The sequence below is a fragment of the Lissotriton helveticus genome, chromosome 6 (genome assembly GCF_964261635.1).
Source record: "Lissotriton helveticus chromosome 6, aLisHel1.1, whole genome shotgun sequence".
NCBI classification, from domain to species: Eukaryota; Metazoa; Chordata; class Amphibia; order Caudata; family Salamandridae; genus Lissotriton; species Lissotriton helveticus.
The window spans coordinates 621,250,249-621,322,337 of NC_136067.1; positions in this window are offsets into that span (position 1 = coordinate 621,250,249).

Genomic DNA, 72,089 nt, shown 5'->3' on the forward strand with positions numbered 1-72,089 from the left:
AGATGCCATGGAGCAACTGAACATTCAGCATGGACACCCAAGAAGGCCACAACAACCACTGACACCACTCCCAGGCACGCAACAACCCCCCCGCTTGGACCCACCCCAACCCCGGATCAAGAAACTGCACACCCACACCTCAAATACCAAAACAAATATCCTGCCTGATGTCGCTCAAGCAGGAAAATCAACATACATGTGTGGCCAGAAAATGGAGATCCAGTCAAACAGCAATGCAATCACCAACACAAAACACCATACAAACAAATGTCAAAACAACCCAGCTGGTAAATCCGTAGGACACAGCCTGGATCACTAAATCCAAGATAAGAAGGTGTGCCATGCGCCCAACAAAGGAAAGAGAGGGAGAGAGTGAGGAAGTGAGACAGAGTGAAATTGCACAAGCAGCACAAGGCCTTGCAGGGCACCTGGCTCCACATACCAACATGTGTGTGTGCATTGCCATCCGTACACCATGAGCCCAAGGGTGTGTCCCAATCTCAGCGCCAAAGCCACAGCACATTCCAAAAACGCAAGTAGAAGACAGACAAACATCAGGGATAAAAGCTCCATTGTCCCAATGCAGAAGGTGGGAGGACACCTGCAGAACACACCTGGAACACCCTGCGAGAGATGCCATGGCATGCCATGGCAGCTCTGGACGACTCCCACACCATGCATAGCGCAAATAAACAATCCGACTCATCCACACCCCACACACAGAAGCCCCTGCTGGAGGTACCCCCGCATGGGATGCCTTTGACACTCACGGAAACACCAACCAATTCAGCCCAACGTTGCACAAACATCCGAATCGTTGCTCAGAGCTGTGGCATATCCTCCACACAACTGCCGCATTTCAGAAGAGTGCCGGTTCCACAAGATGCACCAAGGCAATGGCAGAGCATACCGTGCACGTGCACAACCCCATCACGTGAAATACTACCGTGCAAGTATTCTGCATTTACTGGGCGCAGTTCCACTGGCAGTGCTCCGGATAAGCTGACGCATTGCCTATGTCACCTGCATCCAGTCGGTTCCACTGCCGAACATGCACATTCGAGTTTATCATCAATGTCTGTCTTTCCAACTCAACTATGGATAAATTGGACTATGACTTGAGTGTGCGCGTAAATACCCGAGTAAATACGTCTCTGCAGCCACCACTTATTGTTACTAAGCCTGGGCGGTGAACTACGCTCCGCTCTTGGAGTTTGCGAAGGTTCGGTAACTTTGCGGTTCACGTAGGGCATGTAGTTACCGAATACTATGCAATCTACAGTGTAGCGTAGTTGTTTTTCTTCCTCGCAGGCACAATGTGTGTTCTCCGGGTACGGTAACGACTTACCGTGATTCTGCCTTTGCCGACTCGATTTTCTATCTGTTCGCGTGCACCATGACGTTTGGAATCCGGTTGCATGATCCCGCGAGACAGTGCGAATGCGAACACGTCATTCGGAAGCGCTATCTTCCTTCCGGATTATTTACAACAAGGGGTGGTGATGGACAGAGTCTCTGAATTAAGCAGAGTACTCTCACCCAGTCAAGAGATCAGGGCTAGATCCAACACCGTTTTTTAGCTCATTGCACCATCCCAGTTTCAGAACCTGGCTGTATGCAAATTAGTCTGTCCCTGGCCCAGTGCATCATGGGAACAGGGCAGACCAGACTACAAAAGCCAATTCTTACACTGGGAAGGAAACAAGCTTCCGGGGACCGGTTTCTGCCATTTCAGGCGTCTTCGGCCCGGCTTGCTTGAATCCTGATGGTGCAATGAGCAAGGGACTCACATCTGAGTATGCCCTTCCACGCTTAGGGTGGACAAAATTATTTACAACAAGGGGTGGTGATGGACAGAGTCTCTGAATTAAGCAGAGTACTCTCACCCAGTCAAGAGATCAGGCCTAGATCCAACACCGTTTTTTAGCTCATTGCACCATCCCAGTTTCAGAACCTGGCTGTATGCAAATTAGTCTGTCCCTGGCCCAGTGCATCATGGGAACAGGGCAGACCAGACTACAAAAGCCAATTCTTACACTGGGAAGGAAACAAGCTTCCGGGGACCGGTTTCTGCCATTTCAGGCGTCTTCGGCCCGGCTTGCTTGAATCCTGATGGTGCAATGAGCAAGGGACTCACATCTGAGTATGCCCTTCCACGCTTAGGGTGGACAAAATTATTTACAACAAGGGGTGGTGATGGACAGAGTCTCTGAATTAAGCAGAGTACTCTCACCCAGTCAAGAGATCAGGGCTAGATCCAACACCGTTTTTTAGCTCATTGCACCATCCCAGTTTCAGAACCTGGCTGTATGCAAATTAGTCTGTCCCTGGCCCAGTGCATCATGGGAACAGGGCAGACCAGACTACAAAAGCCAATTCTTACACTGGGAAGGAAACAAGCTTCCGGGGACCGGTTTCTGCCATTTCAGGCGTCTTCGGCCCGGCTTGCTTGAATCCTGATGGTGCAATGAGCAAGGGACTCACATCTGAGTATGCCCTTCCACGCTTAGGGTGGACAAAATTATTTACAACAAGGGGTGGTGATGGACAGAGTCTCTGAATTAAGCAGAGTACTCTCACCCAGTCAAGAGATCAGGGCTAGATCCAACACCGTTTTTTAGCTCATTGCACCATCCCAGTTTCAGAACCTGGCTGTATGCAAATTAGTCTGTCCCTGGCCCAGTGCATCATGGGAACAGGGCAGACCAGACTACAAAAGCCAATTCTTACACTGGGAAGGAAACAAGCTTCCGGGGACCGGTTTCTGCCATTTCAGGCGTCTTCGGCCCGGCTTGCTTGAATCCTGATGGTGCAATGAGCAAGGGACTCACATCTGAGTATGCCCTTCCACGCTTAGGGTGGACAAAATTATTTACAACAAGGGGTGGTGATGGACAGAGTCTCTGAATTAAGCAGAGTACTCTCACCCAGTCAAGAGATCAGGGCTAGATCCAACACCGTTTTTTAGCTCATTGCACCATCCCAGTTTCAGAACCTGGCTGTATGCAAATTAGTCTGTCCCTGGCCCAGTGCATCATGGGAACAGGGCAGACCAGACTACAAAAGCCAATTCTTACACTGGGAAGGAAACAAGCTTCCGGGGACCGGTTTCTGCCATTTCAGGCGTCTTCGGCCCGGCTTGCTTGAATCCTGATGGTGAAATGAGCAAGGGACTCACATCTGAGTATGCCCTTCCACGCTTAGGGTGGACAAAATTATTTACAACAAGGGGTGGTGATGGACAGAGTCTCTGAATTAAGCAGAGTACTCTCACCCAGTCAAGAGATCAGGGCTAGATCCAACACCGTTTTTTAGCTCATTGCACCATCCCAGTTTCAGAACCTGGCTGTATGCAAATTAGTCTGTCCCTGGCCCAGTGCATCATGGGAACAGGGCAGACCAGACTACAAAAGCCAATTCTTACACTGGGAAGGAAACAAGCTTCCGGGGACCGGTTTCTGCCATTTCAGGCGTCTTCGGCCCGGCTTGCTTGAATCCTGATGGTGCAATGAGCAAGGGACTCACATCTGAGTATGCCCTTCCACGCTTAGGGTGGACAAAATTATTTACAACAAGGGGTGGTGATGGACAGAGTCTCTGTATTAAGCAGAGTACTCTCACCCAGTCAAGAGATCAGGGCTAGATCCAACACCGTTTTTTAGCTCATTGCACCATCCCAGTTTCAGAACCTGGCTGTATGCAAATTAGTCTGTCCCTGGCCCAGTGCATCATGGGAACAGGGCAGACCAGACTACAAAAGCCAATTCTTACACTGGGAAGGAAACAAGCTTCCGGGGACCGGTTTCTGCCATTTCAGGCATCTTCGGCCCGGCTTGCTTGAATCCTGATGGTGCAATGAGCAAGGGACTCACATCTGAGTATGCCCTTCCACGCTTAGGGTGGACACAATTATTTACAACAAGGGGTGGTGATGGACAGAGTCTCTGAATTAAGCAGAGTACTCTCACCCAGTCAAGAGATCAGGGCTAGATCCAACACCGTTTTTTAGCTCATTGCACCATCCCAGTTTCAGAACCTGGCTGTATGCAAATTAGTCTGTCCCTGGCCCAGTGCATCATGGGAACAGGGCAGACCAGACTACAAAAGACAATTCTTACACTGGGAAGGAAACAAGCTTCCGGGGACCGGTTTCTGCCATTTCAGGCGTCTTCGGCCCGGCTTGCTTGAATCCTGATGGTGCAATGAGCAAGGGACTCACATCTGAGTATGCCCTTCCACGCTTAGGGTGGACAAAATTATTTACAACAAGGGGTGGTGATGGACAGAGTCTGTGAATTAAGCAGAGTACTCTCACCCAGTCAAGAGATCAGGGCTAGATCCAACACCGTTTTTTAGCTCATTGCACCATCCCAGTTTCAGAACCTGGCTTTATGCAAATTAGTCTGTCCCTGGCCCAGTGCATCATGGGAACAGGGCAGACCAGACTACAAAAGCCAATTCTTACACTGGGAAGGAAACAAGCTTCCGGGGACCGGTTTCTGCCATTTCAGGCGTCTTCGGCCCGGCTTGCTTGAATCCTGATGGTGCAATGAGCAAGGGACTCACATCTGAGTATGCCCTTCCACGCTTAGGGTGGACAAAATTATTTACAACAAGGGGTGGTGATGGACAGAGTCTCTGAATTAAGCAGAGTACTCTCACCCAGTCAAGAGATCAGGGCTAGATCCAACACCGTTTTTTAGCTCATTGCACCATCCCAGTTTCAGAACCTGGCTGTATGCAAATTAGTCTGTCCCTGGCCCAGTGCATCATGGGAACAGGGCAGACCAGACTACAAAAGCCAATTCTTACACTGGGAAGGAAACAAGCTTCCGGGGACCGGTTTCTGCCATTTCAGGCGTCTTCGGCCCGGCTTGCTTGAATCCTGATGGTGCAATGAGCAAGGGACTCACATCTGAGTATGCCCTTCCACGCTTAGGGTGGACAAAAATATTTACAACAAGGGGTGGTGATGGACAGAGTCTCTGAATTAAGCAGAGTACTCTCACCCAGTCAAGAGATCAGGGCTAGATCCAACACCGTTTTTTAGCTCATTGCACCATCCCAGTTTCAGAACCTGGCTGTATGCAAATTAGTCTGTCCCTGGCCCAGTGCATCATGGGAACAGGGCAGACCAGACTACAAAAGCCAATTCTTACACTGGGAAGGAAACAAGCTTCCGGGGATCGGTTTCTGCCATTTCAGGCGTCTTCGGCCCGGCTTGCTTGAATCCTGATGGTGCAATGAGCAAGGGACTCACATCTGAGTATGCCCTTCCACGCTTAGGGTGGACAAAATTATTTACAACAAGGGGTGGTGATGGACAGAGTCTCTGAATTAAGCAGAGTACTCTCACCCAGTCAAGAGATCAGGGCTAGATCCAACACCGTTTTTTAGCTCATTGCACCATCCCAGTTTCAGAACCTGGCTGTATGCAAATTAGTCTGTCCCTGGCCCAGTGCATCATGGGAACAGGGCAGACCAGACTACAAAAGCCAATTCTTACACTGGGAAGGAAACAAGCTTCCGGGGACCGGTTTCTGCCATTTCAGGCGTCTTCGGCCCGGCTTGCTTGAATCCTGATGGTGCAACGAGCAAGGGACTCACATCTGAGTATGCCCTTCCACGCTTAGGGTGGACAAAATTATTTACAACAATGGGTGGTGATGGACAGAGTCTCTGAATTAAGCAGAGTACTCTCACCCAGTCAAGAGATCAGGGCTAGATCCAACACCGTTTTTTAGCTCATTGCACCATCCCAGTTTCAGAACCTGGCTGTATGCAAATTAGTCTGTCCCTGGCCCAGTGCATCATGGGAACAGGGCAGACCAGACTACAAAAGCCAATTCTTACACTGGGAAGGAAACAAGCTTCCGGGGACCGGTTTCTGCCATTTCAGGCGTCTTCGGCCCGGCTTGCTTGAATCCTGATGGTGCAATGAGCAAGGGACTCACATCTGAGTATGCCCTTCCACGCTTAGGGTGGACAAAATTATTTACAACAAGGGGTGGTGATGGACAGAGTCTCTGAATTAAGCAGAGTACTCTCACCCAGTCAAGAGATCAGGGCTAGATCCAACACCGTTTTTTAGCTCATTGCACCATCCCAGTTTCAGAACCTGGCTGTATGCAAATTAGTCTGTCCCTGGCCCAGTGCATCATGGGAACAGGGCAGACCAGACTACAAAAGCCAATTCTTACACTGGGAAGGAAACAAGCTTCCGGGGACCGGTTTCTGCCATATCAGGCGTCTTCGGCCCGGCTTGCTTGAATCCTGATGGTGCAATGAGCAAGGGACTCACATCTGAGTATGCCCTTCCACGCTTAGGGTGGACAAAATTATTTACAACAAGGGGTGGTGATGGACAGAGTCTCTGAATTAAGCAGAGTACTCTCACCCAGTCAAGAGATCAGGGCTAGATCCAACACCGTTTTTTAGCTCATTGCACCATCCCAGTTTCAGAACCTGGCTGTATGCAAATTAGTCTGTCCCTGGCCCAGTGCATCATGGGAACAGGGCAGACCAGACTACAAAAGCCAATTCTTACACTGGGAAGGAAACAAGCTTCCGGGGACCGGTTTCTGCCATTTCAGGCGTCTTCGGCCCGGCTTGCTTGAATCCTGATGGTGCAATGAGCAAGGGTAACTTTGCGGTTCACGTAGGGCATGTAGTTACCGAATACTATGCAATCTACAGTGTAGCGTAGTTGTTTTTCTTCCTCGCAGGCACAATGTGTGTTCTCCGGGTACGGTAACGACTTACCGTGATTCTGCCTTTGCCGACTCGATTTTCTATCTGTTCGCGTGCACCATGATGTTTGGAATCCGGTTGCATGATCCCGCGAGACAGTGCGAATGCGAACACGTCATTCGGAAGCGCTATCTTCCTTCCGGAGGCAGTGTTGGTAAGATCACGTTCCTGAACACACAGAAACTACAATCTGGCAAAGAATATCTCTCGAAAATGTTCATTTTACTCAAAAAAGCTCCTCAGATTGTGATTTGGCTGTAGTCTTTTGTGCAAGGAGTCCTTTTTTTTAAACTTTTTTTTTTTCAAGAGGAAGGGAGTGCCACCTTCCTGTCCTGTCCAGCAGGCTCCTCCCAGTGCTTTGTCCATGTGCTGTTCACTTTCATTTGGTTTTGGAGCTGGAAGGATCACTTTTTGTGTCTGTCTGCTGCATCATATCATTGGATTGGATTTGAGGACTTTTGGATTGAAGAATTGGTGTACATGTTTGTTTGATTGGGGCTTGTTTGTACTTACAGTTTTCTGGGATTTTCATAGTTTTTAAAAATTATTGTTTTGGGTGGCCTGTACTTTCAGTTGTTTTTCTTTTAAATTTCAGCCAGTAGGCCCAGAGGTACCCCTGGGTCCATTTTTCTGTGGTGTCTGTTGAATTTAAACATTGAATTGCTAAATGTGATTGTGGTGTATTTCACTGTTTAGGTGTGTGTGTTAAATACCTTTGTTGGATGTATGTGTGTGCTTGATGTTTTGTATTAAAGCTGTGTTGTTTAGCAGGACTCTTTTGTCTGGTCATATATAGGCCTACTTCAGTTCATCATTTTCCATGGCCTGTTGTGACTGTGAGTGACCATGTGGCTTGGACCATTTTGTGGTGGTAGTTTAGTAGTGTGCTTCTTTTTCCATATAGGCCTGCATGTCTTTTCTTTGTTCCCCTTGGCTTATGCTTGTTGTTGTTGTGGCCTGGCCTTGTGGGTGGCAGCCATTTTGTGAAGGCAGGCAGTGTGCTTTAGGCATAGGCTTGTATTGTCTGTCTTCCATTTCTTTTTGTTTTGGGTGGATAGCGGCCATTTTGTAGAGCCATCCAGGCTGTGTGCTTGCTTTTGCCATAGGCTTCAGTTTCAAGCTTGTGGCGCAGTCTGCCAGTAGGCCCGGAGGTAGTCATTATCATGGGAGCATACAAACTGTTTCTGTGTTGTCTGTTGAATTTTAACATCATGGATGTCATTGGATTGAATTGCAAAATGTGGTTTTTGTCGTGGAATTCCAGTTTTTGTGCATGTGTTAAATAAATTGGGCTTTTCAGCCAGTAGGTAACCCTAGGCGTTCAGCTCGTGTAGTTTTGGCAACTCTGCACAGCACGACAACGCGGACATACAGTTTTTGTCTTCTTCGCGCGCTCAATATGCGTGTTCATGCATGCGATAACGACTTTTTGTACAGTTCGCAATGCCGAACATGCAGAATTTGCAATCTGGCGAACAATATCTCTCGAGCAGCATAACACCTTCTCAAAAAATGATGATTTTGTTCATTTTGCTAAAAAAACTCCTCAGGTTGTCATTTGGCTGTAGTTTATGGAGCATGGAGTCATTTTTTTGTTTTTTACAATTGTTTAAAAAGAGGAAGGAAGTTTACCACAGACTCCAACTTCCTGTTCCTGTCCTTTGTATTCACTTTCTTGTTATTGTGGTGGGTGGCCTGACCATTTTGTGAAGCCAGGCATTGTGCTTTTGCCATAGACCTGCATTGTCTATCTTGTATGCCTCCAAGCTTGTGGCCTATTCTGCCAGGAGGCCCAGAGGTACTACTCAACAATCATCATGGGTGCATGAAAGTTAAACAACTGTTTTTGTGTTGTCTGTTGAATTTTAACATCATTTATGGCATGGATGGCATTTGATTGAATTGCAAAATGTGGGTTTTTTTCTAGGGTATATTTCACTTTTTTGAGGTGTTAAAAACATACCTTTTTTTGTGTATATGTTGTTGTTGTTCCCTGATGCTGCATCCATCCCACGTGATGCACACATTTAGGGCAAACAGGCTCCACTACATTTATGTTTTTGTTCTTTGCTATTCCTATTCTTCCTGAGTGTACACAGTACAGTACACCAGGAAAGCACTGGCCTTGTTGTCAAAGTCTCATAAATGGCTACACTGTTGTTGTTCACTGAGTTAGTAAAATATAATTATTGTGACCACCACACACTAAGAAGTTATATATTATATTAGTTTGATTGTACTATCGTTTGACTGATGTTCTGGCTTTTTTGCTTTTAGGTGCACAAAGGAATGAGGAGGAGGTGTGTCATAAGCGCCCGTTGTGGTGCAAGACAGACGTCCTGCTGCTGTACACAACGTGACGTGTGAGTGACCTGACCAGCCATCTCTGCAACTTGTGCAACTGAGTGCTGCTGACATCTGAAGAAGATGCCCCCAAAGAAAGCAGGTACCAGGTCCTCCATTACCAAGAAAGTTGCTATTGAGAAGAAGGAACAGAAGAAGAAGGAAGTGTCACTTAAGTCTGGTGTGCCGCCTAAAACCTTTTTTGGGACACCAAAAATGATGCCTCCAGCAGCGGTGTCCGAGGGCCAAGCTGGGGGCATCAGCTCTGCATCAGTGGGCCCAACCCACCAACCCAGGCCCAAGCAGATGAGTGTGCAAGAGGTAGCCAGCCTAATGGTGGAAAGCAGTGAGGCTGAGCATGACCTAAACTTATCGCTATCTCAAAGTAGAACACAATCAATGCAGGAGGGAGCACAGCAGATAAGTGGTCGACAACAACAGCCGCAACCACTGTTTGCAATAGTAGTAGTTGTTCCTCCCGAAGTAGGGACAGTTCAGGAAATTGAGCCTCAATCAGAGGAAGAAGAGGAGGAAGCCACTCACTCATGAGATCCATTCTCTTCCAAATCCCCAGCAAGGAAAAGGAGGGTTAGTCCATCGAGTTCTTCGCCAAGCATCCCATCTGATGATCTAGATGTCACTTGGGAGCCACAACAACCTGAGCATGAGAGGGAGACACATCCCAAGACCAAGCTAGGGAAAAGGAAGGTTTCAGAAAGCCTTACACGTATGGACAGTTATTTCCCTTTTTTCATGTACCCATAGGAGTTTATTTAACAACCTTTTAGTGCGTTTTCCTATTTTATTGCACAAATTAGTGTTTGTCTTGGCAAATCTAAAGAAACAATGCTGTTAATTTACAGCGTTGCCTTTTCCAATATGGCGCATATATTCCAGACACTCACGTTACATCTGGCATACTATTGCGGTGTTTCCTTATTTAATAACCTTTTAATGTGTTTTCCTATTTTTTTGCACAAATTAGTGTTTGTTGCACAAATTAGTGTTTGTCTTGTCAATTCTACTAATTAGTGTTTGTCTTGGCAATTCTAAAGAAACAAGGTTGTTAATTTATAGTGTTGCCTTTTCCAATATGGCGCCCAGATACCAGACGCTCAGGTTACATCGGTTTGTAGGATAGTACTTGGTCAAAAATATGAGGATGCGATACCTATCTAATGGGGTTTGATCTGCCTCCCCTTACTGTTATGTCACGCGCCATCTTGAGGATAGCAGCCCGTTTACTAATCCCGTAAACTAAAAGAACTCCAGAAGGGATGCATCACATAAGTAACCAGAGTGCTCTCCTCCGCAGTCCATGCAGCATCACTCAAATGGTCAACGGGTTTGCTGGCCCAGTTGACCTTATAACAAGACAATGGGCTATCTCTTATAGTCATCGTAATTCAACTTATAATATGGTGTTTCCAAACACCATCTGGGTTAATCTGCTCCAGCGTGTCTAGTCCTATATTTGCAGCTAGACATGCAGCCCCAGAAAACATCAAAATCTTATATTCTTTTTTTGGTAGAAAGCCCAATAGGTAGTCGTCTATGTTTCAAAGATTGTACAATACTATGGCTCCTCAAATTATATAATATTCAATCGTAAGAGCTTGGTTGTTTATACTATCGTTTAAAATCTCAGTATATATTGACATCGCACTGGTTTTTCCAAATATTTAATTTTTAACATGTATGTTTCCTTCTTCTCTAGACTGGCTATCCACATACAAAAGGTACAGCTATGTGCCTTACCAGTAAAGAGGAAAAACCATTTAAGATCCCAAAATGACTAACAATCTAAAGGTTTAAATTAGGTAAGAGAGAGTCAAACAAATAGAGTGTTGTTTTAGCCAGGTGTTCTAATTACTCAAATCATTGAGCAATGCCCTTTTCTGCAGGTCATAATGGACATCCAGATTAACCTGATATCGGGACCCACCGGGTAGAATGATGCCCTGAGCACTCAACATAGCAACAAAAATCTTTTTAACATGGTGGAGAAGATCCTCCACTTTCTGACTTAGATGTAAGTAGCTTCTTTAAGGCATATCAATCTCCCATAATGGTAGAACTCAATACTGCTAATATACCTAATCGACAAGCATTTGTTCCCTTCTCTAGCCTTTGCCCTCAATCAAGACGGCGAAACACCGACCAAGAGAAATAAAAAATGCTTCTTCCTTTCTTCCAAGAACATGTAGGTCATAGTTAGATTTTATACTCATCTTGGGTGTAGGTTCAAAATGGCACGCACTCATATGGTTGCACTCTTGGTGGCATTTTTAAGTTCTCTGCCCAGATCTGGGTCGATCTATTTCTTTTCCTTATTCTTTTCACCATCATACTTACCTAAGTTTCTGATTCTAATGTGATGTTCTGGTGAGTGGTCACAGCTCACTTCTTAGCACAAAATTGTACACTTTAGAAATTAAGAAATAGTGTTTTTGGTATTTGATACCGTACAGAAATTTATATATGTATTATATGATTGCAGATATTACGAACCCCCAGTTTTCACTTGGAAAAAGTACTTTCTCTGCCCTGATGTAGGTGATAACATCTTGCTTTCACCGAAACGTGCTTAGGCCAGCAACACACATCTGAGAATTTCATCTAAGAAACATGTCTAGGAAATGACTATTCGAAACTAAAATGATGGACCAATGCCTTGTGAATGTACATACATAGGACAAACAGATTTCTTTAATAGGTTTCGTTCTCAGATGTGGCGTCTTTGTGAATAAGTTTGCACAGTATGAGAGTTAGTATGCTTGAGAGGACTGAAGGGTGAGATAGGTTGAATGAGCGAATGTGTCTGATTTCACTTGTGTATCTTTATCTGTGGGGGTTATTGAAATAATAATCTTACAATGGAGAAGTAACATAATATGATATCTCTTTCTCATCTTCAAATGTCACTGTAAAGATTTATTTGTCATGTATTTTTGGATGAACTAATTAATTTTATACAATAAAGGAAAAAAATATTTATATGTATACAAAAAAAACATAAAAACAAGAGAAATAATGCTTTTTGATAAATAAAACACATTCTAAAAGAAAGTCAATTCTCTTCCTTTCTCTGTGGTGTTGTATCTGCGCTGTATATCAAATATTGTTAGCAGGGCTATAGCCAATTCTCAAATTAGATAGTTCTGACAAGAGGTTTTCTATTTTTCTATTTACTTATTCCACCTTCTCTTGGGCCTCTAAGAAATAGGGGGTACCTTAGCTTTATAGCACCCATCTGAAAAAACACCACTTGACCAACTTGGAGGACCACCTTCACAGCCTAAAAACTGTAACAATTGCAGTTGGTAGCGCTAAACGAGTAGAAGGTCCGATCACGGTGGAACAGGAAGATGAGGGAGACATTCTCTAAGGTAGTGGTACACAAAGTAGCCCTTTCCCCAGCACTGCAGTGGTACCGCCCACATCCTCAGTAACATCTCAGTGGCACACGAGTAAGAGTCAGCCTGAGACACCAAGGAGTACTGCAATGAAAAAAGTGCGGATTTGAGCCTAACAGAAAGGAATACCACACAGCCGACCATTATTAGCATGTTTACTAGGCCGGAGGGGCAGTACGAACACAACCACCCAATAGCACGTTTGTACAATGCGAAGCTGGCTAAAATGTTAGCACTGTACCTTCCCCCTTTTTCTTTTGTTGAAGGTGTGGGATTTCTGGAATTTGTGACAACCATCTGCCCAAAATCGTAGGTTCCCAGCAGCTAATATTTCACCAGAGTTGCTGTTCCAGCACTACATCACGACGTGCTGGAATTGCTTGGAAATACCTTAAAACAGAGTGCTGTTTAGGGTATCCACCTGACAACAGACATGTGGGCCACTGATTACATGTGCATCACTGTACACTGGATCTATTTTTAGGGTGTTAGAGAAAAGATATCTGCAGGTGTTGACACTTCCGAGATTTTTAATGACACTCACAACCATGTTTGCTAAGGAGAAATCTCATACTGCTGCAAACATTTTGGACAGTTTAACAGCAAGTTCTTTGAGTGGCTGCACCCAAGAGGGCTTAACATTGGTTTTGTTGCCACGGACAATGGCAGTAATGTAGTTAGGGCCATGAAAGATGGTGGCTATTTCAGGGTTCCGTGTGTGGCCCACTGCATTAACATTGTTGTTCAAGAATTTCTGAAAAATAAAAGCAAAGTCAGCAACTTACTGACCACCTGCAGAAGAATATGCACACATGTCAACCATTCTTTTAAAGCCCGGAAGCAGCTGACGGTCATTCAACATGAGCATAAAATGCCAGTCAAAGCACTCATCCAGGAGGTGCCAACACGTTGGAACTCAACTTATTACATGCTTGATCGTCTGTTTGAGCAGTACATACCACTCAATGCTTATGTCATGAAAAGATTAGGGGATCCTACTGTGAAAGGCATGACCGTTGAGATGGGCCAATGGGAGCTTGTTAAATGCTTGACAGAGATGCTACTCCCTTTTGAGGTCTTCACACATGAAGTCAGAATGGAGGACTGTACTATGGGCCAAGCTATCCCTTTGTTGCACGTGCTAGAGCAAGAGCTGAAGGAGGTATCTGAAACGTACGCATGTGTGGATGACAAAGTAGACGCATATTATTTGGCAGACACATTAGCCGTTCGCTTATCTGAAAATACAAGGATTCAAAATAACATTGTGTCACATCCATATTACATTACTGCCACAATTTTGGATCAACGGTACAAAGTATTTATGAACAGTAATGTAGTAATTCATTTTTCAGAAGTGGCTATTGCCAAGTACAAAAATTTGATAGCTGAGGAAGCCACTGACTTTGAAAATAAACAGCTCTTAATTAGAGGCCGGCCACCCCAGGCCAGAACAAGTACTACAGGGAATCCAGAGTCAAGTTCTACTTCAGAGCCTGACAGCAGTGTGTTTGGCTCCCAGCAGTCACCAACACTACTAATAACATAAACAACAGCAACAAAAGGATCATCAGCCACATCAAAGAAAACAGCAACTGATTGGTTTCTACGGAAGAGGGATGGTAAGTCAATTGCTGATGCAAAGGCAAAACAGGCCAAGCAAATCAGAGCACCCCTGAACATTGATCCGATGGTCCAGGCCTATCTGGATGACACAACAGAGGTCTTCATGGATCAAAGCCCATTGGTGTATTGGTATGGGAAAAGAAGCCAAAGGCCAGTGCTCAGCAGGCTGACAATAAAGTATCTAGCTTGCCCTGTCACAAGGTCTCTTCTGAGTGTGTTTTCAGTGCTGCTGGTGTCATTGTAACTGTGAAAAGGACCAGTCTCTCTCCTAAAAGTGTGGAGGGGTTAACCATAATCAAAATTAATCAGAACTTTATACCACCGGATTACAAAATACCTGAATCACAGCATGCTGAGGAGAGCAGCTTAAGTGACGGAATTAGTGTGTTACTGTTAGATGACTTGCTACTGCTGGTCGAACCACCAGAGTTTGAGGATGAGCTTCTCTTCCCTGACAACTAGGCTTTCAAATTGTTACTTTTTTCCTTACTTTATTTGTGTGTGTGTGTCTGTCTTTCTGGTTCGAACCACAACAAACCCATCACATCGTCTTCTCTTGATATTTGATTTCCATATTGGAGTTGCACCTCTGTGCATTTCAATGTCCACTCCTCAGAGTCCTGCTCCATCTTCCTGACTCACCCTAAATAAATGTTTTCCCTCAAGGCAGACATTGGACGGAGAACAGTACAAGAAATGTTGCCTCTAACAGTCCCTCCAGACCAAGTGGAACGTGACTATAGCTATCCGCCTTTTGATTCCGAGCCGAAACTCATCACTGTCAGAACTAGGCTACCGCCTCGGAGTCGGCAGGCATTCAAAAGCTCATCAATGTCAGAACAGAAGGTACTTGGCAGAAAAAGACAATATTCTTCAAAGAACTTGCTGATGCCAGACATGTCATATTTGTGCTAACTCAATTGACCAATGACCGCTACCAAGGCCGTGGCCCATCTCACAGCATTGACCATCTTTACCAACTTCAACAGCGACAAGGTGCCACAGATGAATACGAAAACTGAAACGACTAACACTCAAAATGTATGTAGAATAATAATGAGGCCACTGCCTCTGTAAAAAAACACACACCTGTCAGAAGAACTATGCAGGCACCTGATGGCCAAAGCGGAGAGCAAGACACGTAATGATGGCATGCGTTGTATGCAGACTTTGAGTGATTGCTGTTTTTTGTGTTGATGATGCGTTGTGCATAAATGAAGTCGGACTTTACTAATAATAACTCTACCAACTCAAAGTGACTCAAGTGACGGTCAATGTTATGTTTCCCTTCTTGTTTAATAACCAAATTGTACTCTTACTACTGCAGGCCAATATTCATTGCATTTTTTAATATGGAATGTGGACTTAGTCAGAGTTGTACTCGGTACACTACAGACTGAATTGGACTTGGACAACCAAAGCAAGTATAAAATCCTAGGACATCCACAAAATAAGTGACCATAGACGCTGGACCAATAGAAAGAACAAAATGTAGGGAGATAATGTGTGTATTTAAAAAGGTTGTGATATATTTAATTCAACATAAAGTAAAAATCATATAGAGACTAATAAAATAAGTCAAACTATATGATACAATAATACATTAACATATTAAAATCTTTGGCACAATACATCAAATACAAAAAATTGGACTTGGACAACAACATACTTACAACACCATGACGATGACCATACTATATACGCAGTAAGTCAGTAGGATCAGAGGTGATTGATGGAATAATTGCGTTTCATGAAGTGGCGTTAAAGGTAAACACAACAATTCAACCAGAACCAGAGCAGACCTACATCTCCGTCTTGTGGTGGAGTTGAGTGTAGTGGTATGACTGACAGCGGCACATTGATTTAGTCACTTTATTTTGAAAATGCAAGGTTGCTGTATATGCCTTTGTCTGGCTCTGTCAAAATTTAAGCTAAATGGAGGTTGGGTCTCGGCCCGGTGCCGTGTGGGCATGCTCTGTTCTGTTGCTGTTGTAGATTAATGCTGTAAACAGAAGAGTAGACATGATGTATCCAAGTGGCCTCAGTCTGAAAGTGTTCTCTCTTCACTTCTTGCACTCCACCGTAATTGATGTTTCTTTTTTTTATTAATTGATTTTTTAATACCCCTTTTGCTTTTCCATCTACACTTATAGGCTGGCCTTTACCCTGTGCTATACTGGGAGAAACAACTCACACTTACCTTACCAATCCGCATCAGTCATGCAGTGGCACCCAACCAAGATTGTTCTGCGGAGCGTCCATGGCAGGGAGGACCAAGAGGAATGACAAGATTCAACTCCACAATTTGACCAGGATAATACAGTAACGTTAGTATCATTCATCATTCGTCTTCTAATTAATTTGATTCCTTATTTTTCTTCAATCATTACAACTGTGTTTTTTGTTGTTTGTTTGCTAACTGATCCCGACAACTATTTTCTTCATTTTCTTTGCTATCTTTAAAAGTAAGCCTGATACAACATGTAATTTGGGTCTCTCTGAGGGCATATACCCAGGCAATGCAAAATGAATACTAATATACTGCTGCCCTGTACTGTCTAGTAGTAGTAGTAGTTAGTAAGTACTAATTATCATAAATCATCAAGTTTTCTTCATAATCATCATGCATGCATTTCCTTTTTCTCCCTTTATAGATTTATTAGATAAGATCATGCTCGTCTGCCAAGATTGTGTTTTGCTTCTGTTGTGTCCATGCATACTGTTTTTCTTTGTCAAACCTTTCCCCAAACCACCCTTCCCATCCATTCATCAAACCCTAACCCTCTTCCCCCAGGCTGTGTGATTTATATTGAGGTGTGATGTGACAACATTAAATGTACACCAACAATTGATCACACGCTGGGGCAGATGTGGTGAAAGCAACACTAATTCAATTTGAAGGCAGGGCGAGGATCTTTTTCTGCTTGCCCATCTATGCCCCGTCTATGTGCAAGCCAATTTTCTTTCCAAAGGGACCTAAGACATCATAATTAATTGTCTGCATTGATTTCATCATCATCATTATCATCATCCTACCACACACATCAGTAAAGGCTACGAATTACGATTGTGTTAAGTGACTCACTCGACACAACTAAAGTTTGTAACATCTTTTTACTACCCTGTCCCCGCCTCCATTATGTTTTATTTTACCCTAGCAGTTGCAATATTGTTTGTTTGACAGTCTTCTTCTGTACAGTACTTTACTTAAGTTCTAATACTCATCCCACAGTCTCTCTCAGGCAAGTGACCTCTCTTTTTTTTTGCAAATGCTACTGCCAGTTTCTACTACTACCACCACAACCATGGCATCTCCATTCTCTCCATTCTCTTGGGAAACCATGCAGCCATCGCTGTGCCGAACTTAATCATCATCAATCACAGGTAAGATAAGTTTGGTTGGAGGTATAATGGACTAGGAGGAGAGACTGACAGTACTAGTAGGACAAATAAGAACTCAGTGAGGGATACCGCATCTATCTGTCTTTGTGTTACAAAATTGGCAGATTATTTGCAGCAGCAAAGAAACCATGTGACATAAATCTGTAAAACACTAACCCACCCACAAAACATTAACATCGTATTTTTAAGTATAAATAAATATAACAAAAATAAACTATCCCACACCTGACCCACCTCTCTCCCTAACCCCAACCAATTTTCAAAATGAAAAAGTCCAAACAATGTCCATAAACCCCAACACCCAATTCCCACCCACCAACAAAAGTAATAAAAAAGGGGCAAAGCAACGGGGTCCTAGATAGTTCTTGATTCGGTGGGCTTTAATGTGTTTGTCCACCAAGATCTTAACCCGCTCCTCTAGCTGCTCCTCTAGGTGTGCCATCTAGAGGAGCATCTGGTGGCAAAATGCACTGCAGTTGGCTCCAGGGTGGGGGACAGCACTGCTTGACAAAGTGCGGCGGTGGGCGGCTGCCTGACGGTGGCGCCGTACCACTGAAGGCGGGGCCTGGCTGGGGCCCAGGGCATTGGAGGAGGCTGCAGCTGCTGTCGCCTCCTCCTCCTCCTGCTCCTCTGCCTGAGCCACCAGTCGACGATACTCTTGGCAGATGGCCTCCAGTTTCAGGCACTGGGCCCTGGCTGTCAACTCCTTCCGTGAGGGTTTTTCTTGGGAAGGAGGATTTATATCAAGAAAGAAAAAGAATTGTAACCAATACTCTTAGCAAAACAGTAACACAAAATGAATTCAACACATAGTGGCACATGGATTCGGGTACACAGAACACCAGTCTTTTTCTTATCTCTAGTTTAGCTAAATTACATTACCTTGTTGTAGCCGGCAGGCCAGCTCAGTCAGCTAAGCTTGCACCGAAGACAAACAAACGAGTCATGACGCAGACTCCTGTTAGTTTTATTTACTACTGTCTGCAGGTGGGGAAGCTCGTATTTTTCTATTACGGGTGGCACTGGCCATACTCTCTCTGTTACATGAAGGGCAATTTCTCAATTTCACTTTCACTCTGCCCTGGCTACTACAAAAAGGCAGATTGTTATATATCTGATCCAATAATCATTGCTTATATATGGAACGACGACATAAGGTCAGTACAGTAGCGGTCAGTGGTGGGAGTGCTCGCGAGCGTTGACGTGGGGAGGGGGAGGGGCAGGGTGGGGGTAGTAAACTATGGATTACAGCCAATTACAGGTAAGCAAACATATAAATAAATTTTAAAAAATTTGTTGCGTGCACTGCATTGCATTTGTTGGTGCAGTGCGCACAATGAAATTTGTCAAAGCCTCAAGATTAAGAAGCCTAGAAGAGGACAACCCAAAGGACAAGACCCAGTGGCTAGAGCTATTGGTCAATCTGAGTTTATTCAAAAGAAAACCTTAAATAAAGAGTGGCCAACTGGAGAAGCTTAGCTACAGGCAGACTAATAGTAGTAGTACAGAGAGTCATAGCAGAGGCAGTTAGAAGGAATTTAGAGGCAGAGATAACCAGAATTTGGAAACAGATAGTCAAGATCAAAGAAGCTTTGGTGAAAAATGGAATTAGGAAATGGAACCAGAATTAATAGTTTGGAAAAAATAAGGTGCAGTAAAAGTTAGGGAAATATAATTGTTACTATTAACCACTGGAGGACTTACTGGGACCAGCAGCAGGGCCCTCATTAGAGGAGCGGTTCTCTGGTTGTCCCGCCAACTCAGACCCCATTTTCTTGCCTCTGAGTGCTGCTGATCATGTAAGATATAATAAAGAAAAAGACAAACATTAATGAGTGCCGTGAAACAAATCAATTATTTTAAAAAACGCTCAAAAAACATTTTAGGAAACAACAATTGCAATAAAATTGACCTATCTAATCTGATCGACTTCTGGCTTGCGGGATTCACGGACCGTCTACTTATTTTTGAACACTAATCCAGTGTTCCATATTCATTCCGATTCCAGAATACTAATGAAGCCTAAGGACCACCTGACCCAGCCCACCTATTCTAGATGGGCCAATTGTTCACTAAGTCTGCATTTCCATTTTTTTTAGCCTTCAAAAATGTATAGATGAGATGGAGGACACATGCTTAAATTTGTGCATACACCAAATTGTTGGTTAGTTGCATCTGATGTTGTTCTGCTACTGACTGACACTGCTAAGCCTACCACTCACTAAACAAACTACAAAAGGTTCTATGAAGGACTGGGGTAGGCAGTATTCAGTGACAGAGGAGGCGTCACGCAGACTGCAAAAAAATTATGAACTAATATCAACTAAACCTAGGATCAATACATCCACCACTATTTCACAGGAGGACAATGGAAGCACTAGAGTCTCTCGAGCTATAGCATTACCTAACATAAGTAAACTCTTAGATTATAATCAGCCTAAGCAAGTTCAAAAATGCAAACAACTAAAACTAGCGCCGAGCACCTTTGTCCTACAACGACAAAAGATTTTCAAACGTAATTTACCTGCAATGTAAGCAGCAATAATCTTGTTATTCATCAAAAAATTTAATTTTACACAATACTTATACTACTATACATTAGCTACTCACCAAGCCCGCGACCTTGACACTTAGCAGATCCAACAGGTCCTGCTCCCAGTCCAGGATGTCTGACCACCGGTGGGCCAGCTGGTTATGGGTGCGCCGGACCCCTGTGCAGCGAAACACTGCCATGCGCAGCTTCGCCCTCCAACGGTGACGCTTCTGGCCTGGGTACCCGGAGCCTGGCCTGCCGCCTGCTGCCGAGGTCAAGGGGAGGTGGCGGCCACCTCCGCCTCGCAAAAAAGCTGCAGGGCCTGCACACTTGCAGGGCGCATTCTGCCGCAAGGCAGGCGGCTCTTGGGCGCAGGCGCCTTGCCCTTGTAGCCGGTAGTGCTACCCTTCGCCATGGTTCTGGGGTGTGTGGGAGGCAGAGAAGAAAAGTTAGAAGGAAAAAATAAAGTTAGGGGAGGAAATAGGAGCTTAAAGAAAGAAGTAATATAAAACAGTAGAAAAGTAAAAAAAACACAGTAAAAGTAGAAATAAAATGCATAATATTAGGCCTGGGCGGTAAATTCCGTTCCCCTCGCGGAATTTGCGGGATTTGTGTAATTTCGCATTCCGGGGAGAACGCAAACTTGCCCAACATTCTGCATTCCGCGACTTTGTGAAATTTTTTGCTTGTTCGCGATCTCAAATGCGTGTTCGTGAGATATTTCCCGCCGAGCACGCAAATAGCGATTGCGAACAGTAAAAAAGCATCGCGTACAAGCAATTCCGCGTGTTTGCGGAATTTTTGCGTGTTCGCGGAGATTTGCGTAACGCGATTACGCAAATTACGCCCACCCCCTACAAAATATAAACTTAGAGACAGAGAGAGATAGATGATAAATAAAAAAAGACAGAAAAACAGTGTAAAAAATAAGGATTGCAAAAATTGAGGGAGGATAGAAAAGCAGGCCCAGAAACATAGCATAGAGTGAAAAACAAGATGGTCGCGCCTATCGCGATCACATGGGTACGTTTGCGCGATATTTCCCCCGAGCACACAATAATCGGCACGACCAAGTAAAACACGTTCCCGAACATGACATGCACATCGCAAACATGCTATACGCGACCCGGAACAGGAAATAAGGCATCACGAGCAGGCGGGACAATTGAAAAACAAGATGGCCACGCCCATAAGCAACCGCATGGGCAAGTTTGCAAGATACTATCCCCGAGCACGCAAACAGCGCCCCGAATACACACATAGCGTCCCCGAACTAGAAAAAACACATCGTGAACGGGCACGACAAGCAAGTACGCACGCTCGCGTAGCTCGTGTAGTGCGAGGACATCTTTGAGTAGATACGCCTAGCACGACTATGTGAACAACGCCCAGGGTTAAATGTGTCACCCACAGCACATGTTCCAATAAATTGTTGCATCATGGGGACTGACTGCTCACATATCCCAACACAACAGAGGACACGTCTGCCATCGTCCTGACTCTGGATGCATGTGTGTGGCACAACGCGTGTGTACACACACCTGTACTAGGTGATACAGGTCCATGGTCTGAGCAACAGAGCGTTGTTTGGCAACGTTGCCAATTCGGACACACTGCTGGGGGAGAGCACACCGATTGCAATGTAGCACAACATGTAAACCTGTCGGACCCTCTCACCTGAACACTGTCAGCAGAGCAGACAATTGAAGCACTCCGGTGGCAGACCACTATGCAGATCCCATGGGCAGTGAGTCGTGCCCCCTCACATGACACCAAAAAACACGTGACTCATCCAGCAAGGCAAGGTGGGCTGGGAGCATTGCCATCCGTGATGATTGTTGTACATTTTTGCACCACTGCTGCGTGCAAGTGTCTTAAGCTTGTCCTTGACTGTTGTGGCTGTTGCGTCGTCCAAACTGACACGCACATCCCAATAAAGTCTAAGCCACCCCACTGGTATCTAACTGTGAGGTGTGTTGATTTGATTATCCACTCGTGTGCCACAATGAGCTTTGTTCCAACACAGGGAGGAACTGACTGACGCATGTGCAATGGGGGTGGGTCCCTTTTTCAAGCTCAAGCTCTGTGAGTCAGACATTGTTTTAGGATAGGTGCTGGTCGACATGTGCATTTATGTGAATACAGCAATATGAGTATGGTGTCCAACCTCTGATCATGTGGAGCAATGTCATATATCATAACAGAATGTGTCCACACAGATGTGTGTAAGTAGGTATGCTTCGTGAAGTTCTGTTATCACATGTGATGTAGGACACTACTCCTGGCCTGCTACCAAATTGGTCACCCTCTACATAGCCCCATTCAACACATGGATGTGTGCCTATGTTGGGGGTTTGTGAGATTGTTGTTGATGTGAAATGGGGCCACAGCTAGTACTCACCTTCACAGTCATCCACTTTGCCATGTGTCTCAGGGATACACATGCGCATCAGTTGCCATAGTGTACCTTCATGTGCAATCATTGTCCCTACATCCAGCCATACATCCATACGTGAGTGAACATAGTAATGTCACATCTGTATGATTCAGAATGTTTTATTCACATTCAGGTAATTTACGGAGCTAGAGCTGTATATGGCCATCCAAGCCCACATCACATGGAAGCCCAGTGGTGGGCAAACCACAGTCCTTTGGGGAATTGAGAAGTGATTAGGAAGTGGGAGGGTACAGTCCGCAGCTGGATTGCTGTGTAATTAGCCAGCAGAGATGAAATGGTAGTCCGTGTCGGGGTCCTGGTGAATGTTGCTGAGTGTTCCGGGGGTCAAGTAGGAGGTGTTTCCCAGGGCATGCTGCATAGGTCATCACCAGGAAGGGACAGGTCATATGGCGGTGATGGTTGCTACATGCCTCCTTCCTCACACAGTAATTCCCATCCCCATCTTACTCCCCTGATATGGGTCCTGTGTTCGGTGTGTGTGACGGGGTGATGGCTGCATCACTGTGTGCCACTGACACAACAGACTGCAAGGGTGATGGGCAGCAACACTGTGTGCCACGGACACATCAGGGGTTGGGGCTGTGTGTGTCGATGTTCCCGCTGCAGTCATCTGGGAGCGGCTCAGTAGAAGCAATGGCAAGATGAAGTAATGCAGAGCATTGAACTTCCCAGTTACTACTGGCTGGTGTCCAGCCGTGGGAGACATACTTCCAGCCTGCATCTGCTCCATGGTCTCCATTGGCCTCCACATCTGTGCTAACTCTGTGCTGTAATCGCTGGTGCCTGTCTGACAATACAGTTCTTGTAGTAGATTCATGGCCCCAGTGAGGTCAGCCAATTTCTGTGGCTGAGCATGGTGGGTACAGGGGGTGTCCAATAGGGACTGTACGTGGTCCCTCATGGAACTCAGACACCCACGTATGTCATTAAGTTTGGCTGCTGGGAGACAACTGTAGTGGTGTGTGTTTCCTACCGTGTGGTCTGCGCAGGTCCTGGGGATGGGGTGTGAAGGCTGTCCATTATCCTCTGGAGGGTATCTTGACATGTGCAGGTTGTCCTCTTCATCATCAATGATGTGAGGTGTGGTGAGCCCTGTTGGAGGTTTTGTTTGTCCCTCTGCAATGTGAAAGGTGAGATACAAGTTAACAGAGTTACACATGTATGTTGAAGTTTTGCAGATGTTTACATTCAGACTGCGTGCCAATATACATTGTCACAGTTTTGGTGGAGCTGGCTAATGATGGAAGTCAGTGTGTTTTTCGACTATATGACAGATGTGTGGTAGTACCCATGCATTATCATTACACAGTGTCAGGCAAAGCCAGATGTCAGTGGACAGTCACTTCGCACTTGCGAGACCTGTTGTGAGCCGTGGCCTATGCTGTTGGTACTTTGCACTTTGTACCACATTGCCATCATTGCTGATATTCTGTGATTGCTATGTGTGTGTGCTGCATTGTGGTGGAGTTGCCCCGGCAGCTCTGATTTTGTTTATCCTTCTCCCTTTGAGGCGGAGTGCCTTTGAATTGTGTGATTTTCAGGGCCTGATTTGTTTTTGACTTGGGTCATATGTGCTCGCAGACAGATTTTGTGGCCTGGTGCATTGATCAGCTGCTGCGTGTATTGTGTGGCATGGGTTGTGTGTGCACGTGGACATGTCAGAGTGTGAAGTGTTCCTTTATGGATGTGATCTGCACTGGGCTACCTCCATATCAATTCATGGAACATCTCATGTTTTTGGGCTGCTGCCATGCATTTGGGCATGCAATGTTACTTGCATAGTCAGTGTGGGTCACAGATCTGCTGTTTTTCAGGATTCAGCACATGTGCATGGGTCGGCTGTAATATTGGTGATCTGGAGGGGGCCCCTTTGTGCACATTGTGGACGGGGGGACTACTTGGCGTTTCTATGTGTGCTGCAGTATGGCAAGGCTATCAGTGACATGTTCAACGATTCTTGTGAGTGTGCAGAGTGCTACACATAATTGTGCATATGTGCCATTGTGTCCATCTCGCTCTGCCCCCCCCGTCCCTGGTCGTTACTCACCCTGTTGCTGTTGGGTCAGGTTGTATCGTGCTGTGTCCAGACCTGCAATTCCTTCCACCGTCTCCACACTGCTGTCTGTGGCCAACATTCCCTCCATGTCATCCAGCTCCTCCTGTGGTGCAGGACTCACACCTTCAATCACCCCTGCTGCCTTCTTGTTGGCTGAGAGCTTCTCCTTGGTTTGGTTGTGCACTTCATGCCGTGACTCTTGACCTCCTCCAGTGACCTCCTCAAAACTCCGACTGCATTGACCGTTGGTGACGATGGCCTGACATATTTCCGTTTGGGTTGCCAGTGCGCAGGAGAGGTACTGAACAGTTGTTGATGGTGTCTTATGTGGAGAAGTGTGGCTCAATGGTTAGAGCGGCAGACCCTGATGCAGAGGTCTGGCCCGGGACCAGGGTTCAATTCCTGCCTTGGCTGGTCTTGGCGGATCTTGGGCTCATAATTCCTCGGACCTGATTTCTCACCTCGTGCCTACTCTAAGCATGGGTCCCACGCTGCAACTCTGGGCAATAGCTTGCTTAGTCTCCACAACGGCCCCCTACAGCGCTAGGGATGCCTGGTTGCACCCTGGGGATGCCCAGGAGTGGACATTTCATGGGGAAAAACCAGGAAGGGTTCCCTAGCGGTATGAGTACAGCGCCAGGACACTCAGGAGTATCAGTGCGCTTTACAAGTACGTCTACATTTACATTTACATTTATGACCTCGGTGACGATGATCTGGTCTTCCTGCAGACTGAACCCCGTCTTCCTCTTCTCCGTACCCTTCCCTGAAAACGGGGTTCCTTGCTGGTTCTCCGTGGGGCTTGTGGGGTTCGGCTTGTCCTCTTCACTTGGTCCGGGTGCATCCATGGTGCTACACAGTTAGAATTGGTTCTTTTTTTTACCTTTCTTTTATAGTGCATTTTCCCACAAGACGTGTGGGATTTGCAGGCATGTGGCTCATTTTCTCTGATTTGTTTCTCATGATTTGCCTCATCGCGTGTTTTTTGCATTCCTGTATCGCATTTTTGCGGCATGGCGTTGATTTTCACGTGGTGATTTGACGCGTTATCTCGTGTCTATGGCATGCAACCGCCTTGTTGTGTATTCCACGTTGACACAGGGTTATTTTCCCATGATAGGCTGCAATGTTCAAAGTTGCGTTACTCTACTCTCGCGGTAGTTATCACACCTTCTTGTGAATATACCTCTGATTTGTATTTGGCTGGTTCCAAACTGGTGGCGGCGTGGTGAGTAAAAAAACAATGGATTACACCCAGATCTTTGTGACTGGGGGGAATGCTTGCATAGTTGAGCATTCTGTCCATTACTTGTTTCTTTTACTAACATGGGGGAAGCACACAAACATTGCTTGTGCAGCACTTCACGTAAGAGGATCTGCAGCTGCCAAGGTACTTTCACATTCACAGCACCTAATGTGAATGGTATGAGCGGTGCCTGTCTCTTACAGTTTACGGTTTTGTACACAATTACATGCTGTGCAAGATTCGGGTCCAAGAAACACAGCCTCGATATTGTGGATTTGTAGGGATCTCCTTATAAACCTGGTACTTTTAAATTAAACAAGCAAATGCAATTACAACAAATTGCTCAGTATTTCTGCCCAGAGAGGTGAGATAACTCATAAATACGGTTGTCCGCTTTGCTCATGCTCCTAGCCATGAGCCTTTACAATGTGTCCCCCTTTTAGAAAGGTAAACCTCCCTGAAACAGGATAATATTTAAATGCCTCTATATCCAGGGTTAGCTGTCGGATTCAAGAAAATTAACCTGAAAATTAACCTGTTTGCAAAAGCATAATGTTTCTTGTTTTGGAGACGATTCGAATTTCTCTGTAGTACAATTTCTGTAAAAATAAAGTTAAAAAAATGTTCTGTGTCATTTTCTCATCAGCTATCATCCAAGCAGCCTCGTCTAAGCCAAGCTACAGGCTAGTTATTTCCACTTCTTAAGCTGTCAATTTATCTTCATGTAAGTAGAGCCTGTTCTTTGGTTCAGTGACTGTAAAATTGTGCTGCTTGCAGTTCACTTATGAAATATTCTTTTTAATGTCAAGAATGCCACTGGCATATTTTGCAGTGTGTACAAACTTATTCTATGTGTCATTATTTCCTAATGAGAGGGATGCTATGCTAGTATCCAAATGTTACAGGGAAGTGGTTTCCAGTCTTTTACTCGTACTTTACTTTGATGTTTGACACCACTTATAAAATCATTTTAAAGTCGAAATTTGCAGAGGCAATTTGGAGAAGGTTTTTCAAAAGTGAAGCACTGTGTGTTGAAGTTCAAAAGCTCTCATAAAATCATACTGAAGGAAGAACAACATGGGCTCGAGAAGGAACGCCTGCTGTAGCGCTCTAACTATAGCTGAAGGAGCTGGCTCAAAAACACATTTATGAGTATGGGAAGTAGTTCTATAGAAGTACTTTTTTCTTTGACTGGTGAGCAAAATGTAGGTCTGCTTCAAGAGACTCCCCAAGTTCCTTATTTTTGGCGAGAGTATACGGTTTGAGCATAAGTAAAATGACGGTGAAGTGGATTTAGTGACATACATTACAAGGATCGTGACACTATTCATGCATTGAAAGCCCTTCTTCTTTCAGTTGAAAATGTGGTTCATGCACACAGTTATGTTGTTTGCGTTCTCTGACCCTGTATTCATCTAGAATTGCATTTCTCTCCAATCAGCCTGCAATTGGAAGATCCTCCGTATCGCTTTATTAGCTGAACAAAGTGGTGTTCCTTGATGTTTTAGGAAGAATCATAAGATGGTTGATGATCAGAGGACGGCACAAAATAGTGAAGATTGGGAAGATTCATAATCTCATCCTACCTTTTGTCTGTATACAGAGATGAATGAATGATTACTTGTAAAGCTGTAGTAAAAAAACCATCTCCACCCTAAAATTACCCTTGCACCTCAAAACCCCTACCCACCCTAGACCCTAAAATTACCCTTGCCACCCCCAACACTATTCCCACCATAAGCCTTAAAATTTCCCTTTCCACCCCAAAAACCCATACCCACCCTACAACCAAAAGTGGCCCTTGCCACCGCAAACCCCATATCCACCCTAAACTGTAATATTAACCTGGCCACCTCAAAACCCAGACCCACCCTAAACAGTATAATTACCTTTCCCACTTAAAAAAAACATGTACACACTAAAGCCTAAAATTACCCTTACCATCCCAAAAACCCATACGTGCCCTAAGCCCTAAAAATTCCCTTGCCACTCCAAAGCCCACACCCACCCTAAACCCTAAAATTACCCATGCTACCCCAAAAATCATACCTACCCTAAAATTTCCCTTGCCAACTCAAAATCCATACCAACCCTAAGCCCTACAATTACCCTTGCCACCCCAAACCAATGCCCACCCTAAACCCCAAAATTACCCTTTTCCCCTTGATTCCATACCCATCCTGAACCCTAAAATTACCCTTCCCACTCCAAAACTCATACCCACTGTAAATCCTAAAACTACGCTTGCCACCCCAAAACCGATGCTCACCGTAAACCCTAAAATTACCATTGCTGCCGAAAAATTCATACTCACCCTAAACCCTAACAATTCCCTTCCCACCCCAAAATCCATACCCACCCTAAGCCCTAAATTACCCTTGCCACCCCAAACCTCATACCCACTATAAACCCTAAAATTACGCTTGTCCACCCAAAACACATACATATCCTAAACCCTAAAAATTCCCTTGCCTTTCCAAAACCAATACCCATCCTAAATCCTAAAATTATACTTGCCACCCCAAAACTCACATCCACCATAATCCCTAAAATTTTGCTTGCCACCCCAAAACCCATGCCCACTCTAAACCCTACAATGACCTTTGCCACTACAAAACTCATACCAACCCTAAACCCTAAAATGATCCCTGCCACCCCAAAACTCATACCCACCGTAAATGCTAAAGCTACACTTGCCACCACAAAAACCCATGCCCACTCGAAACTTTATAATTAGCCTTGTCACCCTAAATCTCACTGTTTCAGTGTAAGTCAACAGGGAAAATCAATTCCCCATTTGTTTTCAAAATCTCCGTTACCAAATTCAAAATGTTGGCATGTATGGAAGTGGAGAGGGGTCTGCACATGGAAAACAGAGGGCAGGGGGCAAAGGGGCAGGGCAGGAGCAGCAAGCTGACCATGGAGGGCAGGCGGGATGGTCACCGGAGTGGCCATGGATGGCAACTATAATGGCATATACACAGACAACAGAGGAAAGGTGGGAGAGGGTCAGGAGCAGCAAGCTGACCACACAGGCTAGGTAGAGGGGCTGTGGCAGCACAGAAGACCATGTATGGTAAGCAGGAGGGTTACAGGTATCACAATAGTCATGGTGGGCTAGAGGGAGGGGGGAGCAGCTTGCACAAAGGACAAAGTAGGACAGAAGTGAGGGGTAGAGGCTGGACACAGACAAGAGAGGGCAAGGAAAGGGGCTTTACACCAGACCACACAGGTCAGACAGGAGGAGCAGCTGCAGCACAATAGAGCATTTAGGGTAGAAGGGAGTGAAATGGACCAGAAGGGAAAGGATGGAGGGAATAGGGGCATGGTTCTCGGGCAGGCAGGAAGAGGGGGCAGCCATTTGACCATCCTAGGCAGGTGGGAGGGGCACTGGCAGTTCAACAGAACACCCAGAGTTGATAGGAGGAGCAGTAGCAGGTCCAAGGAACTTGGTGGGCAAATTCTTTTTAGAAGGAGGGGGGCCCCTCTCCCTGGCCATTCTTGGCCCTGGCCACCACCACCTCCCTGGGGAGAGACCCTTGAATAAATCAACAGAAGTGGCAGCATGCCCAGCTCTTGGGGCTGGAAAAGAGATGAAAGATTGCTCTCACACGCGGGTAGCATTTCCAGCAACTTCCTGTGTGCAAGAGCAATGCCGGCTCCCCCAGGAGATGGGGAACCAGCTGAAGAGCCCGAGACTGTGGCAAAATTTGTAAAATGCAGCTTGTGTGAAAAGCCCTACTCAAAAAGAAGAACTAGCAAAAAAATATACCTGTGGTACAACTTCGATGTTGTATCACTTAAAGACCTACCATGGTAATAGCTTGTAAAGAGCTCTAGAGGGGAGTTCTACATCTACGGCTGCACCCTCTGTCTCTGTGGAGAGAGTGCCTACTGAAGTGGAGAAGCATCATCCATCAACTTAGTTAAGTTGGCACATGTGGTCTTGACTGCAGCACTACGCTTACAGCTGCTGAGAAGTCTGTTGATGCCATCATGGAAGCTGTAAGGCAACATACTTTTTAATTTTAATTTTTATTTATCCCAGTTTTCCAATGTTTTTGTGTTTCTCGTTACAATTCTTTACCCCTGTGTTATCAATTTGTTTGATAAACTAAACGTTAGAAAATCATAAAAATACAGTTCCACATAAAAGAAGAGAAAAAAGTTTCTTGTCAGAATCGTCTTTTATGGTTTAAAAAAGATAAAGTGTGGTGTATGGGTGAGTTAGAGGGTGGGTGAATATCTGTATGGAAGAATGTTGCAAAGTCATTCTGCGCCTTAGGCAGCCATATTTTGTTCTGACTGGTACTGGTGCTAAGTGACTCTCACTTGGCTTTGCCTAACCAGGCCTAGGGCCACTTAGAACACACTGAAAAAAAACTAAATACACTAGGGTCACTATGGTTTAGAATACCCGTATGAATGGCAGGACCTACTGTATAAGCCCCTAGTCCATAATAGTGCAGGAGAATCTAAACCACCTTTAAGTTCCTTGTATGTAATAGGGCATGACAGTTTAAAGGCCAACAGCCCTTTCTGCACTTGCTCCCTTGCACTGCTAAGAGCCTGAAATCATTTTAAAAGCGGCCCTATGTTGCAGGGCTGCTTTTAAATATAAATTGTGCAAAACTCGACTTTGGTTTTAAGGGCAATTAGAAACTGATAAACTACAATATTGTGGCATATTAGGTAGCACCAGGGTTTCCCCTAGGTGTCCCAGGGGTCGGGTCAGGTACTTATGAGGAGAACACTTATAAAAGAGGTTTCAAATGTCCTGGGGCTAGAGAAAGTGCATATTTCACTTCCCTTATTATAGTAAAGTGCTTCCCAAAATCAACGTTTGTGCTAGGTGCAGTGTGGAGCGAGGATCTACATTATGTTTATTTATTCAGGACCCCAAAAGCCTCTCCTAGGTGCCCCAGGGGTAGGGGTTATGTAGCTCTCAGCAGGGTCCTTATAAAAGATGTTCTATTAGGCCTGGTGCTGGAGAAATTGGACCTTTCATTTTCCCATTTTAGATCCCCAGCCACATAGGTTAACATTGCAATAGTTTATGCATTCATAGCTACTGCAAGGGACTACCGAAACATTTCATTCAAGGACTTAGGAGAATGGTATTGATACATTCAACAATATCCTGTTGTTGACTTTATCCTAAAATGTACAAAAAATAAGTTTCTTGTCAGTGAACCAAAATTCTGCCTTTCTGGTTGTCTGACCTGATTGGTCAGAGTTAACAGGATTAGCCAGACTGCTTTGATGAAGTTATAAGTGGCTTGCCTCAAAAAGGCTATCTCCTGTAAGAGGACCCTGCTCCACGGGAATGCCAGAGCAGGGGGAGGGGTCGTGAAGCATTAGCTTCAATGGCAGAATGGGAGAGGTAAAGACAGCCATGTCCATTTACCCCCTTCTACTCTGGACCTTGCCAGATGGCAGACTTAAGGTAGGAATTTGAAGATGATGGAGGGAGGGGAGCAATGGAAATGAGCCACGCTGGAGGTTGGTTTAGCTAGCTCTTGCTTCTCTGCTGAGACTTCAGCCATATTGAAGTTTGGAAGAATAGTGCTTTCTGGGTGACCATTGCGCCACACTTTGGAGGAAATGGTCATGCTCTGGAGTGGTTCCCTGTACCTCATCGGACACACGAGCACTCCTGTTTAACCCCAGAGAACACTGAACAAGTATCTGAGAGGGGAAGAGCCTCCCAGCTGCGCTGCTTGAAACTGAGAGAAGAAGGATTGCCAAGCTGGACAATTGATTTGCACCATCAAGCCCTGCATTCTGACTGACTGCACCTGCTGCATTATCTGGAACTATGGCCCCTTGGATGTGCGATGTTTCCAGAGAAATAAAGAATGGGCTCCCTACAAGCTACAATTTAACAGAACTCACCTGCATCAACTCCACAAAAACTTCCCTGACTGGAGTGCATCCAGTGAACTTTTAAGGTTTTGGCCAAGTGCATTGTGGGAATTATGGCCCCAAACTTTCCAGGACCATCTTGGAGCTTCCAGATCCTTGGGTTGTGTTTTGGACCCTCAAAAGGAACTTCAGAAAGACGTTCCAGAAGTTTGGAGCAACTTCTAGAAGTTGGCATGTTTGTGTAATTTGTGTCTGGCGTGTGATTGGCTGGAGCTGGCTGGTGAGCCTGGCTCCAGGAGTCAGGATGGGTCTGCCCCGGTGGTGAGTGTTGAGATTAGCACGCTGATGTGAGGGAGGGGCTGAACCTGGGACCTGAATAGGGCTGGGCTTTCCCCACACAATGCTGGCTCCGCCCCCTGTGGTGCGTCTAATGACCCTAGCATGGCCAGTGAATAGTAAGAGGGGCTGAGCCCATCAGAGTGCTCCCAAACCAGCTGCGTCTGGTTTTGCCCCCACCCTGCACCTTTAGACAAAGGGATTTTCTGTATAAAATGAGGCTGTGACCTCATGTTCAAGGTTCTTGTTCCCAACTCGAATCTACCAGGGGTGTGCTGCTGCTGGGGCCCAGGGGAAGGCTTGCCTCCCTGGGCCCTGCCCAGCCCCTGGATATCCTGGATGCCTGGAGGACTTTTCTTTGCTGGGGAGCTTGTTGCTTCATTTCCTTGCCCCAGGACCTTGCTGCATCTTCTTAGCACCCTGAAGGTGCTTTCCTCTTTATACCAGGACCTCTGGTTACCTTTAGCGCCCTGGGAGTGCTGTGTGCATCATGCCTGCTTATTTTGCCCACCCGCAATTCTGCCAGACTATTTGCTTTATTATAATTTACGGGTGCCACCCCGTTTATCTGCCCCCTTAGCGAGTGCCCACCTCGCTTCTATGTTTATTTTGCCTACCGAGGGTGCCCACCCCTCATTTGCTGATCTAGAAATCACCGCCGCGGCCCTCTCGCGCCGCAAACCGGAAGTCAGGCACCGTAGTGCCTGACGACGGGCGGGACTTCCGGTTTGCCGGAGGAAGTCCTGCCCGCCACCGCACTGTGATTGGTCACCAGCCTCGCGCCCCCTGTTTGCCGAGATGGAAGAAGTGGCACGAGCGTGGCAGGGCTCCCATGGCCAGGAGGGAGCCCCATGGAATGAAGTGTCCCGAGAGAAGACTGGCGCGGAAGTAAGACGGGGCTCCCGTAGGGAGGGAGAGCCCCGCAGGCGCCAACCGTCGTATCCAGAGCCCCGCATTGTCGTCCCTGGAGTGTGGAGAGCACGGCCCCAGAGAGCAGCCCCCGCATTGCAGGTGAGTAAGGGCTGAAGGGGTATCGTGGTTCCTAAAGCCCGAGTGGCTCCCCCAAGTGCAGCAGTGATCGACGGACGCCCCATGGGGCTCCAACCCTCGCCCAAGTTTTTTTTGAGCCAAGATGGCTCCAGAGGTGGGGGCAAGGCCTGCTCCCTTTAATTTGCCTATCTGTTTCACCATGCTTTGTCCTGTAGGGCGGCCCCGGAGGGCAGTGGGCCGCCCCCAAAGTTCTCCCTGTCCTCCCCCCCCAGAGCCAGCGCGCTCCACCTTCTGGGGCCAGATTCTCCTTCGTGGTTCTTGGGGGCATGATTATTTCTAGAGCCAGAGGGCCCCAACTCTTTGCTCAGTTTTTCCCCTAAGGGCTAGTGAGAGCCCCTGTCGCAGTTCGTGATTCCCAGCTGCCCAGCAACTAGTGGGCAGCTGCACCGTTTAGGCTTTCCTTTCTAGGGACTTGTTCTTGGACTTAGGAGTGAGACGTACTCCTTCATCCCTACCTTGGCCTTCCCCAGCTGCGCAGCACTTAGTGCAAGCTGCAGAGTTTAGGCCCTGTTCTGTCCCTGTCCTCAGCTGCCCAGAAAGTAGTGGGCAGCTGCTACGTTTAGGTTTTTGGCGCAGTGGCGCAACCTGGACTTGGTTGTGAGTTATGTGCTTCTTAGGGTGCTAGGAAATGTACTGTGTGTTGTATGTTTTGCGCACCCTGTTTTCTGGTACCTCTGAATGTGTTTTTATGCATCATGTACAAAGTTGTTTTCCTACACCGCTGAATGTGTTTTATGCATCATGTGTTTTACCTACACCGCTGAATGTGTTTTATGCATCATGTGTCTTCCTTACACCGCTGAATGTGTTTTATGCATCATGTGTTTTACCGACACTGCTGAATGTGTTTTATGCGTCATGTGTCTTACCTACACCTCTGAATGTGTTTCTACGCATCATGTGTAATGCTCCTGACCTACACCCCTAAATGTATTTTTATGCGTAGGTAGTTGTGTTTCCTAGTATAGTTATGCTAGTGAGTTCATGGTTCCCTGCGTAATATTTTCCTACGGTGGTTAGGGTTGCACAGGTGGTACTTACCTTTTACTAGTGGTTACTGATTGAGTGCTACATTTGCTATTTGGTGCTTAAAACTATCTCCAATATACTGAGCTTGCCCCCTGACCAGAGTCCCAGGACCAGTGGACTCTATTGTGCCTTCCCTGACAAATTGCTGTGATTTGGGCCGCTGGGGCCTTGCCTGAAGTGTGCCTCGCTCACTCCCCTCGGCAGCCTGTGCCCGGCCGCTCCCGCCTTAAGCCCCACCGTTCCCTCCAGGAGCCGTGCCTGCTCGGCCGGATCACCCCACACCCTGTCCTTGGCTCAGCAGCCTGTGCCTGGCCGCTCCCGCCTTGAGCCCCCACCGCTCCCCCCAGGAGCCGTGCCCGCTCGGCCGGACCGCCCCGCACCGTGCCTTGCGCCCTCCTCTGAGCCCCACACCTTGGTCGCCCCAGCCAAATGCTTGTAGCACGCCGGCCGCCCGCTCAGGCCTACTGAGGAGATCACTCGCATTATCCCGCGCAACCAGAACGGAAGGTACGGTCCGTATCCGCCGCCAGGTATTATATGTTCTATGTTCTAAAAGTGTTACTCCTACAAAGGGCTAATTCTACCAAAAGCCAGTTGTAAAAGTACTTATTCCTGACAGTGGTCCAGGTGGCCCTGTCCCATGTATATAATCCCCTGTAAATTTTGCCCGTGCCTCTGGCACATTGTAAAGTGTGTGTTTACTATCTAATGTGTTTTGTAATACAAAGGCTATTTTTACATATACCTTGTGTGGAGTTCCGTTTGTGGGGGGCCTGGGATGTTGTTGCTGGTGGGTGTGTGCGCAAATACTTTACTTACATTACCCCAGGGATCAGCCTTACTGCTCGTGTCACGTTGCCTAGAGGGTGAGCAGGGGTTATCTTTGGCGTGTAACTCCCTTGCCCTGACTAGAGTGGTGGTTTCTGCCTGGCTTTGGCACAAGCTTCAGCCAACTGGAAATCCCATTTCTAACAGAGAGATGATGTTGGCCCCTCTAACGAAGGCCAACCATTCTTGCCACATCCTAAAGGAGACTTCTTTGAAATGTTTCCACTTAGTCAGTACTATTTTGCAGGCCAGAGTGAGAATAAGATCTAATAAATATTGATCATTCTCATCTGGAAGGATTGGATCCAGAAAGCCTAGTAGGATATAGGAGAATTCCCTTGGGGGGTCAATATTAAATGTTTTGCTTATACATTTGTACATTTTTTCCCAATATATGTGTAGAATGGGGTATTGCAATGGCATGTGGACAAGTTTACCAACATTACATTTCCAGCATGTAGGGCTCTGGCTGAGGTTAAGCTTGAAGATCCTTTTGGGAGTCTAATATGTCCTGTTTATTAGCATAAGCTTTGTTTGGGATAATATTGGTGATATTTTATTTGAGAAGTGAGTAATATGTATCTTGTCCCAGTTGAATGGGATTTCTCTAGAGTTAGATTTGGATTCCCATTTTACCTCACACTTCATGTGAGTTTTGCGAGGCATAGGGGATAAGAGTTTGTATATTTTAGAAAAGATGTGTCCTCTCTTTAGAAGCTGAAGCATCCTTGTGAGGATCGTACGGTTGGTAGGTTTTATAGAGCATAGCGTGAGTAGTGACTTTAGTATTAGAGATTTATAAAAACTCTATGGAGTTTAGCTCGTACTGAGTTTTAAGTTCGGAAAAAGGCCAGGGGAGATTCCCTGTAAAGAGGTATTTGCCTCGATTCATGCCGTTTTTTTACCATTGGCCCCAGAGGAGCATCCTTCCGTCAATCCTCAGTAACGGGTTGTGCCAAAGAAAGGTTAAGTTGGATTTGTACTTTTTCACCGCAGATATATGATCCATTCATAACAGGGCCCTTTTAGTATTTAGCATAATACATTTTGAGTGGGGGATGGGGGTTATATCCATGGTGAGGAGAACGGGTAGAGGGATTTTATTGATGATTGAAGTTTCTATGTCCATCCAAACTGGGATGTAATCAGAGGGTGGGAGTAGCCCGTTAGCTCCTTCTTTGCAAAGATACTCAGTTTGATAGTTCCTAAAGTTTGGAAGGCCCAACCCTCCTTTTTCTTTGGAAAGTTGAAGCTTTTTCATGGAGATTCTGGGTCTCTTACCTTGCCAGAGGAACGTGTTAAGAAGCTTATAGATCTTGGTAAGGAATTCATTAGATATTGTCATCTGTATAATACTGGCTCCTATTCTAATGACCTTCAGTATATTTGCATAATTCATATCATATGATTGGCACATATTTTTCACTGGTTCCTTGTATTCGAAGTTTAACCAAATATTCACATTGTCAATACTCCCCATAGAAATTCTTGTTTTATTATGCACAAGTGTCAGGTTGTCCTTTTACAAGGGTAAGTTGCAGTATGTCTCCAAATACAATAAAATGCTCTCCCTCAAAGAGTACATCGTAATTTGTTCTTAAAATCTGCTGCATTCTTAAGTGTTTAAAAGCAAGCTTTAAGTGGGATCGCAAGAACACCTCATCAATGATTACAATCTTCAGTTTCTTCAATGTTCTTGGTACCTCATAACAGGCTTTACTATATAATTTCTGGTATTTCAGTTTACTGTCATGTTCAGCAGATTAGTGTATGTAAAGTAATACCTTTAATGTAATGTGCAGCTAATTTAGTTAGTGCTGTTACTACACATGACAAATTTGATTCTGTAGTCTTCTGTAGGTAACCAGTGTGAAATGTAATTAGGAACATTTTTCCAGTGCCAGCTTGACCGCTGAAGCATAGTAATATTGGTTTGTATGAAGAACAACCACACTGCTTCCTCTTATGGAGAAATCCATGCTCTCTTTCATCTTTAACTTCATTGCACATTTCTGTTTGTTCATTGTTTAGTTGTTATACTAAATGTTCAAAATCCTCAGTTCCCTCTCTTGCTTTCTACATTGGAGTTTCCAACTCATTCATAGCTATAGCTGCATCTTTTTGAATAATTAGTTTTCCAGAAAAATCTTGACTCGCTGGTGGAGAACTTAGGCTGCTTTGTGAACTTTCCTTGGCTATCTCAGCAGCGATGGTTTCTTCCTGCTCAATCTCGTCTTTCACAGAATTGAAAGAGTCTTTGTAACAGTCAAAATGTTGAAGTTAATCTGAGTCAGCATGCCATGGTTTGAACCCTTGCAAAAGTACCAAGTAGAAAAACCGTCTTCTCTTTGGGGTTTGGCAACTAAGCTTCCGGTGGTTAATTAGATTCCCTGTCTTGTGTCTCATTAATCAACCATCACATCCAAGTATTGCATATCTTCCTTCTTCTGTTTTCAGTTAGATTACTTTTATATGTATAGAAGTGCACATGAGGAGGAGCAAGATGGCGGACTGACGCCGCTTAGGAGAGCAGGCAAACGGAGGAGCTCCCAAGCCCCCACACCAGAAACAGCTAAACGGCAAAGTGGTTAAGCTACTGTTGTAGTGTATTTGGGAAAACGAGTGAAAAGAGGAGGAACAAGGGGAAGAATACGGCGCCAAACCAAAACCAAACAATATTTGAATTTACCGCGGGTAGTCTGCGGTTGACTGGACGAGGCAAATGCAAGCAGTTATCAGCGCTGGCCGGCAGGTGCGTGTCTTCTGGATTGCTCGCTGGTTGACTGGTCACTGTTCAGCAATCAGCTGGTTGAGACTGACGAGCCGTGCAAAGAGTATGGCTCCTCCAAAAACAATGAGAACCATATGAGCAGGGCGCTTACTGGACGATGCAGCGGAGGAGATACAGGCGTCCCAGGGAGGAAACAACACCAAGACTTATCCAAAAATAGGTAAGCCGCTACTGAGACTTTTACAATCAGGCAAGGCGGCGGAAGTGTTGGCAGTAGGGCCCTTGGATCTCTCTATCGGCAACAATATAGCAAATGCTATCCTTGAGGTGATTCCAGTAAAACATTGTAGCACTAGATATGTCTCTGGCAGCTCTGAGTCTCCCAGTCTCAACCGGAGTAGCATATCTGAATCAGAGTAACTAGAGCAATCAATGGGGACTGTAGATAAAGGCGCTCATATCTGTAATGCAACAATTGATACAGATATAAATTAATTAATTAAGGGGCACACCTTATCGCCGGAATTAATAGCTCCTCAGATAGCGGTAAACCTTATAGAAAGAGAGATAATCAGCAATTTGAAATGAGAATGAAAGCGCACTTGACGCACATGAGGGAGAAACGGAGGTAATTGATGATCAGCCTGGTTTTGAACAGACTAGCTCCGATTGCTTTATTGCTATGACTTCTGACACGCCCCCCGCCCCTGCTTCTCTAAGTAGGGATTGGTGACTGTGCAATAACTTGTAAGGCACAAGATATCCAAGTTGTCCAAATTGTTCAACAGAAATCTAAGAAGATTACAGAAAAGAGAGACAGTCCAACACTTAAGCAGTCTAACAAAAAGAAAATGGCCAGATGTAAAGCAGCAAAGGGAGCAAGGAAAATTAATAATGGGCATGACAACACTACCGCTTCCCGAGCAAAAGACCCTCCAGTGGACAGCCCTGTTTGACAATGGGTTCAATGAAAGGGGGATCAAAACTATAATATCACGGTTATCGGCGGCTAGCCCATCTGATGGCGTTGGCTGTGGAGAAATGGTTGAAATAGGTACTGACAATTCAGATTCAGAGTTTGCCTCTGCGTCTCCAGAGCACGGCAACAGATGATGCAACAGACAAGGGGGGAAGATCAGCTGGAGAAAGCTCAAGATTTAGAGCAGCCATCACTTTCTTTGATCCTCCAGGCCTTAAATGACCAGAGATTAGAAGCACATGAATACTATGCTCAAGCCAGAGCTAATAATCATAGTATCCAACAATCAATTAAAGAAGTGAATATAAAGGTCGGCACACTTACGAATGATATTGCAGAATTGCAACAGAGGGCTGCTATTACTGAGGAGACTAACCTCAAAGCTGCTAGTACGCCGCAAAACATGAGGATCATATTACAGCCATGCAGATTAAGATAGAAGATTTGGGGATTCACCAGGGGCACCATAATTTAAGGCTGTTCTGTGCCCAGAGGGTGCGGAAGGGTCGGATCCAAGAGCGTTCATGGTCCACCTTCTTCAGAAGGCTTTCCCCGATTTGGGGGACTGAGACTGTCAGGTGCAAAGAGCACATAGGCCTCCACTGGTAAAATATAAACAGGGGTCCCGCTACCCAAGGCCACTCCTGATTTTTTGGGGAAATGTTTTGCTTCGGCAGGCGGTATCCTTAAATTCCTGTCCTAGCTCCCCGGTGACTGTTGGCTCGTATACTATGTTGTGCGCTTTGATCTTTGTAAAGTGATAATGGACAGATGGTGGAAGTTGTGCCAATTGATTGATCCATTAAAGGCTAGTGGGGCACAAATATTTTTATAGGAGCCTGCACACTTGAAAGTGTTACGTGGGGATCAATCGTATTTTTTCTCGGCTGAACAGGAGGCAAAAGATTCAATTGACAAATGGCAAAAAAGGCCCTTCAGATAATATTCAGATTGTTTTGATCTGGATTTGTATTGTTTCACAAGCTAAAGAAGTGGAGAGAAAGTGGGGGAGAGGGGAGGAGGGGGAAGTTGGTTTTAGGGTTGGATACATGATTATAATGTCCCTTCGTCTCTCTCTAGTTTATGTCCTTTTTTTTCCTTTCTCCTCTTAGTTTTCCTTTTTCATTGGGTCTGGATTTGGTTTCAATGCTTACTTATAAACAGGTTTTAAGTAATTGGTGTGGGTGTGGGCATAGCTCGTGAACCTCATAGGGTTCTGCCTCCAGTAGCTGCCAATTCAGCGGCAGCTGGTGAGAGAGGATAGTTCCTCTTCTATGATACAGGGAGGGGGGTGATGCTCCAAATGGAGGAGTATTTGAGGGACAGGAAAACGTCAACAAGGGGGTATTTAGAAAACTTAGAAGTGAATTGGCAAATAGAACATATGAAAATGAATTGATTATAAGAATAGATGGGCATTTAGGTCAGGGCAGTACTAAAATAAAAGGGACATATATTTGTCATGGATTGGATTAAATGTCTTGCTTGGAATGTTGCAGGTCTTAATAGTAGAATGAAACGCCAACTGGTCTGCGAAGAGGTGAAAATGTATAATCCCCAATTGGTTTTGCACACATCTCTCATGTCAAGATCGGGGTCTTCTTCAACATTTGGCCTATGAGACAATAGCATGTACAACTCAAGGTACATCAACAAGGGGAACTGCTATATTAAAGCATAAACGTTTTGAGTGTACGACATGTCAGATTGTGTCTGATCAGAGGGGCAGATGGGCAATTGCACAGTTGGAAATTAGGGGTAAGAAATGTTTTCTGTTCATTGTTGATCCTACTGTTATCGATACTGTTTCGATACTTTGAATATGGAAATGCTATATTGGGAGGGGGAGCGGCTGGTAATGGGGGATTTTAATTGTGTCATGGATTATAGTATAGATACAACTAGACAAGGAGCTATTCATAGAACGTGGAAGACTCGTATAGCGAATATACAACCGGGACAGCTGCAATCTAGCAAAACCAACCATCCCATGGTATACACACTATTCTGCTCCACACAAGTTGTATTCTAGAATAGATATGGCATGGGTGTCAGATCATATATTGGTGTCATCAGATATAGAAATATGCCCATGAGTTACCTCTGATCACAATCCTTAATTTTTATCATTTAGGTTAGAGACCAAAGGCAGGACACTCAGACCTTTTTCTTTTCCTAGATATCTGCTTTCAGATAGTGACTATTTGGATAATATTGGGAAACAGCTTGAATTATTTCTCAAGGAAAATATAGGCGCTGCCTCATCACTTATGGTTTGGGCTACCGTGAAAGCTGTACGAAGAGCTGAAGAAGTACGTTCAGAGGTGGTTTGCTTACGTACTAATGATCAGGAGCAGGTGCTTCTTTCCTTAATGGATGCTAGATTAGTTATAAGGAAGACATTTAGGGAAAGAATTGCAGTTAGATACCATAAACAATGTCCCATTCAACTCCAGACTTCCACATTGCTACTGCTTCTTTATTTCAAAAAGTTTAGAGTGTGGACTTTGGGTAACAGCTATGTGTTTTGGGCTTAGAGAGGCTGCTAGAAAAAGTGATATTGACAAGGACATGGATTTGGTTAATGTGGAAATTACTTAGATTGGCAAGAGAGTGTTGAAGTGCCAACCTTGGCTGCCATTGGTTAAAACCCTTGTGGATTACCAACCCCATGACCTCATGATTGTGTACTGTGGTGGCAGTGATCTAGGCACATTGACTGGGACTAGAAATTCTAATAAAGGGTACCTTAGCACAAGTAAATACAATTTTCCCTCACACTGTCTTGATGTACTCCAATATATGCTAAGGAAGGGGTCTGATCAATTCTGTTCACAGATTGATAAAGCCAGGAAACATATTAATACAACTGTTTCTTTATTCTTCAGAGACCATAACATGGGCTCTGTCTACAACATGAACCTGCATTTTAACATGATTGTAATCTATAGAAGTGATTCACTACACAAACGAATGAAACAGGATGTTTCTCAACAAATTGAAGCTCTGTATCCAGTCTTATGTGCAACTGTCATATAAACACAATACAACACAAAGGCTCTTCTCAGAGCCACCCTATTGCAAAAAACGTTGTTCATTTTCTTAATAAATATCTTTTTTTCCAATTTGTTTGTAATATTTCTGACTTCATGATATTCAGAAATCTGTCACGAATACGCACCTGTAACTTCTTCTAATTATGACAGCTGTTTAAAAGTAATATACCGCTGGACCTTTCTGGTTGTGGGGATATATATGACTTGTAGGTTCTCCAAGAACCTGAAGAACCAAGAGCAAATAACTGAGCAGCGACTTGCAATGTTTTTTTTATTATGTACCAGGTATATAGCAATAATTCAGGGGAAATGTATAGATGGAAAAAGGGGTATGAAAGACACCTATGTATTTCAGAAATGAGAACAAAATATAGAGTTTAGAAACAGTAGATATTTGCACATTTCCAAAATTGGGAATACCCATACTAGCATGAAAATGATGGGTCATTTTTCAAAATGACTTATTTTTTACACATTGTCTTTCATTTGGAAGGCAGAAATGCACCAAAAGCTAATAGGTAATAACAGTTGCTCTACAATTCTGTGTTACCGTTAGTCTCCCAATAAAAATGGTACCTCACATGTGTGGGTAGGCCTAGTGCCCACAACAGGAAACTGCCCAAAACGCAACATGGACACACCACATTTTCACAGTGAAAAATGTCCCTTTTTTTGCAGAGTGCCTAGCTGTAGTTTGTGAACCATAGCTCTGCTGGCACCTAGGGAAACCTAGAAAACCTATATATTTTTCAGAACTAGACACCAAGGGGAATACAGGATGGGGTGGCGTGACTGGCTCTCACCAGTTTCTGTTACCCAGAACCCCTTGCAAACTTAAAAAATTCAAAATAAAACACATTTTCCTCACATTTCTTTAGGGAAAGTTTTGGAAACTGTGTGGATCCACAAAATTCCACCCAGCCCACGTTAGCCAAAGCCTTCCGAGAAAAATGGTACCTCACTTGTATGGGTAGGCCTAGTCCCTGCGACAGAAAACGGCATAAAACACAACGTGGACACACCACATTTTCACAGTGAAAAATGACCCTTTATTTACAAAAAGCCTAGCTGTAGTTTTTTAACCCAAGCTCTGACGGAACCTAGGGAAACCTAGAAATACTATACATTTTTGAAAACTAAACACCCAGGGGAATCCAAGATGGGGTGACTTGACTGGCTCTCACCAGTTTCTGTTACCCAGAATCCCTGGCAAACTTACTTTTCTTTTTTAAAAACACATTTTCCTCACATCTCTCTGGTGGAAAGTTCTGGAATCTGCGTAGATCCACAAAATTCCACCCATCCCGCGTTTCCCTAAGTCTTCCAAGAAAAATGGTACCTCACTTGTGTGGGTACGCCCAGTGTGGGCGCCAGGAAACAGCAAAGAATGCAATGTGGACACACTTAATTTTCACTGTGAAAAATGACCCTTTTTTTGCAAAGTGCCTAGTTATAGTTTTTGAACCGTAGCTCTGCCGGCACCTAGAGAAACCTAGCAAACCTATACATTTTTGAAAACTAGACACCCAGGGAAATCCTGGATGAGGTGACATGACTGGCCCTCACCAGTTTCTTTTACCTAGAATCCCTTGCAAGCCTAAAACAGTGTCCCAAAAACAAATTTTCCTCACATTTCTGTGGTTGAAAGTTCTGGAATCTGTGTGGTTCCACAAAATTCCACCCATTCCGCATTCCTCAAAGTCTTCAGAGAAAAAAGGTACCGCCCTTGTGTGGGTAGGCCTAGTGCCCGCGACAGGAAACGGCGCAAAACGTAACATGGACACACCACATTTTCACAGTGAAAAATGACCCTTTTTTGCAAAGTGCCTAGCTGTAGTTTGTGAACCATAGCTCTGCTGGCACCTAGGGAAACCTAGAAATACTACACATTTATGGAAACTAGACACCCAGGGAAATCCAGGATGTGGTGATTGGACTGGCTCTCACCAGGTTCTATTACCCAGAATCCCTTGCAAACCTAAACAATTGTCAAAAAAAACAATTTTCCTCACATTTCTGTGGTGGAAAGTACTGAAATCTGCGTGGATTAACAAAATCTTACCCACCTTGCACTCTCCAAAGTCTTCCAAGAAAAATGATACCTCACTTGTGTGGGTAGGCCTAGTGCCTGCGACAGGAAAGTGCCTAAAATGCAACGTGGACACACCACATTTTCACAGTGAAACATTTTTTTTTTTTGCAAAGTGCCTAGCTGTAGTTTTTTAACTTTAGCTCTGCCATCACCTAGGGAAACCTAGCAAACCTATATATTTTTGATAACTAGACGTCCAGGGGAATCTATGATGGGTTGACTTGACTGGCTCTCACCAGGCTCTGTTACTAAGAATCCCTTGCAAATCTCAAAAATTGTACAAAAAAACAGATTTTCCTCACATTTCTGTGGTGGAAAGTTCTGGAATCTGCGTAGATCCACAAAATTCCACCTACTCCGCGTTTCCCTAAGTCTTCCAAGAAAAATGGTACCTCACTTGTGTGGGTAGGCCTAGTGCCCGTGACAAGAAATTGCTCAAAACGCCCGCGACAGGAAATGTTTTTTAACCCTAGCTCTGCCGGCACCTACGGAAACCTAGAAAACGTATACAGTTTTTCAAAACTAGACACCCATGGAAATCCAGGATTGGGTGACTTGACTAGCTCTCACCAGGTCCTGTTACCCAGAATCCCTTGCAAACCTAAAAAACTGTTAAAAAAACCACATTTTCCTCACATTTCTTTGGTGGAAAGGTCAGGAATTTATGTGGATCCATAAAATTCCACCCACCCCGTTTTCCCCATAGTTTTCTGAGAAAATTGGTACCTGACTTGTGTGGGTATGCCTAGTTCCCGCGATGGGAAACGGCGCAAAACGCAACGTGGGCACATCACATTTTCACAGTGAAAAATTACCCTTTTTTGCAAAGTACCTAGCTGTAGTATTTTAACCCTAGGTCTGCCGGCACCTAGCAAAATCTAGAAAACCTATTCATTTTTAAAAACTAGACCCCCAGGGGAATCCAGGATGGGGTGACTTGACTGTCTCTCACTAGGTTCTGATACCCAGAATCCCTTACAAACCTAAAAAATTGTCAAAAAGCACACATTTTCCTCACATTTCTGTGATGAAAAGTTCTGGAATATGCATGGATCCACAAAATTCCACCCACCTTGCATTCCCCAAAGTGTTTTGAGAATAATGGTATCTTACTTGCGTGGGTGGGTCAAGTACCCAACAGGCAAGGGCCCAAAACCTATTGAGGCAACATCCAAATCACAAACAAACCTGGGGGCATATTACCAAGAAGTGCGTTAGTAAACGCACATCCCCATATCGCCAGATTTCTTCGCCGTTTTAGCGCGCAATTATCAATGCGCATCACGTAGGCGAATTGAAATCCGGCGATAGTCGGTGATATGGCACATTAGCGCATGAAAACAAACGTTGTTTTCATGCGCTAATGTGTGCCTTGATAATATGGGGGGGTGGATTCAGCGTTATGATCCACTCCCCCATGTTATCAATGCCCAAACACCTGGTCAGAGCAGGCGTTGGGAGACCTGCGATAAACAAGTTTATCGCAGGTCTCCCTCTCCCAACGCCTGCCTAGGTAATAGGGTGTTCCCAATATCCAACCACATTTTACATGTGGTTGGACGGGGGAACCCCCACTTTGCATGTCATTAGCGATGTTAATCGCCGACATGCAAAGTGGGCTTGCGCCAGGCTTTAAAATGCCCTTGTTAATAGGGCTCTAGCAGTATCGCCGCTTTCTCGGCACAATTCGCCGAAAAAGCGGCGATACTTGCCCTTGGTAATATGCCCCCTAGTTTTGTAAGGAGGGTCCCATGAGGATTTGGCCCAGGGCACGGCGGTCATCTAGGGAAACCCACCAGACCCACACATTTCGGGAAACTAGACACCCAGGGGAGTCCAGCGAGGTATGGCTTGCGTGGGTCCCCCAGCAATCTCTTACTCAGAGTCCCGTGCAAACCTCAAATTTTGCTGAAAAAAAATCACTTTTTTCTCAAATACCTGTATGGGAAAGTTCTGGAATCTGCGTGGATATACAAATTTCCTACCACCCAGCGTTCCCTCAGGTATCTTGATAAAAATGGTACCTCACTTGCGAGAGAACATCAAATTCACTATCACAAAGCAACCTGCTTTTGCATGGGGAGTGCCATGAGTTTTTGGCCTGGGGCTCGACGACCATCTAGGGAAACCAACCAAACCCACACATTTCTAGAAACAAGACACCCAAGGGAGTTCAACAAGGTACGGCTTGCATGGGTCCCCCAACATTCTTCTACCCAGAATCCCCTGCAAACCTCAAATTTCGCTGAAAAGTTTTTTCTCAAATGTCTGTGTGGAAAAGTTATGGAATCTGCATGGATGCACAAATGTCCTACCACCCAGCGTTCCCCCAGGTCACCCAATAAAAATGGTACCTCACTTTTGTGGGTAGGCATAGTGGCTGCAACAGGAAATGGCCCAAATCGTAGTGTTGAGACTTCAAAATTACCTATAGCAAAACTACCTGGTTTGGGGGGGGCACCTGGGGTTTGGCCCCAGGCTCACCACCATCAAGGGTGCTTAGAATTCTCGGTGCTATACCCTTATTCCCTATGTTTTGGGCTCTTCGTAGTCACAGGCCCTTGCCCCACCTACACAAGTGAGGTATCAGTTTACTTGCGTGGATCCCCCAACATTTTCTAGGGGGAACACTGTAGGGTAGGACATTTGTGCCGGTACAGTGATTCCACCCAAACATATGTGGAAAAGTGTTTTTTTGAACTAAATTTGAGGTTTGCAGGGCATTCTGGGTAGGAAAACGTTTGGGGCCCACGCAAGCCATACCTCGATTGACTCCCCCGGGTGTCTAGTTTTCAAAAATGTGTGTGTCTGATAGTTTTCCAAGATGGCAGCCGAGCCCAGGGCCAAAAACCCTGGTGACCCCTCTTGCTAAACCAGGTCGTTTTGTAATAGGTAAATTTGATGTCTCCTCAATATGTTTTGGGCCCTTGCCTGTCGCGTGTACTTGATCCACCCACGCGAGTGAGGTATCATTTCTATTGGGAGACCTGTGGGAACGCTGGGTGGAAGGAAATTTGTGGATCCACGTAGATTCCTGAACTTTCCCACTCTGAAATTTGAGAAAAAAGTGATTTTTTTCCAGCTAAATTTGAGGTTTGCAAGGCATTCCGGGTAGGAAAACGTTGGGGGATCCACGTAAGTCTTACCTTGCTGGACTCCCCCCGGTGTCTAATTCTCAGAAATGTGTAGGATTGGTAGTTTCTCAAGATGACCACCGAGTCTGGGGCAAAAACCCAGGTGACCCCCCGTGCAAAACCAGGTTGCTTTGTGATAGGTAATTTTGATGTCTCCTCAATATGTTTTGGGCCGTTGTCTGTCGCGGGTACTTGACCCACCCATGCGAGTGAGGTATCATTGTTTTTTTTTGTTGGTTTTTTGTCCTCATTTTTCCTCATTTTTCCACAATCTCCTTTGATTTAAAGAAAAAAGATTGTTCCAACCAACTGAAGTAGCAGAAATATTATATGACCCAGGTCACTCCACAAGGGAGAGAAAGATAGCATCTATCTCCGGGTCCATAGCCTCGGCCTCTTGATTGGCGTCTACCACTTATTCTTGATTCCACTCTTAGTCTGTCACTATTAAGATGGAAGTGGCCCAGCCACCAGGCAGCCTCTAAAGCATATTCATAATCCTTGGACCAAGTAAACATAAAAAAAAAGAAACGAAACAAAAATAACAGAAAGCAACATAATACCAGTGAAAGGAAAACATAATTTAATTATGTTTCCTTTGAAATGCCAGACTCCACCCATTTATCCCAAATGTCCCAATTTGTTTTTCTATTCTGTTTACAGGATTGATCTAATAAGGATACCCTCTTAATGGAATAAGTCCATTCCTCTTCTGTAGGGGAGCTGGGTGAAATCCATTTAATACAAAGTTCTCTACGAGCCAGCAAGATCAATATGAAGAAAAGTGTGTAATGGTTTTTTGTTACGGGGCGATTATCTACCCTCTGTAATGGTCCAAAAATGATAGATAGTGTAGTTAATTTTATTTCAACCCCATAATATCTGATACGGTCTTACCACCTTTCTGCCAAAAGGAGTGTGTTGCAGGGCAGTTCCAAAACATGTGAACCTCATTAGCATTATCTTTTCCACACTTTGGACACTTCTTAATCCCCTGGCTCCCCATTCTTTTTTTATTTTTTTTTATTTTCCAAAACCTTTATTGAAACATTGCATTTGAAACAATGGTATGTCATTGTGAACTTCATTACATGCCTGTTACCAATTTAGTCTCCATCTGAGAGCTCATTCTCCTCAAAGCAACAATTCTAACTCTCCTGCCCAACACTACAACACCCTCCCCCCCTGTAAATTACGGCGTATCTAACATTAGGACATTTGGCACAGTACAATATCCTGGAAACGGTCAGCCCTCCCACCTCCCTGTGTGTTCCTGCAATTGTTTCAGTTAGGAACCCTCTCCATCTTGTAGCTTGCTGCTCATGTTTATCTTCCTTTAGTTACATAGCCTTCTCCCGGCCTCCCCCATTGCCTATGTGCTTGCAGTACAGCCAGTTCAAACTATCTTGCCTTACACCACTCTCCGTTATGTCCCTCTCCTCTCTCTGCTCCTCCTCATCGATTGCACTCTGCTCCAGGAGGTAAGCAACTAATAGCCCCCATATATCTTATGTAGTTGCTCCTGCCAAGTGGTTAAGTCATGCACCCATTCCTTAAATTTGGGCGCACACCCTCTCCTCCAATGACACGCCTCCTCTTTGCAATCAGGAACCCCATAGCCAGGAATTTCTTATGTTTTGTCTTTAGATTCAGGGTTAGGCCCAGGAGCCCAATCAGTGGGGTCTGTGGTGTCCGTTCTCCTATCATGGTTGACATCCCTTCAAACACTGCCTCCCAGTAAGTTTCCACTCTCGGACACCTCCATGCTAAATGCATGAAGTCTGCTCCCTTCCTTCCGCATCGCTCGCACCTATCGTCTGCCCTCAGTTGAAACCTGTGTAGTTTAGCTGGGGTGTGATATAGGCGATGTATGAACTTTAAATGTATAAGTCTTAATCTGCTGCTGCCAGTAATCGCCTCCGTCTGTGCGCAACTTATCTCCCACTGTTCGTCCGTCAGAGGCTCCCATAAATCTTCACACCATTCTTCTCTTGCACATAGGGGATGGGGGGATAATCTCTGACCTGTTTGTACAGCAAGGAAATCACATGTGTGGGGGCCTCCGGTTGTAGTATGGTATGGAGCGGTATAAATGTGTTGCGTTCTGCTGGGAATGCCTCGGTAACTGCTTTCATACTCTGTCTGATCCGTGTGTAGATGAATGTGTCCATAACTGTGGGCTCATGTCCTCCGAAAAATTGTTCCTTGTTCTGGAACTGTCCCCCCGTATATAGATCTCCCCATGTGCTGTAATTCAGTTTGCTCAGCATTCTGCAGCACAGTACTTCAGAGGTAACCAACAGCAACGGGTTGTGCAGTAGCGCCACCCTGGGAGAGTACATTAATGATATGTTCATCTTGCGGAATAACCATCGCCAAGCTGCCACTGTACAGTCCACAATGGACGGGTCTCATCCTCTTTCTTGCACCTGTGTGAATAGGTAACCCTCCGGGGGCGTCGGGCAATATAACCATCCTCTACTTGGCATAAAAGGTGGTGGGTGTATCCAATAAACCGCAAAGTGCGCCTGCGCGCAGTGATAATATTGCTCAAAATTGGGCACATCATATCCACCCTGATGATATGGTAGCATCATCGTTGCCAGGTTCAACCGTGCCTGCTTTCCCCCCAGTGAGTCTCACTAGCTGTGTATTGATGTACGGAAGAAGAAACTGCCCGGGTGGTAAGGAATATTGATGAATAAATACAATAATTTTGGCAAAATCGTCATTTTTATTAGGGAAATCCTTCCCGTCATCAAAAGAGGCAGCTTTATCCATTTAGAGATGCTGTCCGTTACTTTGTCTATGGCCGTACCATAATTGGAGCGCAGCAGTGCGTCCTTGTCACTGGTGATGCGTATCCCTAAATATTTAAAGTCTTCCATTTCCCATTGCAGTGGGTAGTCCAGCTGGTGCCTATCTCTCTTATGTGTCAATGGGAAGACTGCTGACTTAGTCCAGTTAATTTGCACCCCTGATTTAGCTCCAAATTTTGTGATTTCCCTCAAGATCGGATTCAGGTTGTCCTGGGGCTTTTTTATGTATAGCGTCATATCGTCCGCGTATAAGGAGATGAGTAGCTGCCTAGCCGGGTACGCCAGGGCCCTGTCTCTATGGAGTTGTCTCAGCTTCGCGGCTAAGGGTTCAACTGGCTCCCCATTGTTTTTATTTTCTGTTGTGTTCAGTAAGATTTATGTACTGTAAAGAGGTGATTCTTTTTTAACAGTGCGGAATTCACATATGACCATTGGAGAGACATAGAATCTTGCACTGTTTTTTCAAGATCTTCATTTGGCAGGTCCGGTTTCCCTTCTAATTCTTTTCGTATTGATTTTACCCAGCTTGACAGTTGATAATACTTGAATTCAAAACCCCATCCTCACAGATCACACAAAAGTGAGGTCAAGAAACTAGATCAGCGTCAACTATTAGTTGTCCCCAAACACTGAGGCCACATGCACGAAGAGGAGCAGCAAGGGCATCTTCCAAGCACATCGGTATGCCTAGGGAGTCCCAGATAGGTGCGGCATCGCTGTAGTACGGAATTTAGGAAAATTGTCTCACCTGATACCAAAGCTTCATGGCCCACCAAGATCTTCAATTTGACCTTCTTAAAGAATTTTGGGTGACCACATTTTAGTAAGAAACACCCTGCTTGCTGAGAGAAGTCAATTGTTATGGCCTGACAAATGACAAAAGAACATATAAATTATATCTACAATGTAATCACTTGATTTACAATGAAGCCTTAGAACTTAATCTTGTATTTACATAGCTTTTCAAAAGTAAATATTATCCAATTCTTGGTTTTTAAAGGCTTGAAAGGTCTACGCGTTTCGAACTCATATGAATGAATGGTCCTGATGAGAACTCATTCATTCATATGAGTTCTTTTGTCATTTTGTCTGTTGATATGTAAATAGTGTGGTTTGTGAGGAGTTTGACTGAGTGTTATTGTACTATATGTTGTCTATAAAGTTTTGTAAAAGATTTCTATTGAAAAAAGTATTATTGTGTTTGTATAAATAAGAGTTGTATATTGTACATAAGGTCATAAACTTTGCCTAAAATCACTTCAAAAAAATCTGCGGATATTCTAATAATAAAAAATAAAATCCCCTTTTTTCAAAATAAAATGAAAGTCAAACAGACATTTTTTGTGTCAGGAACATTTGTTTAATGGTCAGGTGTTCTATTTAGAACAAGCGAGTAAAAAGATTGGCAGCACATGCAATTTCAGTTGTTGCAACTAAAAAGCTAGCAATACTGAAAGTTTCCCAAGGATTGCTCAGCAATTGCAGGTGTAAAAGAGCTGGTCTCACCTGCAAAAAACCTTTATTTTTTAAAATCGACAGGATATAATGCCTGCGAATAGGTAAAAAAAAGTTGGAGAATAAGTCAAAATGCATAGTATCTTGCCTCGAAAAACAATCGCATGAGCAAGGACCCAGGTCTTCTATCTTGGCCCAGCCTGAAGGATCAGCCAGAAAAAAATGTAAATAGTTAAACCTAAATCTTGTCAAAAGAAAACAATGTTGGGAAGTGGTAACAGTATCCAAGTAAGGCTCCATAAAATAGGACGTATTTAGGAGCTGGTGGGAACAGACAGTGAGTTTCAATAATTCCAAGGCCTCTCTTTCTGATGTTGCTATGCGCTGAAATGAGGTCTTGGCCCACACAAGATATTTTTTACATATATTTTCTGGGCTGTCAAACAAGTTTGGTTGACCTAACCACTCCGCAGTGCTTTTTAAATGTCTCAACCATGGTATACTACTTGCCCTATCTAGAGCCATGCAGTCTTGTATGATCGCTTTATTTAATACCAAATCAGGATTAGACCAGATCGAGATCCATTTGAGAATGGGAGACATTCCAATCAGATGAATATAGCCGAGACCCACCTCTTGATGAATTATATACGAGGATGTGGATTGAGGGACGGAGAGCAGGATTCTTAGAAACTTATTTTCAACAATTTGGAGTTCTGTACAGTTATTATAGCCCCAAATTTAAGAGCCATACTTCACTATAGCAATGCTCTTGACCTTATAAATATTCATAATAGGGTCATTTGTGTTAGTTAATTGAAGAAGTAGAGAATACAATGAAGCTGGATCGTCTAGATTTGGTCCATAGTACCCTACAAACGTCGGCCATGAACCATTGATTTTGGCCCCAGCGTTTGCCCACCTACCCAAGGGGTCAACCTTACAGTCACCTAGCATAGCTTGGGTGGTTTTTCTAAACAGAAGGGCAACCCCTTTCACTGTGCATGTTTGGGTAGTGCAGATACAATGTTCTTTCCATTTTTGACTTTTTAGAATGGATTTCCATTCTTCTTTAAGCAATTGTGATTGTTGAATAAAGAATATATTACTATCAGAGAGAATTCTAGTATTCTCTTTCTTCTGGAGGAGACCCTTAGGCCAGTAACGTTCCAGGATAAGATTTTCATGCTTTTAGCTATTTCTGTTTTAGACATGTCAAAAGTACATTTTTAAAATAATACTTGCATTTAAGGAGGAAGTCACCAGCTACATAAGTCGAATTGATGAGTTTGCATATTGTTTATAAATGAGGGTATTTTTTTCCTTTTTTCCCATATGCTCCCCCCACCGTGTGTGTAAATAAAAAAACTTTGATTTTTGCAGTTTATTTGTGATCCTACTCCCCTCCCCTTGGGAACCCTCCCTTGATGCTAGAGGTATAGTTAAAATACCTCTAAGTTTTGGACTCTGTCTCTAGCCAGGCAGGATTTTGACGTTTCTCATTTGGATGTGCTTTTAATCTGATTAATCAGGGCATTTTCCTCTGCGGGGTCCTTAAAATTTAACATTTTGTTATTCCACATCACTTTTAGGGAAGCGGGAACTGCAGATTTGCTGTAGCACCCAGGCACTTAGTTCCTGCATGGCTTTCCCAAACTCCCATTGTTTGTCTTGAGAAATGTGTGATATGTCTGATCTGACGCGAAATGACAAACCCCCTTTATTGTACACCCCAGCTTTTAAACCTCCTGCCAAGATTTTATCTTTTAGCACATAGGATTTAAAGTTAACTAATATCCTTCTTGGATTTTTTTTTCCAGGTCTTTTGAAAAAGGGGTCCCGGTGGACTCTTTGTTTGTCATCCTCTAGGAGTTGTTGATCTATAACGGGGTGCAATTCTCTGAGGAGGTTGATTACAAAAGACCGTATGTCGCCTCCCTCCACGTCTTCCGGTATGTTCAGGAGCCTAATGTTGTTCCTTCTAGCGTTATTTTCTAGACTTTCCAGTTTCTCCGTCAAATCTTTATCCTTGCCCTTCAGTGTTCAAATTTCTACTGCATTTTTGTCTACTTGCGTCGTAATGTCCTCCATGGCCAACTCCATAACCCCTACTCTTTCCGAAATGGCATTCATTTTGGTTTCTAGCATTTCCCAAACTGCTTTTTCTTTTAACCGGTTACTCTCGGAGATAGCACATTTTTCTCTTATTTCTGTGAAGACGATAGTTAATAGTCCCTCTGTGGAGGGCAGACCCCCCTGTATTGAGGTTCTTGTTTGGCAGCCGTGGTTCTTCTGTCGGTGTACTACTTTGTGGGGGACATTGTGACTCAGTATTGGCATTTTGATTTGCACTAGCAATGAAAGTGTTGTCATTTCCAGATAAAGTTTGTGGGGAGGCACTAGTAATATTATCATTTTCAACCACGATTGCCAGAGGAGCATATGTATTATCAAGACGAACAGGGTCCATTTCTATTCCTGCTCCTTTATTGTTCATTATTCTAAATGTTTCCAGTGGGGGCTGTTGTATCGAAATGTTGTCGTTACTCAATATTACCCCAAGAGTATATTCAGGACTTTGCTGAGCTTCATTCAAGGTGGGTTGCAAAGCTTGTACCTTAAAATACGATCGTAAGAACAGAGTAACACAGATGTTTACTGGTTTACTCTTAGAGTATTTTTTTGCCTCTTTGTTTAAGCTGTTCTTTTCCGCCGGGGTCTTTTTACTCTGTGGGGCACTTGCAGTTTTTAGTGAGTCCGTTTGCGCCGTAGATGTAACGGGATCTTTATTAACAATCTTGGGGGGGGGTGATATTTACCCCAGATATCCCTACTTCTGAGGGTATATCTATTTAATTTATTAGCCCCTATAAGTGTTTCATTATCCTGAATCTCCTTCCTTGAGGACCCTCGTTCTGATGTTAATTTAGGCCCCCAGTTTAGCGAACCTGCGGAAAACTAGAAATAAAACTGGACCCGCTAAAGAACTCCAGAAAGCTACACAGCCCACAGGAACGCCACCCGCTGACACCACAAACTCATCAGATCCGCCAAAAGGACCGCCTTCAGAGACCGCATAGACAACAACGCACACAACAGCAAAGAACTCCAGCATCATGAAGGAACTCTCCAACCCCATCTCCAACACCAACGACATCCCACCGTCACAAGACCTGTGCAACTCACTGGCCACCTTCTTCCATCGCAGGATAGAAGACATCAACGACAGCTTCGATGCTGCCACCACCCTGGCAACCGCCGACACCCATGCTTCAATGACCGCCAACCGCACCAACCGCCTGCTTGCCTGGACCAACATTAACGACGACAACACCATCAAGATCATGAACATCGTCTACTCCGGATCCCTGGAAGACCCCTGCCCATACCACATCTTCAACAAAGCCAGCAGCACCATCGCACCCCACCTCTGGAAAACCATCAACATCTCCTTCGAGACAGCAACCTTCCCGGAGAGTTGGAAGCACGCAGAGATCAACGTCATACTAAAGAAATCCAAGGTGGACCCCAAGGATCTCAAGAACTTCCGACCCATCTCCCTGCTCCCTTTCCCGGAGAAGGTCATTGAAAAGGCCGTCAACAAACAATTGACCAACTTCCTCGAAGAGAACAACATACTGAACCCGTCCCAGTCTGGGTTTCGTAGCAACCACAGCACCGAAACTGCCCTCATCGCCACCACCGACGACATCAGCATCCTGCTCGACAATGGAGAAACCGCGGCCCTCATCCTCCTGGACCTGTCAGCCGCTTTCGACACAGTCTGCCACTGCACACTAAGAGCAAGCCTCTACGACATCGAAATCCAAGAGAAGGCCCCGTATTGGACCACCTCCTTCCTCACTGGGAGAACCCAGGGCATCCGCCTCTCCCCGTCCGCTCCGAAGCCACCGAGACTTCTGCGGCGTACCCCAAGGCTAATCCCTCAGCCCAAAGTTGTTCAACATCTGCATGGCACCACTCGCCAACGTCGCTGGACAGCATGACCTAAACATCATCTCCTACACCGACGACACCCAGCTGATCCTCTCCCTCACCAAGGACCCCCACACCACCAAAATCAACCTCCACAAAGGCATGAAGGCCGTCACCGAATGGATGAGGAACAGCTGACTGAAGCTGAACTAGGGCAAGATGGAGGTACTCCTCCTTGGATCCACCCCCTCGGCCTGGAATGACTCCTGGTGGCCGACTGCACTAGGAACACCCCCGACCACGCACACAACCTAGGGGTCATCCTCGACTCCACACTCTCCATGACAAAGCAGGTCAACACCGTCTCCTCCTCCTGCTTCTACACCCTTGGCATGCTTCGCAGGATCTTCAAGTGAATCCCCACCGAAACTAGAAGGACGGTCACCCAGGCACTTATCAGCAGTAGACTGGACTACGGCAACGCACTCTAAGCAGGAGCCCCGGACAAACTCCTGAAACGAATCCAAAGCATCCAGAACGCCTCTGCACGCCTGATCCTGGACATCCCCCGCCACAGCCACATCACACCCCACCTGAAGGACCTGCATTGGCTCCCCATCAGCAAGAGGATAACCTTCAAGATCCTCACCCACACGTACACATGGCACTCCACGACACCGGACCAGCATACCTCAACAGCAGACTCAGCCACTACAACCCCACCCGCCAGCTCCGCTCAGCACACCGTGCCTTCGCCACAGTCCCCCACATCTGAAGAGTGACCGCTGGTGGCAGATCATTCTCCCACCTCACCTCCAAGATGTAGAACACCCTCCCCATCCGACTCCTCAAGACCTGGCTCTTTGAACAGTAGCTGTGTTCCCCCCTCCCTAGCACCTTGAGACCCTCACGGGTATGTAGTGCGCTTTACAAATGCTATGATCCATAGATTGATTGAGTCTCCCCCTCTGCTCCTTACCGGGGTCATTGGTGAAGGCCATATGCAAGGGTCTGCCTCCTTCAAACACGCTGACTCCCTGACTCGAGAACAGCTTGCTCCTCTACACAACTGTACCTCTGTCCATGTCCACCGGGGAATTTCCTGTGGGCCGTCAGGGATCAGCAAAAAATGTGAGCACAGACCCACCAAGTCAAACGCCCGACCTCTGCTGCCCCGGAAGCTGACTCTGGCCTTGCACAATCCCCACTGCTGCCTCTGACCAGCATCTTCTCCGCGGCGCCTCCTCCCCGCCAACTGTGACCGTCACTCACTGGGATCTCTGCAATGAAGAAAGCACTCAGGGGGAGAGCCCAGCGTGTGTACAACGATCCCACTGAGGATTGCCCCGAGGTTAGTCTATTAGTTTGTGTTTCTTTCACATCCTAAGTTCAGGCTTGCATGAACTCTGCCACAGCAGAGCAAGAGCCTCGCGATTTTGAAACCATTGGGGGATACACGCAAGCCATACCTCACTGGACTCCCCCGCGTGTCTAGTTTTCAGAAATTTGTGAGTTTGGCAGTTTCTCAAGATGGCCGCCGAGCCCGGGGCCGAAATCCCAGGTGACCTCCCTTACAAAATCAGGTTGTTGTGTGGTAGGTAATTTTGATGTCTCCTCAATACGTTTTGGGTTCTTGCCTGACGTTGGTACTTGACCCACCCACACGAGTGAGGTATCATTGTTATGGGAAGACCTGGGGGAATGCTGGGTGGTAGGAAATTTGTGTATCCACATAGCTTCCAGAACTTTCCTATTCTGAAATTTGAGAAAAAAGTGATTTTTTTCAGCTAAATTTGAGGTTTGCAGGGCATTCTGGGTAGGAAAACATTGGGGGATACACGCAATCCATACCTCACAGGACTCCCCCGGGTGTCCAGTTTTCAGAAATGTGTGAGTTTGTTAGTTCCTCAAGATGGCCACCGAGCCCAGGGCCAAAAACCCAGGTGACCCCCCCTGTAAAACCAGGTTGTTTTGTGGTAGGTAATTTTGATGTCTACATAATACGTTTTGGGCACTTGCCTGTCGTGGGTACTTGACCCACCCACGCGAGTGAGGTATCATTGTTATTAGGAGACCGGGGGGAACGGTTGGTAGTAGGAAAATTGTAGGAAATTTGTCGATCCACATACATTTCAGAACTTCCCCACTCTGAAATTTGAGAAAAAAGTGATTTTTTCAGCTAAATTTGAGGTTTGCAGGGCATTCTGGGTAGGAAAACTTTGGGGGATACACGCAAGCCATACCTCACTGGACTCCCCCGGGTGTCAAGTTTTCAGAAATGTGTGAGTTTGTTAGTTTCTCAAGATGGCCACCGAGGCCAGGGCCAAAAACCCAGGTGACCCCCCCTGCAAAACCAGGTTGTTTTGTGGTAGGTAATTTTGATGTCTACATAATACGTTTTGGGCCCTTGCCTGTCGTGGGTACTTGACCCACCCACGCGAGTGAGGAATCATTGTTATCAGGAGACCTGGAGAAACGCTTGGTTGTAGGAAAATTGTAGGAAATTTGTGGATCCACATACATTTCAGAACTTTCCCACTCTGAAATTTGAGAAAAAAGTGATTTTTTCAGCTAAATTTGAATTTGCAGGACATTTTAGGTAGGAAAACATTCGGGGACCCACCCAAGCCATACCTCCCTTAATTCCCCTGGGTCTCTAGTTTTTAGAAATGTGTGGGTTTGATAGGCGTATCTGGATGGCTGCCGACTCGAGACCAAGGGAAAGGCTGTAATGAAAGGCTGTATTGGTGGCAGGGGGTGGGGGCATTGCGCCAAAAAAATTCCCTGGCATTTAGTGGGATAATGTCATGCCCGTTTTGGGCAGCCCCTACCCCAACACAAATAAAAAAATAAAAAATCCCTGGAGTTTCTGCTCCCTTGGGGGGCAGATTGGGGGCTACTACCCCTATCTGCCCCCCATGGAGGGCAGAAAGGTTGTAATGGCGGCGGGGATGTGGGGGCATTGGTGTGCCCATTTCGGACAGCCCCCACCCTCAAAACAACCGTGCAAAAAAAAATCCCTGGCATTCTGTGCGCTTTCCCCCCCCGGGGGGCAATTTGGGGCTACTTCCCCCATTTGACCCCCCTGGGTGGGGAAATGCTGTAATGGTGGTGGGGGCATTGGGGCATTGGCACGCCTGTTTCAGGCAGTCCCCACCCTAAAAACAGATGAGCCCAAAAAAATTCTGGCATTTAGTGGGCTTTCTGCCTACCCGGTCTACTGCCCCATCTGCCCCCCAGAGGGACAGGAAGACTGAATGATGCCAATTATTTATGGGGTAGTGAAAGCCCTTGCCCAAGGGGCCACTCCCCCTCCCTGGTGTCTAGAGGTTGGATCCCTGCTGGGGCGATCCCCATGCAGGGATCCTCCGGAGTGCCATTGGAAAGGGGAGATTCTCCCCTTTCCAATAATACCTCTCCCGTCTTTCTACGTGCTCAGGGGGCTGAGATAGCCCCTGAACACGTAGAAAGTTAAACTGATATTAGCCTAAAGGCTCATTTCAGTTTGGTTTCAGTGAAATGACTTCAGCGTGATGTGCGCGCTAATCGTCATTTTATTGAAACAGGGTGGGGGCCTCTGGAGCTGGCAAAGCTCTTCCAGACTCCAACTGCTCAGGAAGAAAGCCTGTCAAGGGACATTGGAGTCCCTGAAACCCATTTTGTGAGTGGCCCACCTGTCCAGAAATCATCCCTGCAACTTGCTGACCCCTGACTGCAACTACCATCTTGACGCACAGAGCCTGTCTGACTAACCTGCTCTACACCCAGTCTGCCTGGCCTGGGTACCAACGATCGAGCAGCGCTCCCATGCTCCTGTGGCCTTGTGACCTGGGCCACCCCTTCGGGAGCTCTCATACTTGCCTACCAGTCCCCCCGCGCAGTCTGTTTTTAAGCGTCCTCCTTCTTTGAAGTGCACCAGAGAGCAACTCCTGCTTCATCCAGCTCCCGGTCGAATCCGGGACTCTTCTGATGATTTGCTGGTGGCACATTGGACCTTGTCTTGCTTCTACCCTAAACCCCTAAGGTGAACCAGTGAACAGACTGTACAATTTTATATGCATTTTTTAAATTTTCTCCATAAGAATTAATTGTGCGTAATTGCGCTCAACAGTGAACTATTTTTTAAACTTTGCTAAATCATACGAGATTAGGTACTTACCTGTTAAGAAAAATGCTTGGTCTGAAAAATTATATAAAAATAAGTATTATTTAATTTTTGCAAATTGAGTATGTGTCTTAAATATTGCCTCTCTGAGTACAATAAATGCTGAGCACTTCCCTCTGATAAGCCTAACTACTCGCTCTCTGTACCACAAATAGAGCATTATTATTATCTAATATTGCCTCTGTATACCAATAAGGGACTCCCTGGACACTCTGCACAGTGTACTTTGTTTTATTACACTACATTGAGAATCAGGTTCCTGCAGGACTTCTAAATTCCTGTGGTTAATGTTACACAACACCTCTCTGGCCTGAATACTCCAAACCCGGTAGTCCAAATGTCTTCTTAAATACTTTCAGAAAAGCACAATAATCAGCCAGATATGAGTCTTAAGTTGTCACAAGTTGAGTTGCCCAGTCTTAAACAACCATAGATAAGGAAATAATTAAATAGCTCACCTTAAGTGATCCTGAGTAACTTATGCTGGACAAAATGTAAATTACACTGAGAAGATTGCGCGCAGTGAACAGCACTGCAAAGTGGATGGTGCTGTGTAGGTCCTATTGGAGCATCTGAGCTCCCGGAGGCAACTGTTCATGGCTCACTGCCTTCCAGCATATCTCTCTGAATAAGGAAATCGGACACTGGGGCATATGTAGTGTCGGCCTGATGCCCATGATTTAATACTCACAGTCCACGGTCCATGACCTGCTGCTGTTCATGCTTTCTGTGGAAGCAACCCACAGGCCGACAGGCAGGCAAAAGCAGGAGCACTATGGGTGGATGTTCAAAATGAACTTTTGCAGGCATGTGGATGTTGTTTCCCCTTCTTTATTGTTGGCTGTCCCCCAAAGTCTTGTTGTTTAGTGCTGCTTACTACTACTGATAGCAGTGACAGAGAAAGAGACAGCGACAGAGGCTTCTGGATAAGAACTGTTTCAGATTGAAGACTGGAATCGGCCTAGGCTATAATAGGAATGAGGTGGCTTTTGGGGGGTAGTGGCCCATGGTGTCACTCGTGCCTCTGCTTATTGCTGTTCTGTATTGACAACCTTAGGAAAGAGTCTGCATCCAGGGCCAAAGTTAAAGTAAATCTCTTAACTGCTAGCAGGGCATTAGCAAGGTAAACCATTACATAGCAAAGCAGGGTTTGTTGTCCTTGCTGCTATGTTGTGATTGCGCCTGACTAGGGAACTTTGTTTATCATAGCATTTCAACATCCTACAGCCTTGCATCAGACCAGGCAACACTCTCCCAGTTGGTAGGCTGAGCTGTCTTGCTCCCACATTGCCTCACTGCTTGCCACATTGTCATTCTGCTCCCAGATCTCCCTGTTCTCCTCCTGATAGGCCCCAATTTGTTTGGGACCTCTCCTTCTGATCCATGTAGTTCTTGCTTTTTTATGGGGAAGACCAGGCAATCCCTACCATGGCTGGTTCCAGAACCACCCATCATATTTCTGAATAAAGCAATAAGCAGTAGAACCTTCTACCCCATTACTTGGGAAACCAGCGGATTTTTGTAGAGATCACTGGGTTGAGGTATTGCAAGCAAGCGATCTGCGTGAGCAGCGCAACTGCTGCATACAATCAATTACTGTATGGTGAAACAGGTGGTAAGTTAGGAAGGCTAAGACCAGTAAAGGCTATCCTGGTTGGCTGGTTTCTGTTGTTTACAATTAGTCACAGGAAACAGAGGTTGCTGACAAAGTTAGTTCTTTAATAATTACAGCACAGAAGTGGCAAACCCAGCACTTGGCCGGTACAACCGCCTGCAGAAACAGCCTTCCCTAACTGACGCCCTCCCCATTCAAAACCCAAACATTCTATACAATGGTCGCCCATGAGATCTCGAGGAACAAGGTGTCCTCAAGTTTCATGGTCCGGAGAACAACATAACACATCCCCTTCCGTTAAGTGAGCAAACAAGGAACAGAAAGCAAAGTAAAGAAAGGAAGAAAAAAAAAGAAAGGAAGCAAAACAACAAGAAAAAGGGCATAAGAAAAGTGCAGAAACACAATAAAGTAAAAAACAAGAGAAAAGTAACAGTGTCTCATCAAGAACATAGTCTTTCAAATATATGGGTGGTCGATACATCCTCCCATCACGAGAGGTGGTACTACTCTCACAGCTGGCCTGAGTAGTGCCTTCACAACCTCTTCCAAACATACTCATGGAGGCAACAGGTTCTCTTGACACTGCTGGAGCATGCCTACCTTGCCCAAGGGGGTCAAACTCAGAATCATCCGTAAAGAAGTAACCACCACACTCTCTCTCTTCTTCACTTTCACACACACCTCCTCTCTGATAAAGAGCAACTCTGCGTCAATTCCAACATTCACCATTCTCCAGAATGACATAATAGTCAAAAGCACGCACAGCTTTATAAGGTCTTTAAACTTAGACGACCCTCTAACTACGACCAGGCTTGATCTTAACCTAATTACCCTCCACCACTGCCTTTTTGGAAACTCCATCAACCCTCAACTCCGAGCTACGAGAACCACCACTTGACACCCATTCCTTTAACCAAGCAGGTACTAACTTGCTCCTCGGAGATCTCCCTCTCATTATTTTAAAGGGAGACTTGGATGTGGCCTCTTGAATGGGGTGCGATATGACCAAAACTGATCCGGGACACCCTTTTTTGCATCTATGCCAGTAGACACCGCCATTTGTATAGCACCCTTCACCATTCTGTTGGCCCTTTCTACAATGGCATTGAATTGGGGATTATACAAAGTGGTGCAATAATGGATAATACCGTGTGTTTTGAGAAAAGTTTCCATGTCCAAGGAGACTTATTGCGTACCATTATCTATGATAAGAATGGAAGAAGTCCCCTCCTCCAGAAAAATCTTGGTGAGACATACAATGGTAGATATGGTGATGATTTCACATAGAAAATACACCGACAATCACCTGGAAAACACATCCACCACAACAAAAGCAAACCTGCTGTCCTCATTCACCTCTGACATAGGACCAATGATGTCAATGCAGACACTATGCCAAGGTTTACCAGGGTCAGCGATGTGACTCATAAATGCTTTTTTGCCTACTTTGAGTCTCTTTTCGCTCTCTTTGCATATCTGCCAATTGACTACCCAATCTGAGATTTTACCATCCATTCAAGGCTACCAAAACTGAGTCTTGACTCGACACTGAGTCATACCTTGGCCAAGATGACCTTCATGGGCCATGCCAATTATCCTATTTCTGAATCCCAGAGGGATAACTCGTCCAAGACTTTAAGAAAGGGATGTACAGCAGTGGAAACGCGACTCTCCCTCCTCTTGCCAAGGTTAACTAGACGCATAACCTCTATGAGAGTACTGTCTTCAGTGATCTCTTTGTTCCATTTGTCCAAGCAGAATGCTCCTGACACTTCACAACCAAAATTCTCAACAAACACAACTAGGTTATCACGTGTGTCAGAAACTATTGAATCATGAACAAGGGAACTGTCTAGCGCTAATCTGGACAGGCAATCTGCTTGTTTGTTTTGCCACCCTGGAATGTTTTCAAGAGAATAACGATATTCTTGTAATCTTGCTGCCAATCTGGCTGAACGAGCTGATCCTTTAACCGCACCCCCAGGAGAAAGGATGGCCAGAAGTGGATTATAATCTGAGCGCAGAGAAAATCCAGTGCCCCAAACAAATGTGCGGAAAATATTCAGCACCCCAAGCAGCAGCTAAGGCTTCTCTCTCAACAACAGAGATGGTCTGTTCAGAGTCCTTGAAGCAGAAGCCACAGTCTTTTCAATCCCACCATGTTTCTGAGAAAGTATACTGCACCCAGACTCATTGCACTTGCATCTACTGTGATTATAGAACGTAGCCTGATGTCAAATGGAGACAAGATTCCAGCATCACAGATTTCTCTTTTGATGGCTTCAAAACATTCCTGTTGCTCCGGGTTCCAAGTAAAACTCTGACCTTTGCTCAATAGCACCTTGAGTTTTACAGTCTTACTAGCAAAGCACTAGACAAACTTTGCATAGGCCAATGAAAGACCTCAACTGTTCTTTGTCAATGGGTCTCGTGCTTGATCAATGGCTTTGAGAAGACACAACTTAGGTTTGACACCTTCAGATGACACAGTGTAACATAAATACTCCACACTCTCTGACACAAAAGAACACTTCTGCTTGCACAAGGTGATACCAATATCAGCAATCCTCTTTAAAGCGTGTATCAATATGGCATTGTGTTCTAGAACAGTTGCAGCAAAGATTACAATATCATCTTGAAAAAACAATACGCTAGACATATCTTTGAAGATTTGTGACATCATTCATTGGAACACACTAGCTGCAGAAGAGAGACCAAACGGCATGCGCGTAAAACGCAATGTTCCTTCTAAAGTGATGAAAGCAGTGAGAGACTTTGAGTTCAGCTGGAGCTTAATTCGGTGGTAGGCGCTCTTGAGTTCAAGCTTGGAGAAAAACTTTCACCCTTTCAATAACATCACAAGTTCATTCATGTTAGGCAGTGGATTGGTGTCAGCAATAACACTCTGAGTAAGCGACCTCAAGTCCACTGAAGAAATCTTAGCCTTGCATGTGATATCAACTGGAGACACCCAGTCTGAGGCCTCCATCGGATCAATGATCCCCTCTTTTAACATATTGTGTATTAACTCTTTGACACCTTCTCTAAAAATAACAGGAACCCTCCTGAGCTTGTGTTGTACAGGGATTGCTCCCTTCCTGAGAACAATTTTATGAACATAACCTTTAAGAAGACCAAGTTTTTCATTGAAAACATTTGTATGAGAGTTCAAAATGTCCTCAATGGACTCGTCTTCTACATGCATGACTTGTGTGGGGGCTCTAGGATCAATTTTGATGTGAAGATTGTTTTGATGTACCCAACCTAAAATAGCAGGCTCACTTTCAGTGACATACACTTTACAAAAGATGGACCTTCTTTCGAACTCTTTCAAGGATTCCATAAAACCCCACAATGTCAAAAATTTCACATTGATAGCTTGTGGGTGTAATGTCTCTGGGTTTCAGGCTAGTGTTAAACCACAAATGCCTGGGCGGTGAACTACGCTCCGTTCGCGGAGTTTGCGAAGTTTCTACAACTTCGCCCTTCGCATAGAGCACAAAGTTGTCGAATACTTCGCAAGCTACAGCGCAGCGCCATTGTTTTTCTTCATCGCGCGCTCAATATGCATTCTCGCATGCGCGGTAAAAACTTACCCTGATTCTGCGTTCGCCGACTCGATTTTCTCTCCAGGGCGCGTGCGCCACGAGGTTTATAATCTGGCCGCACAATCCTGCGAGACTGTGCAAACACGTCATTCAGACGCGCGATCACGTCATTCGGACGTGCTATCTTCCTTCCGGTGAAGTGTTGGTAATATCGTGTTCCCGAACACACAGAAACTACAATCTGGCACAGAATATCTCTCGAGCATGATAAAAACTTCTCGAAAATGATTATTTTGTTCAGAAAAACCCCTCAGATTGTGATTTGGCTGTAGTCTTTTGTGCAAGGAGTCCTCTTTTTTCTACTCTTTTTTTCAAGAGGATGGAAGTGCCCCTGAGTCTTCAACTTCCTCTTCCTGTCCAGCAGGCTCCTCCCAGTGCTTTGTCCATGTGCTAGCCACTTTCATTTTGATTTGGAGCTGGAAGGATTACTTTGTGTGTATGTCTGCTGCATCATATCATTGGATTGGATTTATTGAGGACTTTTGGATTTGAAATTTTATTTTAAAAGTAAGTTGGATAATTGGTGTACATGTTTGTTTGATTGGGTTTTTGGTTTATCTACAGTTTTCTGGGCTTTTCATCCTTTTTAGAAATTATTGTTGTGGGAGGCCTGTACTTTCATGAGGGGCCATGTTGTATTTCTTTGAAATTTCAGCCAGTAGGTCCAGAGGTACCCATGATCCAACCATGTTTCTGTGGTGTCTGTTGAAATTCAAGTTTTTTAACATCATGGATGGCATTGGATTGCATTGCAAATTGTGTTTTTTGGAGTGGAATTTCAGTTTTTGTGTGTGTGTTAATTGAATAGGTACTTTTCAGCCAATAGGTAACCCTAGGAGTTCATATACTTAGTGTAGGCCTGCTTGAGTTCATTGTATGTACTTTCTGTCGTTGGCCTGGCCATGTGGTGGTGGCCGATTTGTGAGACCAGCCACTGTGCTTTTGCCATAGGCCTTGAAGCTTGTGGCCTACTCTGCCAGTAGGCCCAGAGGTACTCATCATCAGTCATCTTGGGTGCATGAAAGTTAAACAACTATTTTTGTGTTGTCTGTTGAATTTTAACATCATGTATGGCATGGATGGCTTTGGATTGATTTGCAAAATGTTTTTTTTGGGGTGGAATCTCAGTTTTAGGATGTGTGTTAAATAAATAGGGCTTTTCTGCCAGTAGGTAAACCTAGTAGTTCAGCTTGCGTTCTTTTGGTAACTTTGCACAGCGCAATGACGCAAACTTACAGTTTTTGTCTTCTTCGCACGCTCAAGCAGCATGTTCGCGCACGCGATAACGACTTTTTATACAGTTCGCGATGCCAAACACGCTGAATTTGTAATCTGGCGAACAATATATCTCGAGCTTCATAAAACCTTCTCGGGAATTATGATTTTGTTCATTTTGCTAAAAAAAACTCCTCAGGTTGTCATTTGGTTGTAGTTTTTGGAGCATGGAGTAATTTTTCTGTTTTCATATTTTTTTTTTTAAATAGTAAGGAAGTTCCCCAGAAACTCCAACTTCCTGTTCCTGCCCTTTGTATGCACTTTCTTGGTTTGGGTGGGCTGACCATGTGGGTGGTGTATTTCAACAAGACGGGGTTGCTGAACTGTTCCTTAGATAAAGAATTGTGTGTCTCTGGCGTGCCCGGAGGGATGTATGTAGTCCCTTTGGGTATCCATTGCGTTGGAAATATTTGCCTCACACACCCTTGCGAGTGTCATGCTTCATCATTGGCGTTGCTCCTCGTCGGGGAGGCGGTGCAATCTTCCCGAGCTCGGCGGTGATGGGTAGGTGACTAATCCTGTGCGCGGTGATCGAGAGCTGAACCTGGAGGCTCCATCCTGCTGCACATACCCGCTGAGTATTGTTGTGGCCCGTAGCTCCTGCTTACTAGGTATAGGACATAGCTACAGAGGTAAAACATGTAATCCCATATTTGGGCACTAGACACATGACATTAGCATGCTGTTCTTCACATTTGTAGACCTTGTCTTCACTCATAATAGGTCCTGATGAATCGCGGGCACTACACCCATGCGAGAAACATGTCGACCATTGTCATTTCATATCAGATCTAGGGCCACTACACCTAACTAGTTGACACCCAGATTGGTAAATCCACGTTTTTATCTGTAGTAGGGGACCCCTGAATAAAATAGTTTCCGGTACCCCCATCTACATTTTAAATCACCTTCAGGCTACATACTGCCCACATACCCCCACTTCACCAATAGGCTGTTGGAATCAAAGAGCCCCTCTTTGAGGTGAGCCCGTCGGGGATTGCACCGCCTCCCCGACGAGGAGCAACGCCAATGATGAAGCATGACACTCGCAAGGGTGTGTGAGGCAAATATTTCCAACGCAATGGATACCCAAAGGGACTACATACATCCCTCCGGGCACGCCAGAGACACACAATTTTTTATCTAAGGAACAGTTCAGCAACCCCGTCTTGTTGAAATATACTTGAGGGCACAAGCTGACACTGGACCTTCCACTTCCCTTAGTGGTAAATGGTGCCCAATTGATCCATAGATCGTTCTCCCTCCTTTTGATAAACATGTGGGTGGTGGCCATTTTGTGAAGCCAAGCATTGTGCTTTTGCCATAGGCCTGCATTGTCTGTCTTCTCTTTCTTTTCATGTTGTTGTGGGTAGCCAGGCAATGTGGTGGCGGACATTTTGTGGGACCTACCACTGTGCTTTTGCCATAGGCCTCAAAACTTATGGCCTGTTCTGCCAGTAGGCCCAGACTCCCAGAGGTACGCATCGGGGGTGCTTGATGTCACTGTTTCTATGTTGTCTGTTGAAGTTAAACATCATTTAGGACATGGATGGCATTGGATTGAATTCCAAAATGTGGTTTTTGAGGTGTAGTTAACTTTTTGGATGTGTGTTAATAAATGTCTTAGTTGCATGTGTATGTATTGTTGTTGTGTACCTTTCCAAGCTTTTTGGCCATGCGGATTTTCTTCTTTGCATTAAAGCTATGATGTGTAACAGGGATCCTCCTTTGTCTGGCCATATAGGGATATAGGCCTACTTGAGTTCATTGTTTTCCGGGCCATACCCTTGTGCCTGTGATGATGATGGACCATGTGGCTGGGGGCCATTTTGTTGTGGTAGTAGTATTGTGCTGTTTTGTTTTTGCCACATAGGCCTGTGTGTCTTTCCGTTGTTCCTCTTGGCTTACTGTTTCCATCCCCATTGCCAGCTGCAGGTCCCTGATGCTGCATCCATCCCACATGATGCACAAATTAAGGACAAACAGGTTCCACTTCCACTACATTTGTATTTTAGTTCTTTACTATTCTTACTCTTACTGAGTGTACACTAGTAGTAATTAAAATTAAAGCACAACAAATTCCACATTTGACTGATGTTCCTCTGCCTTCTTTGCTTGTAGGTGCACAAAAGACTGAGGAGGAGGTGTCTGTCATCATTGCACGTTGTACTGCCAGACAGATGTCCTGCTGTTGTAGATGATGTGTGGTGTGACCTGACCAGACATCTCTGCAACTTGTGCACCTGAGTGCTGCAGACATCTGAGGAAGGTGGGCCCAAAGAAAGCAGGTGCCAGGTCCTCCAAGACCAAGAACGTTGCTGAGAAGAAAAAGGAAGAACAGAAGAAGGAAGTGGCACTTAATTCTTGTGTTAACCCCAAAACCTTTTTTGGGAAACCAAAAGGTACGCCTGTAGCAGCGGTGTCCGGGGGCAAGCTGGGGCCAGCACCACCACATCGCTGGGCCCAATGCACCAACCCAGGCCCAAGCAGATGAGGTTAACCATGATCAAAATGAACCAGCCCTTCATACCACCGGACTACAAAATACGTGAATCACAGCAGGAGGAGGAGAGCGACTCCGAAGACATTAGTAGTGGGTTACATGACCTACTTCTGTCCGAACCACCACAGTTTGAGGACGAGCTCCTCTTCCCTGACAACTAGGCTTTCAAATTGTTACTTTCTTCCTTCCTTTATTTGTGTGTGTGTACGTGTATATCTGCCTTTCTGGTTCTAATCAAGCCACAACAAATCCAACACCACCGTCTCCTATTTTTATGTACCTATTGAAGTTACACGTCTGTGCATTTAACTGTCCACTCCACTCCTCAGAGTCCTGTTCCATCTTCCTGACTCGCTCTAAATACATTTCCATCAAGCCAGACCTTGGATGGAGATGGAGAATAGTATAATAATGTAGCCTCTAACAGTCCCTCCATAACAAGTTAAACGTATGTGACTATAGCCATCTTCTGTTTTGTTTCCAAGCTGAAACTAATCACTGTCCTAAGGCTACCGCCTCTGTCTGCAGGCACCCACAACTCTTCACTGTCAGAAGTTGAGCAGGCATCCAAAAGTAAAGTAAACTCGTCATCAATTTCAGAAGGCTCAGCATCTCTGATCTGACAGCCAAAGAGAAGAACAAGACAGGTATATGATTAATGAATGATGCCATGCATTCCATTGGATGTAGTTAATATACAAAGTAAAAGTGACTCAAGTGACAGTGTTTCTATATTGTTTAATAACCACATTGTACTCCTACTACTGCAGGTGCAGTCTGGACTTACTTACTCGGAGTCACTCACTACAGACTAAGTTGGTGTTGGACAACACGTACCACAATACCACACCATAATGATGACAATACTATCTTTGCACGCAGTCAGTCAGTTGGATCTGAGATGATTGATGGAATAACTGTGTTTCATGAACTGGCATAAAAGATAAACACAACATTTCAACAACAACCACAGCAGACCTAGGCTTTTTGTCCGTGCAGTGGTGGAGTCGAACAGTGGTATGTTGATGACTGACAGTGGCGCATTGATTTAGTCACTTGATTTGGAAAATGCTAGGTTGCTTCATATACCTTTTTTCTGGCTTTGTCACAATTTAAGGTAAATGGCGTTTGGGTCACAGGCCGGTGCCGTGGGCCTGTTCTTCTGTGCTGGCTCCTGTCCTGTTGTTCTTGTAGATTAATGCTGTGTAATATTCCTAGAGTATTCTCTAATCAAAAGAGGGAGGTGAAAAACTGATCCATTCAGTTTCCTGAGTAAATATACTAATCAAATGGGGAAGGATCACTTGTCCTGCAGAACCTTTGGTATGCAGGAAGAATGTGGGGTGTCCCAAATAAAAGACCCTCATGCACGTGATGGGTATGGTGGTATCTTAGGCGGTATATCTTGATTTTCCGCTTTTTAATCACGTGTGTGCATAATCATCAGGTCGATCAGGTTATGCAGCCTCCACCAGGAGGTTCTTACCCAAGGTTGGTACAGTAGTGAGCCAGTGAGGAGGGTATTTAAAAAGTCCCGGAAAGCCAGATGGAAATTTTATTAAGTCTGGATTCGGGTCTGGTAAACTCTGGAATAGTGCATCTCAAAAACCTGTTATGAGTAATAGATGCACTCAGAGTATTGGGGTCATAAATAGTAGGTAGGTTTAAAAATGGTCGACATGTTTCTGCCTCATTGGCCTGAACATCCTCAACATCATCTCTTACGCCGACGACACCCAATTAATCCTTTCCCTCACCAAAGACCCGAACACCGCCAAAACCAATCTTCACGAAGGCATGAAAGAAGTAGCCGAATGGATGAAACAGAGCCACCTAAAACTCAATTCAGACAAAACTGAAGTGCTCATCCTAGGATCCTCACCCTCTGCCTGGGACGACTCCTGGTGGCCTTACGCTCTGGGCACAGCACCCACACCCACAGACCACGCACGTAACCTTGGCTTCATCCTAGACTCCTCTCTCTCGATGTCCAGACAAGTTAACGCAGTCTCATCCTCCTGCTTCAACGTACTTCGCATCCTCAAAAAGATCTTCCACTGGATCCCCCTCGAAACAAGAAAGACTGTGACCCACGCACTGGTCACGAGTCGACTGGATTATGGTAACACACTATACGCCGGAATCACAGCAAAATTACAGAAAAAACTAAAACGCATCCAAAACTCATCAGCGAGACTCATATTGGACATCCCTCGCCAAGATCACATCACCGGACACCTAAAGGACCTCCACTGGCTTCTCGTCAACAAAAGAACTACGTTCTGTCTTCTCACCCACGCACACAAGGCCCTCTACAACCTAGGACCCGAATGCCTCAACACTCGACTATCCTTCTACAAACCCACCCGCCAACTAAGATCGTCCAATCAAGCCCTCGCCACAGTCCTGCGCATCCGAAAATCCACTATGGGTGGCAGATCCTTCTCCTTCCTGGCTGCCAAGACCTGGAACTCACTCCCCTCTCACCTCCGCCTTACTCAAAACCACATCTCCTTCAGAAAAGAACTTAAAACCTGGCTATTCGACAAATAAGGTACCCCCTCCCCAAGCGCCTTGAGACCCTCTGGGTGAGTAGTGCGCTATATAAATGCTCGAACTTGAACTTGAACAATGCATCCAAGCCGCCTCAGTCTGAAAGTGTTCTCGCTCAAGAGTCTTGTCTTCTTACACTACACCGTAATTGATGCTTTTTTTAAATTCATTTGTTTTTCAATACTCCTTTTGTTTTTCCATCTACACTTACAGGCCAGCCTTTACCCAGTGCTTTTATACTTGGAGCAACAACTCACACTTACCTTACCAATCAGCACCAGCCAGCCAGTGGCACCCAAGAATGATGTGCAGAGTCACTGTCCATGGAAGGAAGGACCAGGATGAATGACGAGATACAACTCCACAATTGGACCTGGATAATACAGTAACTTTAGTATCATATTCATCATTCGTCTTTTAAATAATTTGATTCCTTTTTTCTCCTCAATCATTTTACGACTGTGTGTTGTTGTATTGTTGTTTGTTTGCTAATTGAGCCATACCACTATTTTTTATTTTTCTTTGCTAGCTTTCAGCCCGGTACAGCAGGCAGTTAGGGTTTCTCTGAGGGCATAGAGGCAAGGCAAATTTCACATAATACTACTTCCCTGTACTGTCTAATTGTATAGTAGTAGTTAAGTACTACTCATTAACTTTATAGATGTATTGGATAGTGGATCATCGTCGTCTTCAAAGATTGTTTTGCTTTTATTTTCTCCATGCATACTGTTTTTCTTTGTCAAACCCTTCCCCAAACCCCCCTTCCCATCCATTCATCAAATCCTAACCCTCTTCCTCCGGGCTGTGTGATTGTATATTGAGGTGTGATGTGACTACATTAAATGTACACCAACAATTGATCACACACTTGCTGGGGCAGATGTGGTGAAAGCAACACTAATTCAATGTCAAAGAGGCAGGGCGAGGATCTTCTTCTGCTTGCCCACTCATGCTCAGTCTATGTATAAGTCAGTTTATTTATCAAAGGGATCCACCTAATACATCATAATTAATTGCCGATATTGATTGGATTCACAGCAGTAAAGTTTACGAATTACATTGTGTTAAGTCACTCCTTCAACACAACTACATTTTAACTTAGGCTGTTCCTGCCCACATTATGTTTTCTTTTACTTTAGCAGTTGTAATATTGTTTGTTTGGCAGTCTTCTTCTGTACTGTACTTTTCTACTACTCCCACAGTCTCTCTCAGGCAAGTGACTGTCTCTTT